The sequence below is a fragment of the Thunnus maccoyii genome, chromosome 12 (genome assembly GCF_910596095.1).
Source record: "Thunnus maccoyii chromosome 12, fThuMac1.1, whole genome shotgun sequence".
Taxonomy (NCBI): domain Eukaryota; kingdom Metazoa; phylum Chordata; class Actinopteri; order Scombriformes; family Scombridae; genus Thunnus; species Thunnus maccoyii.
In genome coordinates this window covers 32,409,646-32,481,734 of record NC_056544.1, presented here as the reverse complement: position 1 = coordinate 32,481,734, position 72,089 = coordinate 32,409,646, and the positions used below count along the sequence as shown (strand labels likewise).

The window sequence follows — 72,089 nt, the reverse complement described above, 5'->3', positions numbered from 1 at the left end:
GTGTTTTAAGAGCTGTCTTTCTTGTCTCTATGCAGTGCAGGCTTGTTTGTATCGGCATATTCTCACTGCTTTTATTGTTGATTGTATTTTTGATGCTTTTATTCAGAATATTTCTGCTTCTAACTTTTGCCTGCCCAGGGACAACAGATGAAAATGAGCCTTTCTGGCTAACTCTGGCATATTTTCAGAAATGTTATTAATATGCACTGTCCCTGTTAAATAAAGTAATAAAATAAAATAAAAAATAAATGTGGTCAGGCAGAGTCTTGCATCACATGCAGGTGTTTGTTCCTCTAAATATTTCATCTCTTACACTTTGGTAATCTGAACAAGTGGTTTATCAATCTGTTGACATGGGTTTCCAGATCAATAAGTTTCTTCCTACCATATGACCCATGGGGGGGGGGGGGGGGGGGGGGGTGATGATGACTGCAGCATCACTGTCATTTCTAAAGCTTCCATCAGCCTGAATGTAAACAGACCACAGCAAGAGGAGGAGCTACACAACTGAATATGAAAGGCTTCATTTGGAACTGAAGAGATACTGTGTTCTTTCTATTGTTCATTCACTACAAGTCAAATAATGTTACTTCATTTCATTTGGATGATGATGCTCACTTTTCATACTGGTAAGTACTCAGGACACCAATCAGCATGTAACAAGAGATGCTAGACATCATTCAATAAACTAGTTTTCATTTTTCAAAATTTATTAACTTCTCTTCACAACTAAACTCTTTTTAAAGATATTTTCTCATTTTAAAATTTCAAATTTCATGGTGAAATATGTATTTGTTGTTTTCAGGATCCTCTGAGGATTTACTGAAACCATTTAAAGATGTAATGCTGGCTTTGGAAGGAGACAATGTGACTCTCTCCTGCAACTATTCTGGTTCTGTTTACAACCTCTACTGGTATCAACAGAAGTCCAGTTCGTCTCCACAGCTGCTCATTATGGAAAATTCAGAGAAAGTAGAAGGGTTGTCTTTCAAACATGACAAAGACACAAAGATATTTCACAAAGATAAACTTCAGTGGTTTCTTATCAAACAGTCTAGATTCTTTCCCCTCATGAGACACAGTTGTGATGAAGAGTTTTACAAATGAATGTCATTTGACATATGAGTCTCCTCCTACTGACTGCAGAGGTGGCTGCATGGCAGAGAGCTGTTTGATTCCAGCTGTGAACATCAGACCAAACACAACTCACAAAACCACTCAACACTTATTCAAACTCAACATTGACTTACAGCATTTCACTTGTGTAACCATGGAAACACTGGCTGTCATTTTACTGTTTTCAGCTCTTGTAGGTACGTATGTTTTTGTCATTGTGTGATATTTTCCAAATGATGGATATTTGACTCTGGAACAGAACTTTAATACAACATGTTTCCTTCACTAGGTAACACCTTGGAAGATGATTTCTATAGAAATCAGTCAAATGAACAGTTGATCAGTTTGTGTCCACAGAGTAACACTGTACAGTTGACATTTTCCACTGTCTTCTCCTCTCAGCCTCATGAACAATGTTAGTCTAATGGCTTCATTTTCTCTACTTTTTCCAGGACTAATAGCTGGAGACACAATCTCTCCTGTAAAAGATGAAGTCAGTAGAAGAGAAGGAGGATCTGTCACACTCACATGTACCTATCAGACAAGTGCTAGCTATCCTTGGCTTTACTGGTACAAACATCATTCTGACCTTCAGGCACCTCAGTTTATACTCAAGAAAGGAGCAAAGGGTGGTGAATATATTCCTGATAAACGATATGCATCCAAAACATCAGCTACAACAACTGAGCTGACCATACAGAGTCTAACCCTGGCAGACACAGCTCTCTACTACTGTGCTCTAGACACACAGTGATAGAAAGTGTAGAAGAGGCTGTACAAAAACCTGAACACAGATATCTGACTTCTCTTCAAAGAGGAGGGAAGTGGTATTCAAACCACAGCTTCATATCAGATGGATTCTGCTAATTCCTGTTTTATCAGAGTCACTGTGGTTACAGCTGCTAATGAAACACTGTGGGAGGATTCACATGAGCAGCAAATCCACATCAATGACAAACCAGCTGGATGATGCTTCAAACACAAGACACCATTTCAGAGACAAAAAATATTAAATGAAAAACAAACAAACAAAACTTTATTTATATAGCAAAAATTAGTCTAATTGGTTCACTAGTTTCTAAACAAGGAATTACATTTTACCCGTGTCAGTTTAGGTCAGGTTGCATGAAATTTCAGGCCACTGTCAGGAGATTTGTTTTGAATGTCTGACTGCATCAGTAGAATCTACGTATCCACCTATCTGTGTTGTCCAGGAAACCCTCCTCCGACCTCGGTGACCATGGCGATGCTGATTTACCCTCCATCAGAGAGGTTTCTGCTTTCCCCAAAACATCACAGACAGCTGGAGTCTCAAGGAGAGGAGAATATGTCCCATTCCTGCTTAAGAATTACAGTGTGACCTCAAGGCCCAGGCTTGACCCAATGCAACCCAATTAATAACCCCTGAAGAAGGAAAATTCCATAACACACGCTTTACATGAACGGCTGTGTGAGCAAAACTCCACAAAACTACATTGTAAAATTCTCTGATGACGCCACCATTCTGGGCTTATTACACAGTGATGAAGACACATCACTTTACCACTATGATATCAAACAGTTTGTGGATTAATGTGACGCTCACCATCTTATCTTGAATGTAAATAAAACAGAGGAGATGATATTCGATCCAAAGTCAATTGGTGACCATAGTCCAATTATCATTCACAACACACCCAACAAACAGGTTTCTTCATACAAATATCTCGTTGTTCACACTGACAGCTCGCTCACATGGCATGTACATGTTGAAAATCTGCTCCAGGCTACAACAGAGGATGTACTTTGTGAGAAGGCTTAAACTCTAAACAGCAAACTAATGTTTTTATTTTTACCAAATGATTTTAGAAAGTTTGGTAACCTGTCAGCACTTTTTAAGTCTAAGCTTGCACATCTTATCCAAACAGACATGAAGATTATAGGTCAAAAAGAACAAAACCATCTTCAGTCTTTGTGTGAAAGATCTGTGCTCAGAGAGGCACAGAAAATTCTGAATGATCCAACACACATCCTGAACTCTGAATTTGAAGTGTTGCCTTTCAGGATCCTGCAATGCAGACTGAACCGGTACAAGAACTCATTCATTCCATCCTCCATCAAGATATTAAATAGCTACAAGTAGTGGAGTTTATTCATCGTGCATAAAATATTAAATGGCTATAGTCAAAGAAAACTAATATCATTTTTCCTCTGAGTGATTTATAATTGAATCAAAAAGGCTTCCTTGTAATTACTGAGTAATTAGTACAACTTACACAAGTCTCTCCTGACTGAACTGTTACTGAGGATGAAGTGATGATGTGAAAAAAACTGAAATTATTTTAATGTAAAATCACTTTTTGTATCCAACATGAGTGAAACATGATTTATATGATGGTGACTGCAGCATCAGAGTCTCCAGAGTTGAAGGTAGAGGAAGAGTAACTGAGAGAAGTGAAAATACAGATCTAAGAGGAGACGGAGAGATTCAGGGAGGAGCTAAGCTGTTACTGAACTATAGAAGAGAGACGAACTTCCATATTCAGTAGAGTTCAATACACAAACCACAAACATTACCTTCATTCAAAATGCTGGCTTTGCAATACTCCGTATTTTACTTACTATTTCTGGCCATTCTTACAGGTATGTTGGATTCTGTATTTTTTAAAAGTTTAATACTAATAGTATCTGAATGTGATTCATTTACTGAGACAACATGTTATAACAGAGTTATCTCTTCCTTTAGGTGTCAGCTGTGAAGAACTCACTCCAGTCAACAATGAAGAGAACAGTTTAGAAGGCAGCACTGTTACTCTGTCCTACAAATACTCCAAACAAGCTGATGGCAATGATCGATTCTTCTGGTATCGACAATATCCAGCAAAACCACCAGAATTCCTCATCTCTCACACAGGAACGGGGGATCCACTATCAGATCCAGTACCTAGACTGTCTTTTAATGTGATTAAAGATAAAACCCAAATGGATCTGCAGATCTCCTCTGCTGCAGTGACAGACTCTGCTCTGTACTACTGTGCTGTGAGGCCCACAGTGACAGCAAACCCACAGTCTCTGTACAAAAACACAAGCTGACACACTGACAAGCTGCTGGAAGCCTTTTTTCCACACTGTTGTACTGAACTTTTTACCTCCACTAGAGGGCCACATTATCAAGTAGGCGGTGCACTACTTCTGCACTGTGTTCAACCATTCTGTCAATAATAACTGCTGCTGTGAAGAGAACAATTCTCAGACTGAATGTTGAACATCAGATAGTTTCTCCTGTTGATTTAAACCTTGTTGTAGAGATGGAACATTGGCTGTGGATTATTCTTGCTGCTCTTTTCTTTGGTAAGACAGAAAGCAGAATGTGTTTCCTTTCTCAACAGTTTTTAACACACAACTGAGCTATAAGTGCTTTTAATGTCCTTCATAGAAGGAACATTTATAACTTTAAAAAAAAAGATGTGGTTCAGTCTGACAGACAGCAGTCAGTAAAAAACAGACTATTCTAGATGTCTCAGTGTCTGCTAGGTAACTTTTTAAAGCTGCTGATTGTTCTCCTTTAATCAATCATCTTTATTGATTCATCTCTTCCTCTGCATGTTCTGTTCTTCCCCAGAGTGTAAAGGACAAGACAGCGTGACCCAGCCAACAGGAGATGTCATTGCTGCTGAAGGAGACACAGTTACACTTGGCTGTCAATATAAGAGCAGTGTAACTCCTTATTTGTTCTGGTACAAACAAGAAGTAAATGATTTCCCAAAGTATGTTTTGCAACGTTTGTCTGGAGGAGGATATAATGCTGCCGAGTTCCAGAAAGACAGATTTGATGCTACAGTTAACGGGACATCAGTTCCTCTGAAGATCCAGAAGCTGCAGCTGTCTGACTCTGCTGTGTACTACTGTGCTCTGCAGCCCACAGTGACAGGAAACACCAAAACTCTGTACAAAAACCTTTGGAGCAAAGACAACAGAATACTCCACAACATCCACTAGAGGGAGTCACACACTGTTAAACTTCAGTGGTTTCTTATCAAACAGTCTAGATTCTTTTCCCTCATGAGACACAGTTGTGATGAAGAGTTTTACAAATGAATGTCATTTGACATATGAGTCTCCTCCTACTGACTGCAGAGGTGGCTGCATGGCAGAGAGCTGTTTGATTCCAGCTGTGAACATCAGACCAAACACAACTCACAAAACCACTCAACACTTATTCAAACTCAACATTCGCTTACAGCATTTCACTTGTGTAACCATGGAAACACTGGCTGTCATCTTACTGTTTTCAGCTCTTGTAGGTACGTATGTTTTTGTCATTGTGTGATATTTTCCAAATGACGGATATTTGACTCTGGAACAGAACTTTAATACAACATGTTTCCTTCACTAGGTAACACCTTGGAAGATGATTTCTATAGAAATCAGTCAAATGAACAGTTGATCAGTTTGTGTCCACAGAGTAACACTGTACAGTTGACATTTTCCACTGTCTTCTCCTCTCAGCCTCATGAACAATGTTAGTCTAATGGCTTCATTTTCTCTACTTTTTCCAGGACTAATAGCTGGAGCCACAATCTCTCCTGAACAAGATGAAGTCAGTGGAAGAGAAGGAGAATCTGTCACACTCACATGTACCTATGATACAACTTATAGCATTCCTAGGCTTTACTGGTACAAACATCATTCTGACCTTCAGGCACCTCAGTTTATACTCTGGAAAGGAGCAAAAGGGAGAACAACTCAATATATTCCTGATGAACGATATGAATCCCAAACATCAGCTACATCAACTGAGCTGACCATACAGAGTCTAACCCTGGCAGACACAGCTCTCTACTACTGTGCTCTAGACACACAGTGATAGAAAGTGTAGAAGAGGCTGTACAAAAACCTGAACACAGATATTTGACTACTCTTCAAAGAGGAGGGAAGTGGTATTCAAACCACAGCTTCATATCAGATGGATTCTGCTAATTCCTGTTTTATCAGAGTCACTGTGGTTACAGCTGCTAATGAAACACTGTGGGAGGATTCACATGAGCAGCAAATCCACATCAATGACAAACCAGCTGGATGATGCTTCAAACACAAGACACCATCAAACATAAAGTGACATAAAACTGTGTGTTGAACAAAAACCTGAAGTTACTCGTCGGGTTAAAAATTGAATGTAATGAAAATATGAGAATGTTTGTTTCATACTGTCAGTTTTTATCATGAGCTGTTTCCATTAGACATTCAACAAGGGTGTCTGCTGCCTCCACTGTTTGAACTACGAGTGTGAATGAGATATGGTCATTAACTACTGAGCATGTGCGGGAACGCTATTCTATTAACAGAGCTTCGCTAGCTTCTTGTGCTACATATCACTATCTATTAACATGGTACTACATTATGAATTTCTTGAAGAATTTCAGTACAAGTTACAGTACATTTCTCAAACAGGTTGTAGCCACTGTAGGTCTTTGGTTATTGGCCATGATTAATGCTTCTTAACTGTTTAAAGTTAACTAGTGTGCAGTGTCTGCTTAAGAAACCTGATCTGGATCCAACTGTATGCAATCATTTCAGGTCTAGCTCAAAATGACCTTTTATTTCAAAAAATATTTTGAGTTGTTGGATCTTAGCTCAGATTTCGATACAGTGGATCATGGAGTCCTCAGTGACAGGCTACAACGGTGGGTTGGCCCATCTGTTTCTGATTTAAGCTGGTTTATATCATATTTATCAAATAAACAATCATTTGTGATGGTTGCTAATGATATGTCTGATGCTGCTGTCTTGAGTTATGGAGTGCCTCAAGGGTCTGTTATTGGTCCTATCTTATTTTCTATTCATATACTACTGTTTGAACATATCTTTTTACTTTTACGCAGACGACAAACAGCTGTACATTTCCCTCAGATGTGGCAATTTCAGCAAACTGTCTGATTTAAAGGATTGCCTGGACTCTATGAGAAGCTGGATGTTTAAAAACTTCTTTAACTTTCTTATTCAGTGATGATACAACAGAGGTTTTGAGGCATTATTTAACTACATAACTAAATCTTTACTTCAAGATTCAAGATTTAGTTTATTGACATTTTCTTGTGTATTTGCATACACAAAAAACAAAATGCTGTTCCTCCCAGCTCACAGCAGTGCAACAACAACAGAGAGGATAAAGATATACTGTGTATGCAAAAATTATATTTAAAAAAATGATAAAAACACATAAATCCCAAGAGAAAAAACAAAAAACGAACGAGCAGTTAGCAGCACAGTGTATTAAAGTGCATTTAGAGAGAAAAGTACATGTCTCAATTGGATGTAGACAGCTCTTGCATGTCAACGACTGACCAGCACTGATGGGGGAGTTATATAATCCATTATGCTGTCCAGAGAACATTTGGCAACATGATTGTTGTTGCATGACCGGTATGTATAGGTTAACAGTTAGCCTAGCTTGCACTCATCTGCGCTTGCGTTGGGTCCACTGGGTGCAGCAGACCAAACGCCATCAGCTGATTTAGCTCCCAGCCAGTATTTCTCGAAGCAAAAGTCTTTGTTACACATGTCCAAAAAAACTGATATAGACATATTATAGACATATTTCCCCTACACTCCACAGGATGTCACAGATGTAGACGTAGACATGGACAACGATACTGCAAGTCGGAACTACGAGAGGCCGCTGCAAACGTTGGTTGTGCCACCATCACACCAGTTCATGGAGAGAGAGAATACCACCAACAAGGACCCCTTAATTTCTCTTCTTGTCTCTTTCTCTTCTTCACAAAATAACTCTTCTGTTAGCTTCCTCAGTGCAGTTTCTCCTTTGGAATGTAGGTAACAGTAGCAGGTAGCAGTTGACAGCTAGCTAGCTGTTTTGATTTAAAAAATATATCTAAAGATGATATTTCCTCTACTGTTCATTAATTTTGTTACCTCTTCTGTAGAGTATCTTCTGAAGATTATTTTAAGGTGATGTTGCAAAATGTCCCACTTTGTAGGTCCAAGTTTGAGATGTATTCAGGAGCCCATCTCTGGTGCAGCCACTCTCTGAGCTGTGAGAGCAGGGAGGAGGAGATTAAGGGAGGAGCAAAACTGTCACTGAAGTACAGAAAGACACAAACTTTCACTGTGGTGTTTCATACTAAACAACACAGACAGTTTCTTCTTATCTTCAAGATGGTGTCAATGCAATTAAGTCTGTTTTCAACTTTGTTTCTGATCACACTAACAGGTAGGTGACACACTTCATATTTACTTCTATTGATGTTTGATTGAAAACTGAGCATGAAGTTGTTTGTATTCATGTTATGAGTCTTTGACAACATGTTATAACAGAGTTATCTCTTCCTTTAGGTGTCAGCTGTCAAGAACTCACTCCAGTCAACAATGAAGAGAACAGTTTAGAAGGCAGCACTGTTACTCTGTCCTACAACTACTCCAAAGAAGCTGATGGCAATGATAATTTCTTCTGGTATCGACAATATCCAGGAAAACCACCAGAGTTCCTCATGTACATCTCAGGGCTAAATCACACGAGACCAGCAGACTCTCTGAAGTCAGAAACAAGATTCTTTACTGAACTGTTTGAAGAAAAGCGTGGAGTCAAACTGCAGATCTCCTCTGCTGCAGTGTCTGACTCTGCTGTGTACTACTGTGCTCTGCAGCCCACAGTGACAGGAAACACCAAAACTCTGTACAAAAACCTTTGGAGCAAAGACAACAGAATACTCCACAACATCCACTAGAGGGAGTCACACACTGTTAAACTTCAGTGGTTTCTTATCAAACAGTCTAGATTCTTTTCCCTCATGAGACACAGTTGTGATGAAGAGTTTTACAAATGAATGTCATTTGACATATGAGTCTCCTCCTACTGACTGCAGAGGTGGCTGCATGGCAGAGAGCTGTTTGATTCCAGCTGTGAACATCAGACCAAACACAACTCACAAAACCACTCAACACTTATTCAAACTCAACATTCACTTACAGCACATTTCACTTGTGTAACCATGGAAACACTGGCTGTCATTTCACTGTTTTCAGCTCTTGTAGGTACGTATGTTTTTGTCATTGTGTGATATTTTCCAAATGATGGATATTTGACTCTGGAACAGAACTTTAATACAACATGTTTCCTTCACTAGGTAACACCTTGGAAGATGATTTCTATAGAAATCAGTCAAATGAACAGTTGATCAGTTTGTGTCCACAGAGTAACACTGTACAGTTGACATTTTCCACTGTCTTCTCCTCTCAGCCTCATGAACAATGTTAGTCTAATGGCTTCATTTTCTCTACTTTTTCCAGGACTAATAGCTGGAGACACAATCTCTCCTGAACGAGATGAAGTCAGTGGAAGAGAAGGAGAATCTGTCACACTCACATGTACCTATGAGACAACCGAGACTATTCCTGCACTTCACTGGTACAAACATCATTCTGACCTTCAGGCACCTCAGTTTATACTCTGGAAAGGAGCAAAATCAGCGAGTGGTCTTGATCATATTCCTGATAAACGATATAAATCCAAAACAACAGCTACATCAACTGAGCTGACCATACAGAGTCTAACCCTGGCAGACACAGCTCTCTACTACTGTGCTCTGCAGCCCACAGTGATAGAAAGTGTAGAAGAGGCTGTACAAAAACCTGAACACAGATATCTGACTACTCTTCAAAGAGGAGGGAAGTGGTATTCAAACCACAGCTTCATATCAGATGGATTCTGCTAATTCCTGTTTTATCAGAGTCACTGTGGTTACAGCTGCTAATGAAACACTGTGGGAGGATTCACATGAGCAGCAAATCCACATCAATGACAAACCAGCTGGATGATGCTTCAAACACAAGACACCATCAAACATAAAGTGACATAAAACTGTGTGTTGAACAAAAACCTGAAGTTACTCGTCGGGTTAAAAAGTGAATGTAATGAAAATATGAGAATGTTTGTTTCATACTGTCAGTTTTTATCATGAGTTGTTTCCATTAGACAGGCTGTGATACTTTTACTCACAGAATCAACTCTGTGAGGGAAAGATTTAACGTGAGGATACAGATAAAATCTAAAAATAAAAACAATTTACCCTGGTTTAATGAAAATATGTGGAAACTAATGAAATCTAGAGATGCTGCACTAAGGACGGCAATTAAAACTAGAAGAGACACCGACATGCTGATTTATAAAGGTTTAAGGAACAAAGTCATCCAAGAGCTAAGAGAAGCTAAATCTCGTTTTTATCTCAATATTTTGAATGAGGCAAAAGGCAACAGTAAATTGATCTGGAAAAACATTGATGATCTCACAAGGAGGGACACAAAATTTTAAACTCAAAGTACAGGGAAAGTTAATTGAAGATCATCTTCAAGGAAACTGGATATTGTTCCTATAGATGCTACAGGTCAGGTTTTCGAGCTGGTAGAAACTAATGAGTTACAGGTAAACAAAATCATCAGCTCCTTATAAAGCTTTAAATATAGAGATGCTTTCCAATTTGACACCACGTTTGTCAAATCACACAAAGGTATTTTAACTCCCCCTATTGCTCATTTAATTAACTTGTCTTTTAAACACAGCTCCTTTCCTGATTACTGGAAACGTGCCGTTGTCACGCCTGTTTTTAAATCTGGAGACCGCCTTGAAGCCAGTAACTACAGACCAGTAAGTATACTGCCATTACTCTCAAAGGTTGCTGAGAAAGTTGTCATTAAACAACTGACAACATTTCTTAATACAAACAATTTTGGTCTACATTGTATGCAATTTTACTTTAGAGCAAATCATTCCACTGAAACTGCTACCTTGCACTTAATAGAGCAAATTAAATCAAGACTTGACAAAGGAGGAGTAGTTGTTGCTGTATTTTTAGATCTGCGTAAAGCATTCGACACAGTCAATCATGATGTTTTAATATCGAAACTCTCTAAATTTAACTTCTCATCTAGAGCACTGGCATGGATGTCTTCATATTTATCTAATAGGAGACAATGTGTTAAAGTTGGTGACACACTGTCCAGTAACATGAAGTGCACAATGGGTGTTCCACAAGGGTCAGTGTTAGGTCCCCTATTATTTAGTCTATATATTAATGATCCCCCTCAACAGTGTCATGATGCAGAGCTACAAATGTATGCAGATGACAGCGTTGTGTACACACATGCAAAAACAGCTGAGTTAGCTGCTGCTAAGCTAACAATTGTATTGGAAAGGATCACACACTGGCTTGATCAATCATGTCTGAGTCTAAATGTAAACAAGACGAAGGGTATGTTTTTCTCTAAGATTATGGTACAACCTCATAATGCTGATATTCTCATCAAAGGTGAAAAAATTGACATAGTTACTGATTTTAAATATCTTGGTGTGACACTGGATCCAAATTTGAACTTTGAGAAACATGTTAAAAAAACGGTTTAAACCATAAAGTATAACTTAGCAAATTTTAGACATATTAGAAACTGTCTCTCTTTGGACGCTGCAGATATTTATGCAGCTGTGATTCTTTCCCAGATGTCTTATTGATCACATGTTGGGGGCAGGCTGGAGAAACAGCCATAAAACCTCTTGAGTCCTTATACAAACAAACTCGAAAAACTCTGGACAAAAAGCCAATGCATTTCCATCACTGTAGGGTTCTGGAGAAATACAATTTACTGAGCTTTGAGAAGTTTAAATTATTCTCAAATTTGTGCCTAGTTTATAAATGTTAAATGGTTTGGCCTCCTCCACTATGTGACTTTGTGTTCACTCGCTCAGTAAGTTCTATTAGATCCTCCAGAATATCCTCTACACAAGATTGTACCATTTAATCACACTGCATTTGGACAATCAGCTTTCTCTGTGAAAGCCACAACTCAGTGGAACGTCCTACCTGACGATATGAAGAACTGTAGTTCAATCAATATATTCAAGGCCAAATTAAAAAATCTACTAAAGACCAATCAGCTGTGTGACCATTGAGTCTAAACTCCATCTATGGTCTTCTCATTAGCGCAGGTAGTCTTGCTTTTAATTTGACAAGTTTACATTATTAATTTCTGATTGACATTGTGGGTGTATGTGATGTGCTGTGTGTGGCTTTCTATTTTATATTTGGTATGGTGTATTCTGTGTGTTTTGTTTTGTTTTTTTTGCTTTGTACTGTTTGTTGATGTGCTGTTGTATGTTTTTTGTCGGGACTACGGATGCAAATTAGCTTCGAGCTAACTCTGGTGCATCTTCAATGTTTAAAACTGCACACTGTCCCAGTCAATAAATAAATCAATCATTATATGTTGGGGATCAAAGTGAGTCTGCACCAGATGTAAAACAGGAAACATTCAATCTCCAGTGATGACTACATACAAGACAAGCTATGCTAGGAAAGGAGAGAGGCACAAACATGTGTTTAGTGTAAAGTTGTCAGTAGGAGGAATAACACAGGGCTGTGAATGAGCTCTGTCACTGTGATCAGACTCCTCCTTTAAATCCACCAACTTAGTGTTGATGAAGACTAAACCGAGATCAGAGTCTTCTTTATACTCGCTGTAGCTCAGAGTTACTCAACACTGCAGATATGACATCTCTGTTAATCTCAGTGTTGCTGGCTGCTATGTGCCTTGGTATGAACACAGCTCTGTTTCTGTCATATCAATCCAACATTGACATGATTCTTTAACAGCTCACTGATACTGTTTGTTGCTGTTTTACAGAATGCAGAGCACAAAAAGACAACGTGCTGCAACCAAAAGGAGATGTGACTGCTGCTGAAGGAGAGGCAGTAACACTTGACTGTCAATATAACAGCAGTGTTACAAATTATTACCTCTTCTGGTACAAACAGGAAGGAAACAACAGCCCCAAATTCATCCTGAGCCGCTTTAAACTGGATGAAGGGAACACACCAGATGAGTTTAAGGAAAGATTTTCATCCACACTGAATTCTACTTTAAGATCAGTTCCTCTGCAGATCTCCTCTGCTGCAGTGTCTGACTCTGCTGTGTACTACTGTGCTCTGCAGCCCACAGTGACAGGAAACACCAAAACTCTGTACAAAAACCTTTGGAGCAAAGACAACAGAATACTCCACAACATCCACTAGAGGGAGTCACACACTGTTAAACTTCAGTGGTTTCTTATCAAACAGTCTAGATTCTTTTCCCTCATGAGACACAGTTGTGATGAAGAGTTTTACAAATGAATGTCATTTGACATGTGAGTCTCCTCCTACTGACTGCAGAGGTGGCTGCATGGCAGAGAGCTGTTTGATTCCAGCTGTGAACATCAGACCAAACACAACTCACAAAACCACTCAACACTTATTCAAACTCAACATTCACTTACAGCACATTTCACTTGTGTAACTATGGAAACACTGGCTGTCATTTTACTGTTTTCAGCTCTTGTAGGTACGTATGTTTTTGTCATTGTGTGATATTTTCCAAATGATGGATATTTGACTCTGGAACAGAACTTTAATACAACATGTTTCCTTCACTAGGTAACACCTTGGAAGATGATTTCTATAGAAATCAGTCAAATGAACAGTTGATCAGTTTGTGTCCACAGAGTAACACTGTACAGTTGACATTTTCCACTGTCTTCTCCTCGCAGCCTCATGAACAATGTTAGTCTAATGGCTTCATTTTCTCTACTTTTTCCAGGACTAATAGCTGGAGACACAATCTCTCCTGAACAAGATGAAGTCAGTGGAAGAGAAGGAGAATCTGTCACACTCACATGTACCTATCAGACAAGCGAGACTCGTGTTTACCTTTACTGGTACAAACATCATTCTGACCTTCAGGCACCTCAGTTTATACTCAGGAAAGGAGCAAAGGGATATAGTAGTCAATTTAGGTCTGATAATCGATATGATTCCCAAACATCAGCTACATCAACTGAGCTGACCATACAGAGTCTAACCTTGGCAGACACAGCTCTCTACTACTGTGCTCTAGACACACAGTGATAGAAAGTGTAGAAGAGGCTGTACAAAAACCTGAACACAGATATCTGACTACTCTTCAAAGAGGAGGGAAGTGGTATTCAAACCACAGCTTCATATCAGATGGATTCTGCTAATTCCTGTTTTATCAGAGTCACTGTGGTTACAGCTGCTAATGAAACACTGTGGGAGGATTCACATGAGCAGCAAATCCACATCAATGACAAACCAGCTGGATGATGCTTCAAACACAAGACACCATTTCAGAGACAAAAAATATTAAATGAAAAAAACAAATAATAATAACAATAATAATAAACTTTATTTATATAGCACTTTTCAAAAACAAGTTTATAAAGTGCTTCACAGACATAAAACAAAATACACAATGCAATTACATATCGAAAAGCTAAAAGACAGTAAGAAATGGAAACAAAGGTAAGACCAAATAAACAAATAAAACAAAAAAACTCTAATTAAATGAACTTATATAAAAATTAGTTTTTAAAAGAGTTTTAAAAGAGGACACTGAGGTAGCTTGTGTGATTTCCAGAGGAAGGTTATTCCACAATTGGGGAGCTCTAACAGCAAATGCCCTTCTACCCCATCTCAAGCTTTGCCCTGGGGACTGAGAGCAACAGCTGGTCCACAGATCTTAGAGAACAAGCTGGGGTGCAAGGGATGAAGGTCAGTGATATAAGACGGGGCTAGGCCGTTCAGAGATTTAAAAACAAGCAGTAAAATTTTAAAATCAATTCTAAAAACCACAGGTAACCAGTGCAATGAGGCGAGAACAGGGGAAATGTGATCATATTTTCTAGCTCCTATAAGAAACCTAGCCGCAGTATTCTGTACAAGCTGTAGGTGGTTGATTGATTTTAGGGGCAGTTCAGCAAATAAGGAGTTGCAGTAATCTAAATGACTAGAGACAAAAGCATGAATGAGTATTTCAGCATCACTGAAAGAAAGAAAAGATCTAATCTTTGCAATGTTCCTGATTTGAGTGATAGCTGATTTGGTGATTTTGGTAAAATGTTTAGAAAAATTCAAGTCTGAATCAAAGATTACACCCAGATTTCTGGCCTCATGGGTGCACTGCAAACCCTGGGAAACTAAGGTCTTGCTTATAGAGTCCCTGTGTGCTCTGGGCCCAAACACCATCACTTCAGTTTTGTTATTATTGAGCATTAAGAAATTATTGGACATCCAAGATATGATACTTGAAAGACACGTTGGGAGTGAGGTAAGTGAGGTAATGTCTGATGGATTTATGGATAGATATATCTGTGTATCGTCTGCATAAAAATGGAAGGAAATATTGGAGTTGTGAATGACTTGACCCAGTGGTATCATGTAAATGGAAAACAGTAAAGGGCCAAGAACTGATCCTTGAGGAATGTCGCAGCTGATAATTGAGGATTTGGAAGAGACATTTCCAATTGAAACTGAGAATGTTCTGTTGTCAAATAAGATTTAAACCAGTCTAGAGCAGTGCCAGTCACGCCGATGCAGTTTTCTAGTCGATTAATTAATATTCCATGATCGACTGTGTCAAATGCTGCAGAAAGGTTTAAAAGTACCAGAACAGTACAGCAGCCAGCATCCAAATTCATTCTAATGTCATTTAAAACTTACTTTAAAAGTGCAGTTTCTGTGGTATAACAGAAATTCTCACAGGTTTGTGGCGTGATGGTTCTAAAATAACGAGGGCCTCTAGGGTTCGAAACCATAGACACTAATGGGATGTTAAAAAGGATAGCTGCAAGGTCAGAAACATGCTTGTTTAAGGTCTGTAGATTTACTGGATTAATGCCATAAGTAATAATTCGGTCAAAAGTATGACCATGTTGGTGAGTAGAGCCAGAGACATGCTGAATACAGTCAAAAGTACTGATAAGATCAAGGAATTCAGATGCACGTTTGTCACTTTGGTTGTCAATGTGAATATTAAGTCTCCCAATAAAATGACTTTCTCACAGTTAGTGGTAGTTATTGAAAGCAAGTGATCAAATTCTGAAAGAAAGTTGCCTTTTGAGTTAGGAGGGCGATATAACAGCCCAAAAAAGATCGTATGGTGGGAAATAGTGAATGAAAATAACTCAAATGAGATGAAATTGCCAATAGCAGTTGGTGTACATTTGTTGTCAGCTTTATAAATGACAGCAAGTCCACCTCCACGTCCACTTAACCTAGGACTATTCCAAAATGTATATCCGGAGGGACATGCTTCAATGAGACATCGGTGTCTGCTCAAGTTTCAACCATAAAGATTAAATCTAAATCATTAGAATAAATAAAATCATTATCAATAAAAGACTTATTGGTGACGGACCTTAAATTCCACAGACAACCATTTAAAAACGATGCACTGCAACAACTGGCAGACTGAGTCTTAATAGAAATGAGGTCAGATGGGACCCTTTTGTGCCTGCCGGTCCATTTTTTGGATAGCTTTGCAGTATAATGTACTGGAATAGTTGACACCAGTGAAGGAGAATCAGAAACACCATCATCACTCAGAGGATAGCTAGCTGCAGAGTTCAGGCATAAACCTATGGGATGAGGGGAAATAGAAGAGGGGGCTATAATATCGGGTCCGTGCCAGTTATATGCACTAATTAAATTAGTGGAACTAATCAACAGATTATTCAAAATTAAAAAGTTTTGATATTTGCAGCCTTGTTCATTTTTCCTTGTTTTGGTTTGTATCAAGATTTCAAGTGTTTGTTGTCACTATTCAGCCATGATGTGTCAGTAGACGAACACAACACAGAACGCATCGTTCCCATCAGAAAAAGTGCTTTCAGTCAGTCAGTATTCTGTCATTGCAGCTAAACAGTGGAACTCGCTCCTCAAGCTCATCAAGGAAATTCATACATATCACACTTTCACAGACCAGCTGACAATGTGGCTCATTGAAAACCAGGTTTGCCGACATTAGTCTGTCGACAGCCCTCTCTGCTGCCATCTTGTGTTTTTAATGTGATACATGTAATTCTGTTTTATCATATGTCTTCAGTTATTATCTTATTCTGTTCATGTAGTTATAGGCTTTAATATCTGGTCAGAGACAACAGATGAAACTAATCCTCTCAGACTAACACTGGCTCATTAATATGTATATGTTCATCAATGAGCACTGTCCCTGACAAATCAACTAATAAATGAAATGAAAGTGAGTAGTCATGTAGTTCAGTATCCATGATGTGTTCATCCAGCAGGCAGACTGTATGAGACTAAAACGCTGTTAACCTGAACATGTTTCACACTCACAACACAGTTACTTTCTGTACAGTTTGCAGTTTGGACTTTTTGACTTGTCAGAAAGTTGTTTCTCTACAGAGTGATTGTGGTGAATTTTCTGCAGATTCCTCCTTCAGTCTGACCTTCTTGGATGATGATGACTGCAGCATCACTGTCATTTCTAAAGCTTCCATCAGCCTGAATGTAAACAGACCACAGCAAGAGGAGGAGCTACACAACTGAATATGAAAGGCTTCATTTGGAACTGAAGAGATACTGTGTTCTTTCAATTGTTCATTCACTACAAGTCAAATAATGTTACTTCATTTCATTTGGATGATGATGCTCACTTTTCATACTGGTAAGTACTCAGGACACCAATCAACATGTAACAAGAGATGCTAGACATCATTCAATAAACTACTGTCAATTTTTTTAATAATTCATTTATTCTTTTTTTACTCAGTTTAAAGATATTTTATCATTTTAAAAATACAAATTTCATGGTGAAATATATATTTGTTGTTTTCAGGATCCTCTGAGGATTTACTGAAACCATTTAAAGATGTAATGCTGGCTTTGGAAGGAGACAATGTGACTCTCTCTTGCACATATAAAGTCTCTGTTTACTACCTCTACTGGTATCAGCAGAAGACCAGTTCATCTCCACAGCTGCTCATCATGGAAAATTCAGAGAAAGAAGGGTTGTCTTTGAAACATGACAAAGAAAATGAGACATTTCATCTGCAGATCTCCTCTGCTGCAGCTGTCTGACTCTGCTGTGTACTACTGTGCTCTGCAGCCCACAGTGACAGGAAACACCAAAACTCTGTACAAAAACCTTTGGAGCAAAGACAACAGAATACTCCACAACATCCACTAGAGGGAGTCACACACTGTTAAACTTCAGTGGTTTCTTATCAAACAGTCTAGATTCTTTTCCCTCATGAGACACAGTTGTGATGAAGAGTTTTACAAATGAATGTCATTTGACATATGAGTCTCCTCCTACTGACTGCAGAGGTGGCTGCATGGCAGAGAGCTGTTTGATTCCAGCTGTGAACATCAGACCAAACACAACTCACAAAACCACTCAACACTTATTCAAACTCAACATTCACTTACAGCATTTCACTTGTGTTACCATGGAAACACTGGCTGTCATTTTACTGTTTTCAGCTCTTGTAGGTACGTATGTTTTTGTCATTGTGTGATATTTTCCAAATGATGGATATTTGACTCTGGAACAGAACTTTAATACAACATGTTTCCTTCACTAGGTAACACCTTGGAAGATGATTTCTATAGAAATCAGTCAAATGAACAGTTGATCAGTTTGTGTCCACAGAGTAACACTGTACAGTTGACATTTTCCACTGTCTTCTCCTCTCAGCCTCATGAACAATGTTAGTCTAATGGCTTCATTTTCTCTACTTTTTCCAGGACTAATAGCTGGAGACACAATCTCTCCTGAACAAGATGAAGTCAGTGGAAGAGAAGGAGAATCTGTCACACTCAGATGTACCTATGATACAACTTATAGCTATCTTTGGCTTTACTGGTACAAACATCATTCTGACCTTCAGGCACCTCAGTTTATACTCAGGAAAGGAGCAAAATCAAACAGTGGTTATGATCATATTCCTGATAAACGATATAAATCCCAAACAACAGATACATCAACTGAGCTGACCATACAGAGTCTAACCTTGGCAGACACAGCTCTCTACTACTGTGCTCTAGACACACAGTGATAGAAAGTGTAGAAGAGGCTGTACAAAAACCTGAACACAGATATCTGACTACTCTTCAAAGAGGAGGGAAGTGGTATTCAAACCACAGCTTCATATCAGATGGATTCTGCTAATTCCTGTTTTATCAGAGTCACTGTGGTTACAGCTGCTAATGAAACACTGTGGGAGGATTCACATGAGCAGCAAATCCACATCAATGACAAACCAGCTGGATGATGCTTCAAACACAAGACACCATCAAACATAAAGTGACATAAAACTGTGTGTTGAACAAAAACCTGAAGTTACTCGTCGGGTTAAAAAGTGAATGTAATGAAAATATGAGAATGTTTGTGTCATACTGTCAGTTTTTATCATGAGCTGTTTCCATTAGACATTCAACAAGGGTGTCTGCTGCCTCCACTGTTTGAACTAAGAGTGTGAATGAGATATGGTCACTGACTTCATGTTGTCTTCAGGTATTTACATTTGTTGACATAAGAACTGTCAGTTGTCAGTGTTTTACTATTATCTACCTGATAAAAGTTTTAAGTTATGTAAACCAGGACAGAAAAGACTCAAACTTTCACTGTTTCCAGGTTTTCAAGCCTCTCATGAGCTGTTCTGGATAAGAACGTCAGCAGAAAAGACTGTTACAAGGATGTTTAATATAGAAAAACAGGGAATTCATCTTCATCTTTACCCAAAGTTGTGGGATATTAAATATGTAGATGAAGTATTTCTTACCTTTCTGTCCACTGTTTTATCCTTCGGGAGTGTAGCAGCTGTGAAATATAGGTGATCCCTCTGGAAACTAAAAATAAACTAAACAAGACACATATATAAATGACCAAAAAACCTCTTCCATGGACGACCTGAACAAGTTCTGCTGTAAAATTATAATTTGACTTTAAAGTCAATCTTTGTCTTTTGAGGTAAAATATAATGTTCAGGTTTTCTTTCATGCAGCTGGTCTTTTAACAGGAACACTAGTGAGAGCAGCTTTCCCCCGTACTGGCCTCCCTCCACTTTTTCAGGATTGATTTGAAGATTTTATTGTTTGTCTAGAAATCATTTAATGGGCTAGCTCCAATCTGTCTCTCTGATCTTTTACAACCACATGTCCCATCCAGGTCACTCAGGTCTGCTGACCAGTTGCTTCTGGTTGTTCCAAGATCCAGGTTGAAGCACAGGGGAGATGATGCCTTTGCAGTTGTAGCCCCCAAACTCTGGAACCAGTTGCCTCTGCATGTTAGACTGGTTCCCACACTGCCTGTTTTTAAATCCCGTCTTAAAACACATTTTTATGTCCTTGACTTTTAACTCAGTATGAGAGTTGCATTGCGTTGTTTTTTTGTCTGTTAAACTGGTCTTTGTGTCCTTATTGTGTTGTTTATGGCTTTTGTTATCTTGATTGTTCAGCACTTTGGTCAACTTGTTGTTTTTAAATGTGCTTTATCAATAAATTTGAGTTTTATGTGTTTATTAGTCCTGAAATGTAACACAAATACAACATTACTGATATTTGTGTTTGACTAAAATGTTCAATATTATATTTTAATTAATTATAAATAGTATTTTCTTATTGATTGATATTATATCAATCTGAAAAGCACATTGAACACATTATTAGTCTGAGCTGTGAGAGCAGGGAGGAGGAGATTAAGGGAGGAGCAAAACTGTCACTGAAGTACAGAAAGACACAAACTTTCACTGTGGTGTTTCATACTAAACAACAAAGACAGTTTTTTCTTATCTTCAAGATGGTGTCAATGCAATTAAGTCTGTTTTCAACTTTGTTTCTGATCACACTAACAGGTAGGTGACACACTTCATATTTACTTCTATTGATGTTTGATTGAAAACTGAGCATGAAGTTGTATGTATTCATGTTATGAGTCTTTGACAACATGTTATAACAGAGTTATCTCTTCCTTTAGGTGTCAGCTGTCAAGAACTCACTCCAGTCAACAATGAAGAGAACAGTTTAGAAGGCAGCACTGTTACTCTGTCCTACAACTACTCCAAAGAAGCTGATTATAATGATAATTTCTTCTGGTATCGACAATATCCAGGAAAACCACCAGAGTTCCTCATGTACATCTCAGGCAGTAACATCACAAGACCAGCAGATTCTCTGAAGTCCGAAAAAAGATTCTTTACTGATCTGTTTGAAGAAAAGCGTGGAGTCAAACTGCAGATCTCCTCTGCTGCAGTGTCTGACTCTGCTGTGTACTACTGTGCTCTGCAGCCCACAGTGACAGGAAACACCAAAACTCTGTACAAAAACCTTTGGAGCAAAGACAACAGAATACTCCACAACATCCACTAGAGGGAGTCACACACTGTTAAACTTCAGTGGTTTCTTATCAAACAGTCTAGATTCTTTTCCCTCATGAGACACAGTTATGATGAAGAGTTTTACAAATGAATGTCATTTGACATATGAGTCTCCTCCTACTGACTGCAGAGGTGGCTGCATGGCAGAGAGCTGTTTGATTCCAGCTGTGAACATCAGACCAAACACAACTCACAAAACCACTGAACACTTATTCAATCTCAACATTCACTTACAGCACATTTCACTTGTGTAACCATGGAAACACTGGCTGTCATTTCACTGTTTTCAGCTCTTGTAGGTACGTATGTTTTTGTCATTGTGTGATATTTTCCAAATGATGGATATTTGACTCTGGAACAGAACTTTAATACAACATGTTTCCTTCACTAGGTAACACCTTGGAAGATGATTTCTATAGAAATCAGTCAAATGAACAGTTGATCAGTTTGTGTCCACAGAGTAACACTGTACAGTTGACATTTTCCACTGTCTTCTCCTCGCAGCCTCATGAACAATGTTAGTCTAATGGCTTCATTTTCTCTACTTTTTCCAGGACTAATAGCTGGAGACACAATCTCTCCTGTAAAAGATGAAGTCAGTGGAAGAGAAGGAGAATCTGTCACACTCACATGTACCTATGAGACAACTGCTAGCTATCCTAGGCTTTTCTGGTACAGACATCATTCTGACCTTCAGGCACCTCAGTTTATACTCTGGAAAGAAGGAAAGGGATATACAGGTGAACATATTCCTGATAAACGATATGAATCCCAAACATCAGCTACATCAACTGAGCTGACCATACAGAGTCTAACCCTGGCAGACACAGCTCTCTACTACTGTGCTCTAGACACACAGTGATAGAAAGTGTAGAAGAGGCTGTACAAAAACCTGAACACAGATATCTGACTACTCTTCAAAGAGGAGGGAAGTGGTATTCAAACCACAGCTTCATATCAGATGGATTCTGCTAATTCCTGTTTTATCAGAGTCACTGTGGTTACAGCTGCTAATGAAACACTGTGGGAGGATTCACATGAGCAGCAAATCCACAACAACTTTATTTATATATCACAATTCATGCATAAAATGCAACACAAACTGCTAAATATGAAAGCAGATAATCATAGCATTTCTGATAAAATAAAAAAAAAAATAAGGAAAATAAAAAAAATAAAAAAGATCGAGTTAAATTAAAACAACAGGAAAAGACAACATAAAATAACCATAAGGTAAAAACACTTCAGGAGAAAGTGAGAGTAAAAAGATGTGTCTTAAGTTTTCATTGTAAAGTGTCAACAGATTCAGAGCCCTTCAGACTCTCAGACAGACTGTAATTAACGAAGGCTGCCTCCCTGAGTCTGTTAGTTCTGACCTCAGGAACAATCAAGAGGTTTGAGCCAGAGGATCATCTGTCTTATCCATGTCAGACAGATAAGACGGGGCAAAGCCAGTCAGTGATTAACACCAATAGAAGAACTTTAACATTAATTCTGAGACTGACAGGTAACCAGTGTAAATATTTTAAAATTGGAGTAATGTGGTGTCTCTGTCTGGTTTTCATCAGAACACCTGCTGCTGCGTTCTGTACGAGCTGTAACTGACCAACAGCTTTCTTAGACACACCAGACAGAAGAGCGTTACAATAGTCCAGCCTGTATTGTACAACCTGTATGTTTTAACTTTTCTGTGTCTGACTCTGACACTATTCCTTAAATGATAGAAGGACACTTGAGTCACGTTTCTTATGTGACATTAAACATTTAGGTCAGAGTCAATAATAACACCAAGATTATTGACCTGCTCCTTGGTGTTTAGTGTGAATAATTTTAGGTGGTCATCAGGATCTCAGTTTTGTCTTGATTCAGCTGTAACAAGTTCTGAGTCAGATGCATGCAATCTTGTCACTGATAGAACTGTAATCATTTGAACTTACAGAGATACATATATAGCAGGGTATCATCTGTGTAATTATGGAGATTGACATTGCGATATCTAATAATATTGCCAAGTGGTAACATATACAGACTGAGAAGAATTGGTCCTAAGATAGAGCCCTGAGGGACACCACGTCAGGTCTATTTTATTGGGGGAGTGGTCGTCCATGGCCACAATGAGTTGTCGGCCAGTTAAGTAAGACCTGAACCATCAAAGAACTGTACCAGAGAGTTCAAGTTCAAGTCTGTCCAGCAGAATAATGTGATCTACAGGATCAAATGCAGCACTGAGATCTAACAGGACAAGCACAGAGAGATTCTTCTCATCAGTGTTCATCCTGAGGTCATTCACAACTTTGACTAGAACTGTTTCCATACTGTGATGGGCCCTGAAACCAGACTGCAACTTTTAAAATACAGTGTTGTCACAGAAGACCTCCTTCAACATTTTTTTTTAAAATCTTACTCAGAAAAGGCAGGTTGGATATTGGTCTGTAGTTTGAGATGACAGAACAATCTATATTGTCTTTTTAAGCAGTGGTCTAATTAAAGTGGTTTTGAAAGCTGCAGGAAAGGTGCCTGTGAACAGTCAGTGATTAATTATTGTTAAAACTTCCTCTGCTAAAAAGTTAAAAAACAGTTTTTGAAAAGTGGTGGGAATGAGATCAAGAGCACAGGTAGAGGATTTTAACTCACAGACAACTTTCTCAATTGTTTCCAAGTCCACTGATGTAAACTGATGTAACTGATGCTTGGTGTATTATAATATTCATTCATTGTCTGTAAAATAGGCAGAAAATTCATTGCATTTAGTAACGTTCAGGTGATCAGAGTAATAGTTCGGGGCCGGGCTCATGAGACTGTCAGCAGTTGAAAAGAGAAGCCTTGGATTGTTAGAATTTGTATTTATAAGTTGAGAGAAATACGATCGCCTGGTGTTTCTGATGGCTGCATTGTGTTCTGCTCTGAGTTCTTTAAAGACATCATGGTGGACCTGAAGTTTTGTCTTTCTCCATCTCCGTTCAGCTTTGTGACAGTTTAATTTGAGTTGGTTGATATCCTGTTTTCTCCATGATGGTTTCTGTTTTTGAGGATTTTTTTGTCCCTGACTGGGGCGATATGGTCAATAGCTGATTGTAGTTTTGTATTTAAACTGTCCACTAGATCATCAACAGATAAAGGGAGAGTTGGCAAAGATATATTATTTGTATGCAACATAAAATTTACGGCCATTTCAGATGTAAGATATCATCTTTTTACAGTGTGTCTAGAATTACAACGCAGCATATGAAGAGAGACGGTTAATTCAATAAATGATCAGACAGAAGCACATCCATAACTGATGAAATGTCAGCAGAAAGTCCCCGTGTAGTGACAAGGTCTAAGGTTTGACCACAGCTGTGAGTTGGTTCATTGACATGTTGTATGAAGCTCATATCTTCCAATAGATGTGAAAAGTCAGAAGCCTTCTTGTCTGTGTTATTGTCAGTGTGTAAATTAGAGTCAGCAATGATGATTATATTGTCATAGTTAGAGCTGATGATAGATAAGAGCTCAGAGAGATCAGACAAGACATTTGGGCAATGCTTTGGTGGTCTACAGACAATAACTGCAAAAAGACATTTCAGTATGACAGCATGGTACTCAAATGAACTAAAATCATCTAAAGAAACATCCCTCAGCCTCAGAGCATCGATACATATGGCGGCTGTCCCTCCGCCCCTCTTCCCTTGTCTAATGGAGTAGGAGAAATTATAAGTTTGCAGGTTAAATTTCATTAAGAGCATCTGTGTTTAGCCAGGTTTCAGTTGAAAATAGACAGTCAAACTGAGGCTCTACAATAAGATCATTCATTTAAAAGGTTTGACTGCTGAGGGACCTGATATTTAAAAGTGCTATTTGTAGATTTACTGTCTTGCTTTGATCTGTAAGTGGTTGGTAACAGCTACTGGATGCAGGGATGCATATGAGGTCTTATAAGAGACTGAGATTTGTTGAATTAGATTTTAAAATGGTCTATGAGGTCTTTCAGTTGCATGGACTGGATTCCTGCCTGGTGAGCAGATAGATGGTACATGATGATCAGATAAACTTGAGGATATGTGTGAAGTATTTGTTGCAGCAGAACAAAGTCTGTTAAAAGTCCGATGGTCAATTTTACAGTCAGAGTATAATGTCAGAGTATATATGAATAAACACTGTGGGAGGATTCACTTGAGCAGCAAATCCACATCAATGACAAACCAGCTGGATGAGGCTTCAAACACAAACTGTGATGAAGTTCATGATGTCATTGATGGTTCAACAACCTATAGAGGTGATTTCCTGGCCCCGCCCACTGAGGTTCAACTCAACCAATGAGATTCTTTCTGTCTGCAGAGCAGAAATGTTTGAGGAAGTAAAATCCCAATCAGCTTGATGCTGAGGAGAAGGGCTGTGCAGCAGAGAGGCTGTTTAGTTTCTTCATTCTACTGCAGTGGAAGAACATTGATCATCTGCTGTCTGTTTGGTTTCAACAACTCCAAAGACATGTTGCTTTACCTCTTTATACTTTTATCTCACTTTATAGGTGAGTGTTAGAACAGAGATGAAAGTCTCATTTTACCTGATGTATTAACCAGATATCTGTTTTTCATAGCTGGATGATTTTGTGGAAGTAAATTCACAAACAGAAAGAACATGTTGGGTTTTTAATGCATTTTAAAATGATGAAAGATGACAGTAAAAGTCAAGAACCTCTGTTGAGTCTCTTTTAAAATCTCTTGCAGACTAATTGACATGAATGACTCATTTTGCAGCCATGGGTTCCATGAACAGCATAAAGCCAGAAAATACTGAAGAACGTGTTGCAGAGGGAGGAAACATCAACCTGACCTGTAAATATGAGGGTTCTATCAGCAATATCCAGTGGTACCGACAATACCAGAGATCCAGACCAGAGTTCCTGCTCTCCATCACAGAGGACGGATCGATTCATCCAACTGTTTCTGTTTTCTCAGCTCACATTAACATAACAGAGAAATGTGTTGATCTGCAGATCTCCTCTGCTGCAGTGTCTGACTCTGCTGTGTACTACTGTGCTCTGCAGCCCACAGTGACAGGAAACACCAAAACTCTGTACAAAAACCTTTGGAGCAAAGACAACAGAATACTCCACAACATCCACTAGAGGGAGTCACACACTGTTAAACTTCAGTAGTTTGGTATCAAACAGTCTAGATTCTTTTCCCTCATGAGACACAGTTGTGATGAAGAGTTTTACAAATGAATGTCATTTGACATATGAGTCTCCTCCTACTGACTGCAGAGGTGGCTGCATGGCAGAGAGCTGTTTGATTCCAGCTGTGAACATCAGACCAAACACAACTCACAAAACCACTCAACACTTATTCAAACTCAACATTCACTTACAGCATTTCACTTGTGTAACCATGGAAACACTGGCTGTCATTTTACTGTTTTCAGCTCTTGTAGGTACGTATGTTTTTGTCATTGTGTGATATTTTCCAAATGATGGATATTTGACTCTGGAACAGAACTTTAATACAACATGTTTCCTTCACTAGGTAACACCTTGGAAGATGATTTCTATAGAAATCAGTCAAATGAACAGTTGATCAGTTTGTGTCCACAGAGTAACACTGTACAGTTGACATTTTCCACTGTCTTCTCCTCTCAGCCTCATGAACAATGTTAGTCTAATGGCTTCATTTTCTCTACTTTTTCCAGGACTAATAGCTGGAGACACAATCTCTCCTGTACGAGATGAAGTCAGTGGAAGAGAAGGAGGATCTGTCACACTCACATATACGTATGAGACAAGTGCAGGGGGTGCTTACCTTAACTGGTACAAACATCATTCTGACCTTCAGGCACCTCAGTTTATACTCTGGAAAGGAGCAAAATCACGGAGTGATGAAGAATATATTCCTGATGAACGATATGAATCCACAACATCAGCTACAACAACTGAGCTGACCATACAGAATCTAACCCTGGCAGACACAGCTCTCTACTACTGTGCTCTAGACACACAGTGATAGAAAGTGTAGAAGAGGCTGTACAAAAACCTGAACACAGATATCTGACTACTCTTCAAAGAGGATGGAAGTGGTATTCAAACCACAGCTTCATATCAGATGGATTCTGCTAATTCCTGTTTTATCAGAGTCACTGTGGTTACAGCTGCTAATGAAACACTGTGGGAGGATTCACATGAGCAGCAAATCCACATCAATGACAAACCAGCTGGATGATGCTTCAAACACAAGACACCATCAAACATAAAGTGACATAAAACTGAAGTTACTCGTCGGGTTAAAAAGTGAATGTAATGAAAATATGAGAATGTTTGTTTCATACTGTCAGTTTTTATCATGAGCTGTTTCCATTAGACATTCAACAAGGGTGTCTGCTGCCTCCACTGTTTGAACTATGAGTGTGAATGAGATATGGTCACTGACTACTGAGCATGTGCAGGAATGCTATTCTGTTAACAGAGCTTCGCTAGCTTCTTGTGCTACATATCACTATCTATTAACATGGTACTACATTATGAATTTCTTGAAGAATTTCAGTACAAGTTACAGTACATTTCTCAAACAGGTTGTAGCCACTGTAGGTCTTTGGTTATTGGCCATGATTAATGCTTCTTAACTGTTTAAAGTTAACTAGTGTGCAGTGTCTGCTTAACAAACCTGATCTGGATCCAACTGTATGCAATCATTTCAGGTCTAGCTCAAAATGACCTTTTATTTCAAAAAATATTTTGAGTTGTTGGATGTTAGCTCAGATTTCGATACAGTGGATCATGGAGTCCTCAGTGACAGGCTACAACGGTGGGTTGGCCCATCTGTTTCTGATTTAAGCTGGTTTATATCATATTTATCAAATAAATAATTATTTGTGATGGTTGCTAATGATATGTCTGATGCTGCTGTCTTGAGTTATGGAGTGCCTCAAGGGTCTGTTATTGGTCCTGATCTTATTTTCTATTCATATACTACTGTTTTAACATATCTTTTCACTTTTATGCAGACGACAAACAGCTGTACATTTCCCTCAGATGTGGCAATTTCAGCAAACTGTCTGATTTAAAGGATTGCCTGGACTCTATGAGAAGCTGGATGTTTAAAAACGTCTTTAACTTTCTTATTCAGTGATGATACAACAGAGGTTTTGAGGCACTATTTAACTACATAACTAAATATTTACTTCAAGATTCAAGATTTAGTTTATTGACATTTTCTTGTGTATTTGCATACACAAAAAACAAAATGCTGTTCCTCCCAGCTCACAGCAGTGTAGCAACAACATAAAGGATAAAGATATACTGTGTATGCAAAAATTCTATTTAAAAAAATGATAAAAACACATAAATCCCAAGAGAAAAAAACAAAAAAACGAACGAGCAGTTAGCAGCACAGTGTATTAAAGTGCATTTAGAGAGAAAAGTACATGTCTCAATTGGATGTAGACAGCTCTTGCATGTCAACGATTGACCAGCACTGATGGGGGAGTTATATAATCCATTATGCTGTCCAGAGAACATTTGGCAACATGATTGTTGTTGCATGATCGGTATGTATAGGTTAACAGTTAGCCTAGCTTGCACTCATCTGCGCTTGCTTTGGGTCCACTGGGTGCAGCAGACCAAACGCCATCAGCTGATTTAGCTCCCAGCCAGTATCTCTCGAAGCAAAAGTCTTTGTTACACATGTCCAAAAAAAACTGATATAGACATATTATAGACATATTTCCCCTACACTCCACAGGTTGACACAGATGTAGACGTAGACATGGACAACGATACTGCAAGTCGGAACTACGAGAGGCCGCTGCGAACGTTGGTTGTGCCACCATCACACCAGTTCATGGAGAGAGAGAATACCACCAACAAGGACCCCTTAATTTCTCTTCTTGTCTCTTTCTCTTCTTCACAAAATAACTCTTCTGTTAGCTTCCTCAGTGCAGTTTCTCCTTTGGAATGTAGGTAACAGTAGCAGGTAGCAGTTGACAGCTAGCTAGCTGTTTTGGTTTAAAAATATATCTAAAGATGATATTTCCTCTACTGTTAATTAATTTTGTTACCTCTTCTGTAGAGTATCTTCTGAAGATTATTTGAAGGTTATTTTGCAAAATGTCCCACTTTGTATGTCCAAGTTTGAGATGTATTCAGGAGCCCATCTCTGGTGCAGCCACTCTCTGAGCTGTGAGAGCAGGGAGGAGGAGATTAAGGGAGGAGCAAAACTGTCACTGAAGTACAGAAAGACACAAACTTTCACTGTGGTGTTTCATACTAAACAACACAGACAGTTTCTTCTTATCTTCAAGATGGTGTCAATGCAATTAAGTTTGTTTTCAACTTTGTTTCTGATCACACTAACAGGTAGGTGACACACTTCATATTTACTTCTATTGATGTTTGATTGAAAACTGAGCATGAAGTTGTATGTATTCATGTTATGAGTCTTTGACAACATGTTATAACAGAGTTATCTCTTCCTTTAGGTGTCAGCTGTCAAGGACTCACTCCAGTCAACAATGAAGAGAACAGTTTAGAAGGCAGCACTGTTACTCTGTCCTACAAATCCTCCAAAGATAGCTATGATCATTTCTTCTGGTATCAACAATATCCAGGAAAACCACCAGAGTTCCTCATGTACATCTCTGGGCTGAACAAAACAAGACCAGCAGATTCTCTGAAGTCAGAAACAAGATTCTCTACTGGACTGTTCGAAGACAAGCGTGGAGTCAAACTGCAGATCTCCTCTGCTGCAGTGTCTGACTCTGCTGTGTACTACTGTGCTCTGCAGCCCACAGTGACAGGAAACACCAAAACTCTGTACAAAAACCTTTGGAGCAAAGACAACAGAATACTCCACAACATCCACTAGAGGGAGTCACACACTGTTAAACTTCAGTGGTTTGGTATCAAACAGTCTAGAGTTATTGTGGTGTACTACAGGGTTCATCCCGATCTATCCTGTGTACACACATTTTTATACAAGGTTCTGGATATGCTGTATATCTATAGGAATAATCTGTGTGTAACTCCATGAAAATTAAGCTTTTACTGAATTTTGAAGAAAAATGGTTTGAAAAGTTCTGTCAAAACCAAAACTAAGGACATATATGCATATCAAACAGAATTTTGGCCCTGAATTATATGTAACATCTTGTTTATCTAGAAACCAAAGATCTTTGGCTGCACAGTTGAGAGCTGGTATTCCTCCTCTGGCCATTGAGGTTGGTCGATTCAAAAATATTCAGGAGGAAAACAGATTGTGTGAGAATTGTGATTAAGGTGAAGTGGAAAGTGAGTCCCATTTTCTATTGTACGGTACAAATTATGAAGACTTAAGAGAGCTACTGTTTCATGAAATTGCTCGACTAAACCCTGAAATATTTTGGTGTTCAGATGAGCAAAAACTGGAAAGTTTGATGTATTTAAGTTTGCTAACTTTGTCTCAAGAGCTTGGAAAAGAAGGCAAGATAGACTGTTTGATTAGTATTTACTTAGACATTTCAGTAATATATGGTAAGCTTCTGATAGTAAATTAGAATGTCTGTACTATCTAAAGATGGTCTCTAGGTTTGAAGGTGAAAGATTTTCTTTTTACAGTATATACGTTGTACTCTGGTCCTGTCTCGTAAGCCCATGCGGACACAATAATAAAAATGTAATTAATTCATTCATTCATTCATATTTTTGTATATTTCTGTATAATTTTGTATATACTGTATTGTTGCATACTTTGTGTCTTTACTGTCTTCTCTGGTAGCGGTCTATTTACCTTACACTAGTGGATTCTTGTATTTATATCTGTGTATATTTATTATAAGTTGCACAGACAAGGTTTTTTTCTTGAGATTTACTGAGTGTTTGATTTCTGAACTTTTTGGATACAGGACTGTTTACTATGTGTTATAACACAACATTGAATCCTGAACTTTAGATATACAGAACTATGTACACTACCAGGATGAAGTTTATACTTTTCTTTGTACCTCTGTGTGTATTTTTGTATGTACATATTGTTACCCCTGGGATGTGTTTGGGTCACATGGGAGTTTACAGTCACATGACTACTTCATGTGACTTGTATTCATGTATATATCTAAGATGGCATCTTGCTGTTGTCACTTGAGTCTAATGAAGAGCAGGTTTGCTCGAAATGTCACCTTGGGGCAGTAAATTCCAGTGGACATTGGAGCCCTGCCGTGTTCGCGCTATTTCTTTGTTTTCTCACTGACTTCATGTTGTCTTCAGGTATTGTTTAATACTTAAAGGTCCAAAATATGATAATCAGCCCCACTAGATGTCGCACTAGAGCAGCAGCATCTAGACCAAAACAACAAAGGTTGTTTACTCAGTTAAGTTGGAAAATACATTAAAAGAAAGCGACATTCGAACACATAGCTCACAAAACTCAGATCAAACTGTCAAACTAGTCAGTGCTGATCAAATATGGATCAAGACTGTGTTACTGTATTGCCTATTTCTAGCCTCAAATGTTTTCAGAAACTGTTTGGCTGTAATATGATTAAGTTTGTGACATGGCCGCCATCTTGAAAATGGACGCAGGGAGTACAGAGAATGACTCACATGCACTAACATGCACGTGCAGCTGGACCAGCTACCATAACAAAGACCGGAGAGTCTCAGATTACAACACACACAGAGGGAGTGTGACTTCATCCACTGCTCAGGTAGCCATTACTCCACTATATCTTTACATAGCAAATAGTTGTTTACTGACATCTAGTAGGGCTGAATATCTTATTTTGCACCTTTAACTAGAATAACTGTGACCTTCTATCAGCAACACTCTCAGCAGACCACAGCAGGAGGACGAGCCGGAGAACATTAAAGCTTCATGAAGAAACACAAATGATGCTGCAAAATCTGACATTCCAACAGGACCCAGTTATATTGTTGTGTTGTCATATGTCTGTTTAAACCCATGTGCAAACGAGTGCAAAAAAGTAGAAAATCCTGAATATATTTCAATAAGCTGAATACAATATTGGTTGTTTTGCTAAAATGAACATTCTCAGGAACAAGTGAATGAAAAGAAAAAAGACAAAACATGAGTTATGGAAAAAAATTTGAGTCAAAACAAAAAACATCTTTGATTGTTTGCTGGATGTTTGTGTGGATCATCAGAGTTTCCAGAGTTGAAGGTAGAGGAAGAGTAACTGAGAGAAGTGAAAATACAGATCTAAGAGGAGACGGAGAGATTCAGGGAGGAGCTAAGCTGTTACTGAACTATAGAAGAGAGACGAACTTCCATATTCAGCAGAGTTCAATACACAAACCACAAACATTACCTTCATTCAACATGCTGGCTTTGAATAGCTCTGTATTTGTATTGCTGTTTCTCTGCATTTTAGCAGGTATGTTTGATTTATCCATTAAATATTTTAATGTTTTCTAAATGTAATTCATTTATTGAGACTTTGACAACATGTTATAACAGAGTTATCTCTTCCTTTAGGTGTCAGCTGTGAAGAACTCACTCCAGTCAACAATGAAGAGAACAGTTTAGAAGGCAGCACTGTTACTCTGTCCTACAAATACTCCAAAGCTGCTGCAGCTGGTGATTATTTCTTCTGGTATCGACAATATCCAGGAAAACCACCAGAGTTCCTCATCTCTCATTATGGAACACAACTAGAAAAGAATTTAACAAACTCGAGGTTATTTGTTAAAGTGACTGATGGTCGAACCCAAATGAATCTGCAGATCTCCTCTGCTGCAGTGTCTGACTCTGCTGTGTACTACTGTGCTCTGCAGCCCACAGTGACAGGAAACACCAAAACTCTGTACAAAAACCTTTGGAGCAAAGACAACAGAATACTCCACAACATCCACTAGAGGGAGTCACACACTGTTAAACTTCAGTGGTTTCTTATCAAACAGTCTAGATTCTTTTCCCTCATGAGACACAGTTGTGATGAAGAGTTTTACAAATGAATGTCATTTGACATATGAGTCTCCTCCTACTGACTGCAGAGGTGGCTGCATGGCAGAGAGCTGTTTGATTCCAGCTGTGAACATCAGACCAAACACAACTCACAAAACCACTCAACACTTATTCAAACTCAACATTCACTTACAGCATTTCACTTGTGTAACTATGGAAACACTGGCTGTCATTTCACTGTTTTCAGCTCTTGTAGGTACGTATGTTTTTGTCATTGTGTGATATTTTCCAAATGATGGATATTTGACTCTGGAACAGAACTTTAATACAACATGTTTCCTTCACTAGGTAACACCTTGGAAGATGATTTCTATAGAAATCAGTCAAATGAACAGTTGATCAGTTTGTGTCCACAGAGTAACACTGTACAGTTGACATTTTCCACTGTCTTCTCCTCTCAGCCTCATGAACAATGTTAGTCTAATGGCTTCATTTTCTCTACTTTTTCCAGGACTAATAGCTGGAGACACAATCTCTCCTGTAAAAGAAGAAGTCAGTGGAAGAGAAGGAGAATCTGTCACACTCACATGTACCTATGAGACAACTGCTAGCTATCCTTTGCTTTACTGGTACAAACATCATTCTGACCTTCAGGCACCTCAGTTTATACTCTGGAAAGGAGCAAAATCAAACAGTGGTTATGATCATATTCCTGATAAACGATATAAATCCCAAACAACAGATACATCAACTGAGCTGACCATACAGAGTCTAACCCTGGCAGACACAGCTCTCTACTACTGTGCTGTAGACACACAGTGATAGAAAGTGTAGAAGAGGCTGTACAAAAACCTGAACACAGATATCTGACTACTCTTCAAAGAGGAGGGAAGTTGTATTCAAACCACAGCTTCATATCAGATGGATTCTGCTAATTCCTGTTTTATCAGAGTCACTGTGGTTACAGCTGCTAATGAAACACTGTGGGAGGATTCACATGAGCAGCAAATCCACATCAATGACAAACCAGCTGGATGATGCTTCAAACACAAGACACCATCAAACATAAAGTGACATAAAACTGTGTGTTGAACAAAAACCTGAAGTTACTCGTCGGGTTAAAAAGTGAATGTAATGAAAATATGAGAATGTTTGTTTCATACTGTCAGTTTTTATCATGAGCTGTTTCCATTAGACATTCAACAAGGGTGTCTGCTGCCTCCACTGTTTGAACTACGAGTGTGAATGAGATATGGTCACTGACTTCATGTTGTCTTCAGGTATTTACATTTGTTGACATAAGAACTGTCAGTTGTCAGTGTTTTACTATTATATACCTGATAAAAGTTTTAAGTTATGTAAACCAGGACAGAAAAGACACAAACTTTCACTGTTTCCAGGTTTTCAAGCCTCTCATGAGCTGTTCTGGATAAGAACGTCAGCAGAAAAGACTGTTACAAGGATGTTTAATATAGAAAAACAGGGAATTCATCTTCATCTTTACCCAAAGTTGTGGGATATTAAATATGTAGATGAAGTATTTCTTACCTTTCTGTCCACTGTTTTATCCTTCGGGAGTGTAGCAGCTGTGAAATATAGGTGATCCCTCTGGAAACTAAAAATAAACTAAACAAGACACATAAATAAATGACCAAAAAACCTCTTCCATGGACGACCTGAACAAGGTCATCCCAGTCCTTCCCTGTTATTAGCGATGTTCCTCAGGGCTCTGTCTAGGGCCTCCTTCGTTTTATCATTTATCTCTTACCACTTGGCCATATTCTCAGAAAATTTGGAATACAGTTCCGCTGCTATGCGGATGACACCCAGCTCTACCTGTCTACCAAACCTACTTCCACTCTTGCATCCTCTTCCTCTTCCGCTTGCCTGCCGGAAATCAAATCCTGGCTTTCACATAATTTCCTCCAACTTAACAGTGATAAAACAGAGATTCTCCTCGTGGGTACAAAATCTACTTTATCCAAACTCACCAGTTTTTCACTGACTATTGATTATTAGACAGTCACCCCTTCCCCCCAGGTTAAGAGTCTGGGCGTCATCCTTGACAGCACATTATCCTTTGAGCCACACATCAATAATATCACCCTGTCTGCTGACTTCCACTTACACAATATCTCTCATCTCTGTCTGTCTCTACATCCAACAGTACCGCCATTCTCACTCATGCTCTGATTATATCCTGTATTGATTACTTCAACTCTATCCTTTCTGGTCTTCCTTACAAGTTCCTCCATAAACTTCAACTGGTTCAAGATTCTGCCGCCTGTATCATTACCAGAATCTCTTCCAAAGAACATTTCACCTCTGTTCTCCAGCAACTATACTGGCTTCCTGTTAAACACCGTATTGACTTTAAGATTCTGCTTCTCACCTTCAAGGCCCTTCATAAGTTAGCACCTCTGTATCTCTCTGACCTCCTTCACACCTACACACCCTCCTGTACTCTCAGATCATCCTCTGCCATTCTCCTCACTACACCTCCTGCCTGCTTGACAACCATGGGGTCCAGAGCCTTCAGCTGTGCTGCCCCTCACCTCTGGACCTCTGTCTCCCAGACATACGCAACACTGATTCTCTCCCAACCTTCAAATCCCATCTCAAAACGCACCTTTTCAAAGTGGCTCATTCCCTCTGATTGCTTTATTCAAATCAAGTTTGCATTGATGATGATTTTATACTTCTATTTACTATTTTAACCCTATTTTATATGATGCTGCTTTGTTGGATTTATTGATGTTGTTTTCACTGCTGAGTGTTTCATTTTAGTTTGTGTTTGTAAGGTTTTTTGTAGCAGTGACAGGAAACACCAAAACTCTGTACAAAAACCTTTGGAGCAAAGACAACAGAATACTCCACAACATCCACTAGAGGGAGTCACACACTGTTAAACTTCAGTGGTCTAAGTGTTTGTTTTATAAAACTGAAACTCTGATGTTAATGAGCTGAACATGAATAACAGAGATATGATGCAGCAACAAACAACCAGACAGTTATACATATATAATAACAGTATAATGAACACAAAGTAGTTTATTTGTGTTGACTGTTCAACTCAGTGATTTTTGAGATGTAAAAAAATAACTTTCTGATATCAGTTAAACTCAAAGAGGAACAACAAGATCCTCCAGTGTGGACAAAAGTGACAACAGAACATCTCAGATACAGTTTGGATCATTTCTCAGAGGCTCATTTGTTATTAATACACAAAAAATTGTGATTGTTGGAGTTGAACCTCACTGATCACCGAATGTCAACAGCTGGTTTCAGAGCCCCGTCCACTAAAGTTCAAGTTAGTTATGAAACAGTCTGGATTTGTTCAAATGATAAAATTCTCAGAAAAAGTGCAGAAATTAAGATGAAAGAATGATGGAGAGTGATAAACTTACTACTTAAATACTCTTTAATAATTCAAATTCAAAAGCCAGACATCAAATTTTATAAAGACCTCCAATCTAGCGACCCCCACTCCTACCAGTACAAAGCCCTTCAGGGCCAAGAGTTGAACAAAGATAAGAGTCCCCTCTGCCAGCTGGTCCTGAAGCTCTGCCCTCACACATCAGGGCTTCAGGACAGACACCAAACAATCTGGCCCAACTCAATCATCTCAAAACAACAAGAAGATGATATCAAATATTGGAACCAAACCACTGAATCACAAAGTAAATTAGAATTGTATTTGACCCTAAAGAGAGAGTACATGGTGGCAGAGTACCTGACCACCGTGACTGATAGAAAACTAAGGAAAACACTGACAGACTGAGTGGACACAGCCGGGCCATAGAAACAGGTCGTCACAGGCAGAACAGGCTCCCCAGGGAGGCCAGGCTGTGTTCACTTTGTCATAAAAGAGAGGTTGAGACAGCATCTCACTTCCTGTTATACTGTGAGAAATATAAGGATTTAAGAGAGAAAAAATAAATCATATAAATCCTGAGTTGATCCATCTCCCCGACCCTCAGAACCTGCCTCTATGTTGGGAGAGAAGTCAGTGTGCAGTAATAGCTGCAAAATATGTTAAATATTGTCATACTTTAAGAGAAACAAGCTCTGTACTACATGTTTCTGTGTGATTACATCTGTAAAAAAAGCCTTTTATTATATTGTATTTGATATGATTGTTGATATTTGCATATTGTATATTTATTGCTAATCATCTGTCAATGTTAATAATTTTCTGTAGTGTTTTGGTAATATAGGTTTGTGATCTGTCATGTCAATAAAGCTTATTTGAATATGAATTTGATATGTAGTTGTATGGTGCAACACTGATGACAATAAGGTTTTGGGATGTTAACTTTGTATGTGAGCTATTGTTGACATAAGTGAGAGTATCACACAGTAACTCTTCAGACAACTAATCTAACAACAGAGAGGAAACCACCAAGGATGTCCTTTCTCTCCACTGCTGTTTTATCCTTGAAGCTCAAACTGCTTCACACAACCTGACAGTTTGGTCCAGAGGATAAAAAAACAAGACACAGGATCAATAATTATTTTCATTGATTATCTAAAAGCAACAGATTTAGGTTGAAGCTGATGTTTAACTGCTTAAATTCCAGCAGGTACAATGACATTCACCAAAGTAGAGAAGTTGTCCTGTAACACTCATTTAGACATTGTGTGTATTTGAAGTAAACTAACACTCAAGACTTTATATAATGTCAGAATTCAGAAGCTCAGTTTCTTTAAGTTTCCTCAGAGACACTTTGCTTTTCATCTCTCCCTGATCTCACTTTGGTTGGTTTGGAACAAGAATCATCAAAAATCATCAACTGTTATGTAATTTCATCTCAACACTTTCATAATCAGTAGAGCAAATCATTTCTACATGAGACTTTTTTATACTTTGTATGTTGGTTTCACCTGTTTGACTCAATGATAATGAAGAAACAAACACTATTTATATCCAACATGAGTGAAACATGATTTATATGATGGTGACTGCAGCATCAGAGTTTCCAGAGTTGAAGGTAGAGGAAGAGTAACTGAGAGAAGTGAAAATACAGATCTAAGAGGAGACGGAGAGATTCAGGGAGGAGCTAAGCTGTTACTGAACTATAGAAGAGAGACGAACTTCCATATTCAGCAGAGTTCAATACACAAACCACAAACATTACCTTCATTCAACATGCTGGCATTGGACTATTATGTATTTTCTTTACTGTTTCTAGTCATTCTGACAGGTATGAAAGTTTCTGCATGAAAAAAATTCAGTTCCACTTTTGTCTGAATGTGATTCCTTGATCGTGACTTTAACATGTTATAACAGAGTTATCTCTTCCTTTAGGTGTCAGCTGTGAAGAACTCACTCCAGTCAACAATGAAGAGAACAGTTTAGAAGGCAGCACTGTTACTCTGTCCTACAACTACTCAAAACCTGCAACTGGTTCTGATTATTTCTTCTGGTATCGACAATATCCAGCAAAACCACCAGAATTCCTCATTTCTCATTATGGCACAGGAAATCCACTATCAGATCCAGTACCTAGACTGTCTATTAAAGTGAGTGAAGATAAAACCCAAATGGATCTGCAGATCTCCTCTGCTGCAGTGTCTGACTCTGCTCTGTACTACTGTGCTGTGAGGCCCACAGTGACAGCAAACCCACAATCTCTGTACAAAAACACAAGCTGACACACTGACAAGCTGCTGGAAGCCTTTTTTCCACACTGTTGTACTGAACTTTTTACCTCCACTAGAGGGCCACATTATCAAGTAGGCGGTGCACTACTTCTGCACTGTGTTCAACCATTCTGTCAATAATAACTGCTGCTGTGAAGAGAACAATTCTCAGACTGAATGTTGAACATCAGATAGTTTCTCCTGTTGATTTAAACCTTGTTGTAGAGATGGAACATTGGCTGTGGATTATTCTTGCTGCTCTTTTCTTTGGTAAGACAGAAAGCAGAATGTGTTTCCTTTCTCAACAGTTTTTAACACACAACTGATCTATAAGTGCTTTTAATGTCCATCATAAAGGAAACATTTATAACTTTTTTAGAAAACAAGATGTGGTTCAGTCTGACAGACAGCAGTCAGTAGAAACAGACTATTCTAGATGTGTCAGTGTCTGCTAGGTAACTCTTTAAAGCTGCTGATTGTTCTCCTTTAATCAATCATCTTTATTGATTCATCTCTTCCTCTGCATGTTCTGTTCTTCCCCAGAGTGTAAAGGACAAGACAGCGTGACCCAGCCAACAGGAGATGTCATTGCTACTGAAGGAGACACAGTTACACTTGCTTGTACATTTAAGACCAGTGACAGAGGTTCTTCTTTGTTCTGGTACAAACAAAAAGTAAATGATTCCCCAAAGTTTATGCTGCAGCGTTTAATGTCTGGTGGAGGAGATAATGCTGCCGAGTTCCAGAAAAACAGATTTGATGCTACAGTTAACGAGACATCAGTTCCTCTGAAGCCCTGCAGCCCACAGTGACAGGAAACACCAAAACTCTGTACAAAAACCTTTGGAGCAAAGACAACAGAATACTCCACAACATCCACTAGAGAGAGTCACACACTGTTAAACTTCAGTGGTTTCTTATCAAACAGTCTAGATTTCTTGTAGTGGTGATAAAAACACCAGTAACTACAGACCAGTAAGTATACTGCCAGTACTCTCAAAGGTTGCTGAGAAAGTTGTCATTAAACAACTGACAACATTTCTTAATACAAACAATTTTGGTCTACATTGTATGCAATTTGGCTTTAGAGCAAATCATTCCACTGAAACTGCTACCTTGCACTTAATAGAGCAAATTAAATCAAGACTTGACAAAGGAGGAGTAGTTGTTGCTGTATTTTTAGATCTGCGTAAAGCATTCGACACAGTCAATCATGATGTTTTAATATCAAAACTCTCTAAATTTAACTTCTCATCTAGAGCGCTGGCATGGATGTCTTCATATTTATCTAATAGGAGACAATGTGTTAAAGTTGGTGACACACTGTCCAGTAACATGAAGTGCACAATGGGTGTTCCACAAGGGTCAGTGTTAGGTCCCCTATTATTTAGCCTATATATTAATGATCTCCCTCAACAGTGTCATGATGCAGAGCTACAAATGTATGCAGATGACAGCGTTGTGTACACACATGCAAAAACAGCTGAGTTAGCTGCTGCTAAGCTAACAACTGCATTGGAAAGGATCACACATTGGCTTGATCAATCATGTCTGAGTCTAAATGTAAACAAGACGAAAGGTATGTTTTTCTCTAAGACTATGGTACAACCTCATAACGCTGATATTCTCATCAAAGGTGAAAAAATTGACATAGTGACTAATTTTAAATATCTTGGTGTGACACTGGATCCAAATTTGAACTTTGAGAAACATGTTAAAAAAACGGTTAAAACCATAAAGTATAACTTAGCAAATTTTAGACATATTAGAAACTGTCTCTCTTTGGACGCTGCAGATATTTATGCAGCTATGATTCTTTCTCATATGTCTTATTGATCACATGTTGGGGGCAGGCTGGAGAAACAGCCATAAAACCTCTTGAGTCCTTATACAAACAAACTCTAAAAACTCTGGACAAAAAGCCAATGCATTTCCATCACTGTAGGGTTCTGGAGAAATACAATTTACTGAGCTTTGAGAAGTTTAAATTATTCTCAAATTTGTGCCTAGTTTATAAATGTTAAATGGTTTGGCCTCCTCCACTATGTGACTTTGTGTTCACTCGCTCAGTAAGTTCTATTAGATCCTCCAGAATATCCTCTATACAAGATTGTACCATTTAATCACACTGCATTTGGACAATCAGCTTTCTCTGTGAAAGCCACAACTCAGTGGAACGTCCTACCTGATGATATGAAGAACTGTAGTTCAATCAATACATTAAAGGCCAAATTAAAAAATCTACTAAAGACCAATCAGCTGTGTGACCATTGAGTCTAAACTCCATCTATGGTCTTCTCATTAGCGCAGGTAGTCTTGCTTTTAATTTGACAAGTTTACATTATTAATTTCTAATTGACATTGTGGGTGTATGTGATGTGCTGTGTGTGGCTTTGTATTTTCTATTTGGTATGGTGTATTCTGTGTGTTTTGTTTTGGTTTTTTTTTTGCTTTGTACTGTTTGTTGATGTGCTGTTGTATGTTTTTGGTCAGGACGAGGGATGCAAATTAGCTTCAAGCTAACTCTGGTGCATCTTCAATGTTTAAAACTGCACACTGTCCCAGTCAATAAATAAATCAATCATTATATGTTGGGGATCAAAGTGAGTCTGCACCAGATGTAAAACAGGAAACATTCAATCTCCAGTGATGACTACATACAAGACAAGCTATGCTAGGAAAGGAGAGAGGCACAAACATGTGTTTAGTGTAAAGTTGTCAGTAGGAGGAATAACACAGGGCTGTGAATGAGCTCTGTCACTGTGATCAGACTCCTCCTTTAAATCCACCAACTTAGTGTTGATGAAGACTAAACAGAGATCAGAGTCTTCTTTATACTCGCTGTAGCTCAGAGTTACTCAACACTGCAGATATGACGTCTCTGTTCATCTCAGTGTTGCTGGCTGCTATGTGCCTTGGTATGAACACAGCTCTGTTTCTGTCATATCAATCCAACATTGACATGATTCTTTAACAGCTCACTGATACTGTTTGTTGCTGTTTTACAGAATGCAGAGCACAAAAAGACAACGTGCTGCAACCAAAAAGAGATGTGACTGCTGCTGAAGGAGAGGCAGTAACACTTGACTGTCAATATAACAGCAGTAGTACAAGTTATTACCTCTTCTGGTACAAACAGGAAGGAAACAACAGCCCCAAATTCATCCTGAGCCGAGTTAAACTGGATGAAGGGAACACACCAGATGAGTTTAAGGAAAGATTTTCATCCACACTGGATTCCAACTTAAGATCAGTTCCTCTGAAGATCCAGAAGCTTCAGCTGTCTGACTCTGCTGTGTACTACTGTGCTCTGCAGCCCACAGTGACAGGAAACACCAAAACTCTGTACAAAAACCTTTGGAGCAAAGACAACAGAATACTCCACAACATCCACTAGAGGGAGTCACACACTGTTAAACTTCAGTGGTTTCTTATCAAACAGTCTAGATTCTTTTCCCTCATGAGACACAGTTGTGATGAAGAGTTTTACAAATGAATGTCATTTGACATATGAGTCTCCTCCTACTGACTGCAGAGGTGGCTGCATGGCAGAGAGCTGTTTGATTCCAGCTGTGAACATCAGACCAAACACAACTCACAAAACCACTCAACACTTATTCAAACTCAACATTCACTTACAGCACATTTCACTTGTGTAACCATGGAAACACTGGCTGTCATTTCACTGTTTTCAGCTCTTGTAGGTACGTATGTTTTTGTCATTGTGTGATATTTTCCAAATGATGGATATTTGACTCTGGAACAGAACTTTAATACAACATGTTTCCTTCACTAGGTAACACCTTGGAAGATGATTTCTATAGAAATCAGTCAAATGAACAGTTGATCAGTTTGTGTCCACAGAGTAACACTGTACAGTTGACATTTTCCACTGTCTTCTCCTCTCAGCCTCATGAACAATGTTAGTCTAATGGCTTCATTTTCTCTACTTTTTCCAGGACTAATAGCTGGAGACACAATCTCTCCTGTAAAAGATGAAGTCAGTGGAAGAGAAGGAGGATCTGTCACACTCACATGTACCTATCAGACAAGCTATTCTGCTGACCTTTACTGGTACAGACATGATTCTGACCTTCAGGCACCTCAGTTTATAGGATATGGATCCAAAACATCAGCTACATCAAATGAGCTGACCATACAGAGTCTAACCCTGGCAGACACAGCTCTCTACTACTGTGCTCTAGACACACAGTGATAGAAAGTGTAGAAGAGGCTGTACAAAAACCTGAACACAGATATCTGACTACTCTTCAAAGAGGAGGGAAGTGGTATTCAAACCACAGCTTCATATCAGATGGATTCTGCTAATTCCTGTTTTATCAGAGTCACTGTGGTTACAGCTGCTAATGAAACACTGTGGGAGGATTCACATGAGCAGCAAATCCACATCAATGACAAACCAGCTGGATGATGCTTCAAACTCAAAACCATTTCATGGAACAAAAGATTAAATGAAAAAAACTAATCAACAGATTATTCACATTAAAGTTTTGATATTTGCAGCCTTGTTCATTTTTCCTTGTTTTGGTTTGTATGAAGATTTCAAGTGTTTGTTGTCACTATTCAGCCATGATGTGTCAGTAGATGAACACAACACAGAACGCATCGTTCCCATCAGAAAAAGTGCTTTCAGTCAGTCAGTATTCTGTCATTGCAGCTAAACAGTGGAACTCGCTCCTCAAGCTCATCAAGGAAATTCATACATATCACACTTTCACAGACCAGCTGACGATGTGGCTCATTGAAAACCAGGTTTGCCGACATTAGTCTGTCGACAGCCCTCTCTGCTGCCATCTTGTGTTTTTAATGTGATACATGTAATTCTGTTTTATCATATGTCTTCAGTTATTACCTTATTCTGTTCATGCTGTTGTGTATATATGTGTATATAACAAAAATATCGTAAAAACGGTAAAACGTCTGTCAGCAACAGTTGCCAAACACTTACCATCAAATAACAGTAAAAAACCTTTAATTATTCTATAGAGATTTCTTTTAAAAATACGGATATTTACTTTGAACATTGTCTGCATTTTTACAGTCCAACCATTTTAAAATAAAAAGAAAATGTCATTATAAAACATCACTAGAATGTTAAACAAATGTATTAATCTGCACAAAAAAAATTTAAATGATTGCAGAAATATCTTAGAATTACCTAATTTAAATGAAGACTGTTGTTTTCATACAGTAATCTTTGTTAAATTCATAGGATTATCCAATCCATCCACAAGAACTCCCCATCAAAGTACAGATTTCTGGATGTAAAACACAGAAAAATTATGTAAAATTACATTTAAATTACCCTCCTATAGCACCCATTAACTGTATCTTGAGAGCTTTAGGCTTTTATTTTATATGATTATCCAGTTTATTTACAGTAAATTCCTGGTAAAATTGATTTTATACTGTACAAAAATATAAGATCATGTGATAATAGTTTATAAAAACATAATTATGATGATCGTTACTTTATATAAACATTATTTGACAGTAAGAACAAGCAACTCTCCAATATATTTACAGGCTTTTCCCATTAATGTATGAGGTTTACTTTATATAAACATTATTTGATAGTATTTAAAAGCAACTATAAAATATATCTACTAGGGGTGTGCCCGAATACAAAGACGTTATTCAGCAAAGCACAAAAAACATGTGAAATACCAGCGCGCAGGTCGGTTACATCACTATCTCAGTGTCTCTCCTCTGCTCTGCTGTTACGTCTATCAGCAGGTCTCAATGAGGGGAGTCACATCCACCTGCTACATGACTCACATTTCCTTATTTGGACATCACTCCCGGAATACACTGAGAGCGTGGTGCTGATAACGCCAAGGTCACAGGTTCGATCTCTATACTGGCCAGGATCAGTTGTTGTAAAGGGAGAAGTTTTTGTGCCGCCTGCAGATGGAAAGAAAGTTGATGTAAACTTCCCTGTTTCTAACCCATGGAATGACCAACAGTGCCACATCATCTCACACGTGTATCCTGTGAAAGCTTCACGTCCAAAGTCCTGTTCCTTCTTACTCGTTGTCAGGAGACTACTACTGTAGCCACATTGAAACGTACACTTCCCTTTCCACATGACCACGTGGCCTAAAGGACTTAGGATCAGAAGATTGAGGGTTTGAATCCCTTCGTGGTTGGCTATCCCCGCTTGCATTGTGTATATGTCTGTTGAGTGAAGAAAATCCCAACGAGAGGCTGTGAACATGTACATCAACCTATGTGACATTGCTGATCATGGGTAAAATCTGCTAGTAGTCACAGAAATGCAGCAGATTAAACAAAGTGTTTGGCTTTAGGAACTTACAGGAAGTATGTGTTTTCTGTGATTAACATCTGTATCAGAGGGGGTACCTGTAAATATCCGGCACCCTCGCTCTGCTTATTATGGGCACATTCAGCAGGAGTAACGCTTTGGAGGAATCCTGGTTAACGTCAGTTCCTTCAAATCAAGGCATTGTGTGTTTCCTGCCATGAAGATTTGTATGCAGAGCGTTGGCTTTTCAATGTTTGGAACCACGACATTGCTGATTGTGATGAAAAACTACTCATGAGTGGAGTAATGCTTTGGAGGAACTGTGCTATAAATGTGTTTGGTGTGTACACCAGCATTATGCAGAGAAAAGCTACTTCTGTCATGGAATAACTTTGAGATGGACAGCAGCAAAGTCACCAGCAATGTGGGGGGAAATTCAACCTTCTGGGGGTTACACAGTCCCAACTGTCAACAGGCTGCCTATACTGTAAGGCAGGTTCAGGAAGTGCTACCATCGTCCTCCCTCCATCGCTTCAATTGGATGCGTCCATCCATGTAATGTCAGAGGTCAAGCAGGAAATAAATGAAGATGGAAAGAGTGGAGTTTGAATCTAAAATAACGCTAGCCGATACAAATGGATGAAGGTCCCAAAAAACAAAAAGGTGGAGCAGAAAAGGTCAGAGAGAAAAAGAAAAAGATCTTGAGGCTGATGCTGCAAAATGTTTCAAGTTAACACATTTATTCAAAATATCGATGCCACTGCCAACCAAAATCCTGTTAGCATTAGCATGGCTAGCTGCAGTGATAACATTAACAGTCCATCACCAGATGAAGAGGAGGAGGAAGAGTCTGGACAGATGAGCAGCAGGCTGATTCCAGTGGAGAGCAGGAGCAAGAAGAGGAGGACGCTGCCGAGGACGAGTGAAAGCTGAATGATAACCTCCAGCAGGTGATACTGCTAACGTTAGCTCATGTAGTGACAGTGTTAACAGCAGAGCTCTGAACCTGACGCTCTCTGTTACACAAGTAGCATGCAAGAGCAGCTTCATCAAGAATAGATTACGGAGCACTACATTTAGAAGCGTTCATGTTTATGGCTACAGAATAAAACTTTCTTATAGCTTTAGACACTGATGGAATGATGTAATCGACAGGATGGCAGAGAAGAGACGTCTTCTCACCGCCTAAGGTAGGACATGCTATTCTATTCTATTCCATTCTATTCTATTCTATTCTGTTCTATTCTATTCTGTTCTATTCTATTCTATTCTATTTGTTGCTTATGCTGTTTTTTCAATGATGTCAGCTGATTGGTCACACTGGGTCCACTCCATTAGGCTGCAGGCCTGCTGCTTGTCACAGCCTGACAATACCAGTGAGTGAATGTTTAAATAGTGTCGGTAGCATGAAATCCTGACTGTTAAGCCTGATGTGTGAATTGCATCAGATCAGCTGCAAACACAATGTTGGATGATTGACTATTAACAGTTCTCACAATTCCAGATCATCAATGAATTAAATCCTAAATACGCCTCTTGGGCTGCTGATTTGTCCTCTAAGCTATTTCTTGGCTATTTATTTATTTATTATATTATTTTATGAAACTTTGTAAGTACACCTGTTGTTTGGGTTCTAACTTGATATCTATTGCTTAGCTTATATGTTATAAATACCCTGTTATTGCTTTATGCAACTCATAAGTGTGTTTGTTGGGGATAAATGTTGCCGGTCCAGATGAGAATTGCCAGGGCAGAATTTTGTTCCCAGTCTGACTCTGCAGCCCACAGTGACAGAAAACACCAAAACTCAAAGTCAAACACAACCTGACAGATTTTTGATGCTTCTGTAGTTTCACATGACAACAGATCAGTCATGTAAAAGCTGCTCCAGGCAAAGTTTTTATGTTGACAATGAAGACATAAGAGAAGAGAAAGAGTCCTGCGATGGTGATATAACTGGTAGGATATCAGTATACACATCCTCCTTACTGGGATCAGTGATGTCACAGTGATGTCATTAAGGGAGGAGGGGCTTCCTCTACAGATGGGAGAAGCCCAGCTGTCCCCATCAGAAAGTAAGCAGACTTCAGTAAGTTGACTTTGAGGATTACTGAGCTGTTTATCTTTGAACATGTTGCTTTTAGTGCCAGCTCTGCTCCTCTGTATATTCACTGGTAAGTCACATTTTATTCATTTCATTAATTAGTTGAATTCAATGGCAAGAACATTCATATCTGATAATGTAATTAAAGCAGCTACATAGTTACTGAAGCACAGAACAAGAAGCCCAAGAAAATGTAAATTTGTTCACTAACTTCTGGATTTAAATATTTTCATGTAGGTGTCAGCTGTGAAGAACTTACTGCAGTCAAGAATGAAGAGAACAGTTTGGAGGGCAGCACTGTTACTCTGTCCTATAAATACCCAAAACTTTCATCTGGTGATTATTTCTTCTGGTATCGACAATATCCAGGAAAACCACCAGAGAACCTCATCCGGCACTCGGCTTCTGGAGCAGTACCAAATACAAAACCTGGACTGGCGATTACAGTGAAGGACAAACAAATCCATCTGCAGATCTCCTCTGCTGCAGTGTCTGACTCTGCTGTGTACTACTGTGCTCTGCGGCCCACAGTGACAGGAAACACCAAAACTCTGTACAAAAACCTTTGGAGCAAAGACAACAGAATACTCCACAACATCCACTAGAGGGAGTCACACACTGTTAAACTTCAGTGGTTTCTTATCAAACAATCTAGATTCTTTTCCCTCATGAGACACAGTTGTGATGAAGAGTTTTACAAATGAATGTCATTTGACATATGAGTCTCCTCCTACTGACTGCAGAGGTGGCTGCATGGCAGAGAGCTGTTTGATTCCAGCTGTGAACATCAGACCAAACACAACTCACAAAACCACTCAACACTTATTCAAACTCAACATTCACTTACAGCATTTCACTTGTGTAACCATGGAAACACTGGCTGTCATTTTACTGTTTTCAGCTCTTGTAGGTACGTATGTTTTTGTCATTGTGTGATATTTTCCAAATGATGGATATTTGACTCTGGAACAGAACTTTAATACAACATGTTTCCTTCACTAGGTAACACCTTGGAAGATGATTTCTATAGAAATCAGTCAAATTAACAGTTGATCAGTTTGTGTCCACAGAGTAACACTGTACAGTTGACATTTTCCACTGTCTTCTCCTCTCAGCCTCATGAACAATGTTAGTCTAATGGCTTCATTTTCTCTACTTTTTCCAGGACTAATAGCTGGAGACACAATCTCTCCTGTAAAAGAACAAGTCAGTGGAAGAGAAGGAGAATCTGTCACACTCACATGTACCTATGAGACAACCGAGACTACTCCTTGGCTTTACTGGTACAAACATCATTCTGACCTTCAGGCACCTCAGTTTATACTCTGGAAAGGAAGAGGATCACAGAGTCACCGAGAATATATTCCTGATAAACGATATAAATCCCAAACATCAGCTACATCAACTGAGCTGACCATACAGAGTCTAACCCTGGCAGACACAGCTCTGTACTACTGTGCTCTAGACACACAGTGATAGAAAGTGTAGAAGAGGCTGTACAAAAACCTGAACACAGATATCTGACTACTCTTCAAAGAGGAGGGAAGTGGTATTCAAACCACAGCTTCATATCAGATGGATTCTGCTAATTCCTGTTTTATCAGAGTCACTGTGGTCACAGCTGCTAATGAAACACTGTGGGAGGATTCACATGAGCAGCAAATCCACAACAACTCTATTTATATATCACAATTCATGCATAAAATGCAACACAAACTGCTAAATATGAAAGCAGATAATCATAGCATTTCTGATAAAACAAAAAAAAAAAAGGAAAAAAAAAAAAAAAACAGGAAAAGACAACATAAAATAACCATAAGGTAAAAACACTTCAAGAGAAAGCGACAGTAAAAAGATGTGTCTTAAGTTTTCATTGTAAAGTGTCAACAGATTCAGAGCCCTTCAGACTCTCAGACAGACTGTAATTAACGAAGGCTGCCTCCCTGAGTCTGTTAGTTCTGACCTCAGGAACAATCAAGAGGTTTGAGCCAGAGGATCATCTGTCTTATCCATGTCAGACTGATAAGACGGGGCAAAGCCAGTCAGTGATTAACACCAATAGAAGAACTTTAACATTAATTCTGAGACTGACAGGTAACCAGTGTAAATATTTTAAAATTGGAGTAATGTGGTCTCTCTGTCCGGTTTTCATCAGAACACCTGCTGCTGCGTTCTGTACGAGCTGTAACTGACCAACAGCTTTCTTAGACACACCAGACAGAAGAGCGTTACAATAGTCCAGCCTGTATTGTACAACCTGTATGCATTAACTTTTCTGTGTCTGACTCTGACACTATTCCTTAAATGATAGAAGGACACTTGAGTCACGTTTCTTATGTGACATTAAACATTTAGGTCAGAGTCAATAATAACACCAAGATTATTGACCTGCTCCTTGGTGTTTAGTGTGAATAATTTTAGGTGGTCATCAGGATCTCAGTTTTGTCTTGATTCAGCTGTAACAAGTTCTGAGTCAGATGCATGCAATCTTGTCACTGATAGAACTGTAATCATTTGAACTTACAGAGATACGTATATAGCAGGGTATCATCTGTGTAATTATGGAGATTGATGTTGCGATATCTAATAATATTGCCAAGCGGTAACATATACAGACTGAGAAGAATTGGTCCTAAGATAGAGCCCTGAGGGACACCACGTCAGGTCTATTTTATTGGGGGAGTGGTCGTCCATGGCCACAATGAGTTGTCGGCCAGTTAAGTAAGACCTGAACCATCAAAGAACTGTACCAGAGAGACAGACCCAGTGTTCAAGTCTGTCCAGCAGAATAATGTGATCTACAGGATCAAATGCAGCACTGAGATCTAACAGGACAAGCACAGAGAGATTCTTCTCATCAGTGTTCATCCTGAGGTCATTCACAACTTTGACTAGAACTGTTTCCATACTGTGATGGGCCCTGAAACCAGACTGGAACTTTTCAAATACAGTGTTGTCACAGAAGACCTCCTTCAACATTTTTTTTCCTAAAATCTTACTCAGAAAAGGCAGGTTGGATATTGGTCTGCAGTTTGAGATGACAGAACAATCTATATTGTCTTTTTAAGCAGTGGTTTAATTAAAGTGGTTTTGAAAGCTGCAGGAAAGGTGCCTGTGAACAGTCAGTGATTAATTATTGTTAAAACTTCCTCTGCTAAACAGTTAAAAAACAGTTTTTAAAAAGTGGTGGGAATGAGATCAAGAGCACAGGTAGAGGATTTTAACTCACAGACAACTTTCTTGATTGTTTCCAAGTCCACTGATGTAAACTGATGTAACTGATGCTTGGTGTATTATAATATTCATTCATTGTCTGTAAAATAGGCAGAAAATTCATTGCATTTAGTAACGTTCAGGTGATCAGAGTAATAGTTCGGGGCCGGGCTCATGAGACTGTCAGCAGTTGAAAAGAGAAGCCTTGGATTGTTAGAATTTGTATTTATAAGTTGAGAGAAATACGATCGCCTGGTGTTTCTGATGGCTGCACTGTGTTCTGCTCTGAGTTCTTTAAAGACATCATGGTGGACCTGAAGTTTTGTATTTAAATTGTCCACTAGATCATCAACAGATAAAGGGAGAGTTGGCTAAGATATATTATTTGTATGCAACATAAAATTTACTGCCATTTCAGATGTAAGATATCATCTTTTTACAATGTGTCTAGAATTACAAATCTAGCATATGAAGAGAGACAGTTAATTCAATAAATGATCAGACAGAAGCACATCCATAACTGATGAAATGTCAGCAGAAAGTCCCCGTGTAGTGACAAGGTCTAAGGTTTGACCACAGCTGTGAGTTGGTTCATTGACATGTTGTATGAAGCTCAGATCTTCCAATAGATGTGAAAAGTCAGAAGCCTTCTTGTCTGTGTTATTGTCAGTGTGTAAATTAGAGTCAGCAATGATGATTATATTGTCATAGTTAGAGCTGATGATAGATAAGAGCTCAGAGAGATCAGACAAGACATTTGGGCAATGCTTTGGTGGTCTACAGACAATAGCTGCATAAAGACATTTCAGTATGACAGCATGGTACTCAAATGAACTAAAATCATCTAAAGAAACATCCCTCAGCCTCAGAGCATCGATACATATGGCGGCTGTCCCTCCGCCCCTCTTCCCTTGTCTAATGGAGTAGGAGAAATTATAAGTTTGCAGGTTAAATTTCATCAAGAGCATCTGTGTTTAGCCAGGTTTCAGTTGAAAATAGACAGTCAAACTGAGGCTCTACAATAAGATCATTCATTTAAAAGGTTTGACTGCTGAGGGACCTGATATTTAAAAGTGCTATTTGCAGATTTACTGTCTTGCTTTGATCTGTAAGTGGTTGGTAAAAGCTACTGGATGCAGGGATGCATATGAGGTTAGGTCTTATAAGAGACTGAGATTTGTTGAATTAGATTTTAAAATGGTCTATGAGATCTTTCAGTTGCATGGACTGGATTCCTGCCTGGTGAGCAGATAGATGATACATGATGTTCAGATAAACTTGAGGATATGTGTGAAGTATTTGTTGCAGCAGAACAAAATCTGTGAAAAGTCTGATGGTCAATTTTACAGTCAGAGCCTGAATAAACACTGTGGGAGGATTCACTTGAGCAACAAATCCACATCAATGACAAACCAGCTGGATGAGGCTTCAAAAATAAACTGTGATGAAGTTCATGATGTCATTGATGGTTCGACAACCTATAGAGGTGATTTCCTGGCCCCGCCCACTGAGGTTCAACTCAACCAATGAGATTATTTCTGTCTGCAGAGCAGAAATGTTTGAGGAAGTAAAATCCCAATCAGCTTGATGCTGAGGAGAAGGGCTGTGCAGCAGAGAGGCTGTTTAGTTTCTTCATTCTACTGCAGTGGAAGAACATTGATCATCTGCTGTCTGTTTGGTTTCAACAACTCCAAAGACATGTTGCTTTACCTCTTTATACTTTTATCTCACTTTATAGGTGAGTGTTAGAACAGAGATGAAAGTCTCATTTTACCTGATGTATTAACCAGATATCTGTTTTTCATAGCTGGATGATTTTGTGGAAGTAAATTCACAAACATAAAGAACATGTTGGGTTTTTAATGTATTTTAAAATGATTAAAGATCACAGTAAAAGTCAAGAACCTCTGTTGAGTCTCTTTTAAAATCTCTTGCAGACTAACTGACTGAATGACTCATTTTGCAGCCATGGGTTCCATGAACAGCATAAAGCCAGAAAATACTGAGGAACGTGTTGCAGAGGGAGGAAACATCAACCTGACCTGTAAATATGAGGGTTCTATCTGAAATATCCAGTGGTACCAACAAAACCAGAGATCCAAACCAGAATTCCTGCTCTACATCACAGAGGACGGATCGATTCATCCAACTGTTTCTGATTTCTCAGCTCACATTAACAAAACAGAGAAAGAGAAACGTGTTGATCTGCAGATCTCCTCTGCTGCAGTGTCTGACTCTGCTGTGTACTACTGTGCTCTGCAGCCCACAGTGACAGGAAACACCAAAACTCTGTACAAAAACCTTTGGAGCAAAGACAACAGAATACTCCACAACATCCACTAGAGGGAGTCACACACTGTTAAACTTCAGTGGTTTCTTATCAAACAGTCTAGATTCTTTTCCCTCATGAGACACAGTTGTGATGAAGAGTTTTACAAATGAATGTCATTTGACATATGAGTCTCCTCCTACTGACTGCAGAGGTGGCTGCATGGCAGAGAGCTGTTTGATTCCAGCTGTGAACATCAGACCAAACACAACTCACAAAACCACTCAACACTTATTCAAACTCAACATTCACTTACAGCATTTCACTTGTGTAACCATGGAAACACTGGCTGTCATTTTACTGTTTTCAGCTCTTGTAGGTACGTATGTTTTTGTCATTGTGTGATATTTTCCAAATGATGGATATTTGACTCTGGAACAGAACTTTAATACAACATGTTTCCTTCACTAGGTAACACCTTGGAAGATGATATTACTGCCAGCAGTGCTGAAGTGTTTTCATCAGAGGGCCGTAGTGTTACTCTGTCCTGTAACTATTCAGTTAAAGCTAATAATCTCCAGTGGTATCGACAAGATCCTGGATCAGCTCCTCAGTTCCTTCTCCTGATCACTGAATCAACATCTACTGTTGTGAATGCAACACCTCCACACCCTCGACTGACTGTTAAACTGAATAATGAGAGAAATCGAGTTGATCTGCAGATCTCCTCTGCTGCAGTGTCTGACTCTGCTGTGTACTACTGTGCTCTGCAGCCCACAGTGACAGGAAACACCAAAACTCTGTACAAAAACCTTTGGAGCAAAGACAACAGAATACTCCACAACATCCACTAGAGGGAGTCACACACTGTTAAACTTTAAGGATATAAAACAACAAATGTTTGAGAAACATCCACTAAAGGTGTCCTCTCTCTCTCTCTCTCTCTCTCTCTCTCTCTCTCTCTCTCTCTCTCTCTCTCTCTCTCTGTAAAATTCAAATTCAAAATAGCTTTATTGGCATGAATAAAAGAAAAACATGTTGTTGCCAAAGCAGTTTACAGAGGATTCATATATTACATATTTCATATACACATTAAATATACAGGTGTCACATGCAGGTTCTATATTACACTGATGCAGTCCATTCTTTGATTGCAATACAACACAGTTTTATAGAATTTGATGCAGTTACTTAATATCTTATAAATATAGATTTTCCAGTGATTGTGAGTCCCTCAGGCTGTGGCAGGCAGATACATATTTAGCTGCTAGAGGAGCTGCTGTCTCTTCACCAGGAGAACGGCCAGTTTTTCCTCTGGAGTTAACATCTGGAGGTTTGGTGTTTTCTTGGCTATTTCCTGGTAGTGGAAGTCTCTTACTGAAGAGAACTTCTCACAGTGGAGGAGGAAGTGCATCTCTGTCTCTAGCTCCCCTGTCGAGCAGTGAGCACATACATGCTCCTCTCTGGGCGCCATGTCTGTCTGTAACTTCCTGTTTCTACTGCCAGCTGGTCACTGAGCCTGTGATTGGTCAGGATCCGTCTCTGCTTGGTATCTCTGACAGACTGGAGATACTCAGCCAGTTTATATTCTCTGTTTAGAGCCAAATAACAATTTAGTCTACTTTGGCTTTTTGTTTCATTTCTCCAATGTTCTGAATATTGATCTTTTGATTGATTCATTATTAGTTTTATTCTGTTGTGTTGTTTTGAATCAGTGCTGATGGAACCTGGTTGGTTAGTTTCATCATCAGCTGACTGAGGGGGCTGTTTTCAGGGTTCAGCTCTTGGGTTTTTTAGTGATTTGAAAGGAAGTGTGTCTTTTGGGCTTGAATTTAGATGTTTCCAAAATGTTATTGCCCTTTTTTGTATATTTAATAGTCTCTATTAGTCTCTAACTATTAGTCTGGTTGTTGAAAATGATACATTGGAGTAAGAGAGAGCGCTTTCAACTTTTTATCTTTAGTACTGAAACCTGTCTGTTGTCATGGTTCAGCAGTGATGCCTCTCTGTTGCCATGGTTACTGAGCTCAAAGAGGGAAGTGAAACACTGAAGAGCAGAAATGTGATCAGTCTCTCTCCCTGCAGTGGGTGGAGTCACCCCCACCCTGACTTGTTGCCTAAACCCAACTACACACGGGACTCAGGATGCAAACCCGGGTCTCTGCTGCCAGAGTCCTGCATGTTGTACGCCTGCCATCCACTCCATCCTCCTCCTTCTGACTTCACAGCCATATATACCATACCATCATAAGGATGATACAGTTTAATACTAATGTATGTCAATGTTTAGTTGAGTTTTTTTTCCTTCTCAAACACACTGCTGGTCGGCTCTTTCATGTGATATCTTTCCATGCAGATAGGTCTGTGAAAATGACTCCCGCTTCCTTTGTTGGGCTGACAAATCTCAGAGCTGTGTGTCTCAAAACCTGCACAAATAAAATATTTGATATTAAGGAAACAGCTTAACCACCTTGATTTTTTTCCCGCCCAAATACCTGACATGTTTCTGTTCCTTAATGATCTTGTTACAACATGTGAGCTGTTGTTACATATGTAATAACCACAGTATATCACCTGTTTTGATGGTTTTGGTTAAAGGTCATCAGCCATACTGAGCCATGGCTCACCAACAGTAGCAGACTGGTATATTCTCTCTCTTCAAAGAGGAAACACTGAGCTCATAATTAATGACAAACATGGCATCATTGTTGAGTTGATGCTAAGAAGCTGTGATGGTAAACTTCACTGATTTCAGAGGAATCTCCTTATAAATAAAACTGTTTGTGTGAGTCCTTTATTTCATTGTTTGAATATAGTTTTAGTTTTGACACACTTAATAAAGTGTGTGTGTGTGTGTGTGTGTGTGTGTGTTCAGTGAACTGTATCAGTCAGTTTCTGTTCAGTCTGACTGAGGGAGGTTTTTGTACGACGCTTTTTCACTGTGTGAACACATTCTGACTGTTGATATTGTGGCGACTCTGACAGTAATAAACTGCTGCATCTTCAGTCTGAACTCCACTGATGGTCAGAGTGAAGTCAGAGTTTGATCCACTGCCTGTAAAACGACCTGGAATCCCTGATACTCGCCGATTAGCAGAGTAAATGAGAAGTTTAGGAGTTTCTCCATCTCTCTGTTGGTACCAGGCTAAACCTTGGTAGCTGCTCCCACTATAAGTCCAAGTATGAACATCCCGACTGGTCCTACAGCTGATGGTTGCGGAGCCTCCCAGAGCAGATGTCACTGCTGCAGGCTGAGTCACTGTGATCTGGCCTCTGGACTCTGAGGATACAGAGACAAAAACATAAAGCAGCGTCATGGTTTTGATGGTTTTGTGGGCTTCATTTCAGAGGGACGGATGTTCATAGAGGAGTTTGATTCTCTGGACTTTACCTGTGAAGCAGCAGCAGAGGAGAGTCCAGATGAGGACGGAGATCAAAGTCATGTTGTTGATGAGGAGGATTTCTGTGGCTTCTGTTGTGATGAAGGACAGCTGTCAGTCATCCAGTGTTCAACTCTCAGGACTATAAACTCTCCCAGAGCACTGGAGCATGGTGCCGCTGATGCAAAGTCGCTCTCTATGGAAATGCTCTGACTGACTCCAACAGGGACTTGGATTACTCTGATGATGCTGTTTCATCAATGGATCAATCAACTTATCACAGTATTGATTAGGATGTGTCAGTGTTTATTTTTATGTGGTTTGGACTTCATGTGTATTGACGACTGTTTTCTTTCAGAAAATATTTTGTTATAGTTAAATGTATTACAACACAAATTTAACATTAATTTAAATTAATTTATATGAAATAAAATCACATATTCATAAATTGGCGGCTCTGTGTTGTTGTAAGTTTTCGAGTTATTTGAGTAATTTTACTTCATTTTGGTGAGTTTGTTTGTGTCAAAGTCAGAGAGCCGTGTCTCTCTACACTGAGAGGTTTTTGTACGGCGGCTCAATGAGTTTGTATCACTGTGGTGGACTTTTGGTGGAGGAACCAGACTGGATGTTGGAAGTAAGTTTCTGCTGAAATATTAAATACTGTATCATCAGTTAAGTTTATAATTTCTACGTCTGAACATTTGTAGTAGATATAAGTTTCCACTGTGCTGATCTAAAACACTTTAAAGTCTCAGTTTTATTGTTTGTTCCTCTTGTGTTTCCTTAAAGTTGAACTCAAAGCAGCTTTACTGAACTTTTTTTTGAAATGTTCAAGTTAATTTGTTAAATGTGAACAGCTTGAACTGCAGGACAGAGTAAAAAACAACAGTTCTACTTTAAAAATGATTTTAATTTCAGCCTTTAATTCTCTGTTTTAATTTAATAATTTAAATTCAAAGAAGATAAACAATGTGAAATGCTGTGAATCTCTGATCATTTAAAATGTCTCCAGTTGTCTTTTAACCTCAGTCTGAAATCATTTTGACAGATTTTTGAGGGTTTTTCATTTTTTGAATGTCTCAACATTTTCCGTATATTACGGTGGTCTGTTAGTTTTGACTGATGAATCTGATTAACTGTTGATCTTTTGATAGTTTTGAAAGTAAATATGTTGTTATAAATTCAAACTAAATCATAGATGTCTGAATTATATATTCAAACTTTATGTCCTTATTTATATATAGTGTATAGTGTAAAATAAAATACATTAAACAGTCATATAAACAACTTAAAGGAGTTTCTGTCAGATGTTTTTTCTGCTCCACCAGTCACTCACTGACACACTGTTTCACTTCCCTCTGAGAAACCTCTCATGCATATCAGCACAGAAAGAGTCCTCATATGGCTCCACCCTCTCACAGTAAAGGTGTCCAAGTGTCTGGTGTTGGATTGACAGCTGTCCTCTAATCTGATTGGTGTCTCCTAGGTGATGTCCGTCCCACCCTGACGGTGCTGCCCCCCTCCAGCAAGGAGCTGCAGCAGGGGAAGGCCACGCTCATATGTCTGGCCAACAAGGGCTTCCCCTCAGACTGGAGTCTGGCCTGGAAGGTGGACGGCAGCAGCAGCAGCAGCAGCAGGGAGGAGAGCAGGAGCCCCGGGGTGCTGCAGAAGGACGGCCGCTACAGCTGGAGCAGCACCCTGAGGCTCCCTGCAGACCAGTGGAGGAAGGTGGGCTCTGTGACCTGTGAGGCCACCCAGGGCTCCCAGACTCCAGTCTCAGAGACACTGAGGAGAGACCAGTGTTCCCAGTCCTGACCTGACTCACTGGGACTCTGCTACTGGTTTTACTCTGCTACTGCTCTCACTCTGATCTCTAATCAGAACAGTGTAACATTGTGTAACTTCAAACTGTAACAACTGCATTATTGTAGTACTGATGACTTAGATGCTTGAAACAATAAACATTTTCTCTCTTGAAATCAAATATTTTTCTGTGGATGTTTGACACCAACAATACATGCAGGATTATAACTCTTTCTTGATCTTAATCTTGGGATTATATAAAGTATTGTTACATATCTATGAAGTCTTTGAGTCTCAACTGACAGTGTGTCTGTTTAGCAGTGGTATCATAAATCATTATGTAAAACATGGTGTTAATGGAAGGATGAAAGGATCCCATAATTTTAAAATCCTTTCAAAATGTAGTTTACATTAATAGAGTTTTGAGGATTAGAAACAAAGTGCAGAGTATTGTCAGCAAAAGATGATATCACCTGGTTCTTCTTTTACACCAAAGGTTTCCATGTCAGTATGTTTGTTGCATGTTTCTTTAAGAATACCAAAAGAACACCTCTGATGTGTTTTTATTTATGTGCTGCATTAAAGTTCTTATTGAATTGTCCCTGGTTTTGAGATGTTAAAATGTGCAATAATATGTTTTAATGTCTGAAAAGGTATTATCTTATTCAAAGAGAAAAGTAACATTTGTATTTGTAATGTTTTAAATAGATATAGGACTTTGTTTGCTCATATTTTAGTTTTCTAAACTGGTTTGATCATTTCATAGAAAATCACCCAGGTATCCTTTGACCTTGATGTAATTTATTATTATTTCAGTTTCATAAAGGGTAAATGTGCATTAAGCTGATATCCTGAATCCTGTCAATAAATTGACAAAAGTCTTAAGAATAAAAAATGAAGATCTGACATAGAATGCAGGACATAATCATAACAAATATGTAAAAATAACAAAACACGAGTGTGATCTCTAAAGTTACACTATGTACATATACAGTAGGTACAATCATTGTACAAATGTAGTGCATACGGCCTGCCTCCCCATGTTCCCCCCACACTAGACCTCTGACCTTTTCATGTGTGTCTGAAAGAAAAAGGGAAAAAACTGCTAATAACACAAAAATGACTGTCTAAGATAATTTTGTTTCCATTAGAGTTCTTCTTAAAAGCCTTCCTTAATTTCAGCTCCTGCCATGAAACCAAGAGATACCAACATTGTTTCCCTCTGAGATCTGATTATTATTATTATTATGACCATAGGGAATGTAGGATTTTGTGAAATATAATAAAATGTCATCGGCATATAGATAGATTTTTCAATGGTGTGACTGAAACAACACCTGAAATTTTGTGATGTTTCTAATGTAATGATGACAAAATGTAGAGAGTGGTGCAGAAAGAGGAAGTCCATGTATAATTATAATCTGGAAATAAAATAATTTTGATATTCTGGATATTTTAAGTTGTTAGTACAGATGCAGTGGTTGAACTGTCTGATCATATCTATGAAATGTGTGTGTGTGTGTGTGTGTGTGTGTTCAGTCAACTGTATCAGTCCGTTTCAGTTCAGTCTGTCTGAGGGAGGTTTTTGTACGATGCTTTTTCATTGTGTGAACAACCACTGACTGTTGATATAATGGAGACTCTGACAGTAATAAACTGCTGCATCTTCAGTCTGAACACCACTTATGGTCAGAGCGAAGTCAGCCCCAGATTGTGTCCCACTGAAACGATCTGAAATCCCAGACTGACGGGTTGTAGCACAATAAATCAGAAGTTTAGGAGCTTCTCCAGTTTTGTGAAGGTACCAGTTGAAGCAGTGACTAACACCTGGACTGACTTTACATCTGATAGAGACAGTCTGTCCTGGAACAGCAGACTGAGATTTGGGAGACTGAGTCAGGATGATTTCTGCTGATGAACCTGGAAAACGTGAAAAAGAGGAGTGTTATTGAGACAAATCCAGCTTGGAGAAAGATGATCACCATGAAAACAGAAGAGTATCATCTCTTTAACATGGAGAATAGATGGAAGAAGGTAAATTCTGCTTGTTTCAGTGTCTTTCAATCACAGCAGAACATCACTGTGTTGAACCTGGTTGCATCCTGAAGCAAAGTTTTCACAAGAGAGTCTCACCCTGAACAAGGAGCCCCAGGGTGGCCAGCAGTAGAGTCAGTGACATCATCATTGTGCTGCCGGCGTGTCAGTGGCTCTGAAAGGTCTGGACAGCCACTGATCAACACTGGCCTCTTAACGGCTGGGAGCAGAGAGGCAGGACACATATGCAAACACACAAAGTCAGTGAACTGCAGCTGTCCTACACATATCATGCTGTTTCCCACCAGAACAATGAATATTTAAATGATTCAAGACATAATGGAGTACACATCTATGTGAGAGAAATTTATTTTATTTCCACCCAGAAGTTAGGTTAATGTAAATCCTGTTATTGGTGATTTTTAATTCTTATCAAACCAAATGATTTTCTATTTATTGGGAAGGTTTATAGATTGTATTTTGTCATACATAATGTAAAATGAGTGGTGCAAGAAGCCCACAACTCTCCAAGGATTTATAGATACATGTAGCTGTTTTTTGGTGAAAATCTAAAAAGTACATTATTAAATGAGCCAGTCTGAGGGTGGAATGACAAACATTGCCACACTGCATTTGGGCAGTCAGCTTTCTCTGTGAAAGCCACAACTGAGTGGAATGCCATACCCAGTGGTGTTTTTATATGTAAAGAATTGGTGGGGCACCAACTTGTTCAATACTTGCTCTTCTTACTGATGTGTTTTTTAACATGTTATGGGTCCATGCATGGCTCCACAAAATATTTTTACGTACTGTGTTGCTTTAGCATCCTTGATTTGTTTTGTTTTGTTTTGTTTTGTGGGGTGATCTGCGGTGAAAACCCGGAGCAGAGTTTTGAGTTGTCTTTCTTTTATGTTTTTGAAACTGGATTGAACTGAACTGGTTTGGTTGTGGGGAAAACAAAACTGACCCTTTACCGAGTGGATTCAACTCTGAGACTGACCAAACCCTTCTCCACTCTTTATCGTTACCTCCCACCCCCATACACAGCAAAACTTAACCATTTTTCCTTCAGTTGAGAGTATATCTCAGCTCCCACTCCGGCATCCTCCATCAGCTGTGCTGGTGACACGGCACAGATAGCTTAAAAATATATGTGAAGTTTGCAGACGTAGTAGCTAAATCTGTCCATGGAAAACTTGTTTTTTCAACGGATATCTTAATTACAACAAGATTAAGCTAGCAAAGCAGTTTTGTGTTTATATGTGAGGTATTTATTCAGTTTGGAAAATCCCCACAATCTCTAGAAAGCATTAGCTCAAGTTGGCTGGTTGACTCACAACAGTGATGCTTACAGAACGAGGCACTTGACCGCATTACTGAAGCACAACCTCTCTGTAATACTGCTTAATTAAGAATGCAATATTCTATCGTCATAAGCCAACACAATCAAGCTCAGAACAAATGAGCCTACAGGGCCATAAGCGAACAGCAAAGAGCTCAACACCACAACGAGGTGCAAAGACAACTTTTTAGGGATATAATCCATTCTGTGACAACGTTATGACGACAACCTCAATAGATAAGCGTTGGACACACTGACACTCGTCACCATCTATATCAATCGATCAAGCACAACAATATGACCAATGCACGGACTAGAACCACCAAGGCAGGATGATAAAATATGCTTTCACTCACCAACTGACGGCTCGGAAAAGGGCAGCATGGCGGTTTTTCCTCTGGGAAAACTTCACCACGGTGAATCCGTTTTTATTTATTAATTAATTTTATTAATTTTACCAGCAGTTTGAGTGATGACAGTATTCCGTGGCTGGTGGGCTTTGAGGCGCTTTAATTCCAGTTTTTCCACCAAATAAAGGCTTTATACCCTGTGCCCGAGTATGAAATGCACTTTATTTTTTTCAAGTTAGCTGGCGTTAGCTAAGAAAGGCTCCCCTCTTTTTTGCCGACTGTAAATTCAAAGCTCATGCTGTAGCTGCACTGCAGCATCATTTGAAATATTTCACAGTTGATTGGCTCTCTGTCTGACAGAGAGCCAATCAACTGTGAAATATGAAATGATGCTTTAGTGGGGCTACGGGCTGCCTGCCCCACTTGTCATCAATTTTGTGTGATCTACATTGAATACACTAACACTCTGAGCATGCATATTCATATCTTCCCACGTACAATACACATTGCATTATGAGAGAGGGGTTAGCCCTACATTCACACCGGCCACCGTAGGCCCACTGCGGACACGAAACAGGAAAACGCAGTCTGAAGAAGCGAGGCAGGGGACAATTAAAAATGAACTAAAACAAATAATAACACAAATAATATCATACAATTTATGAAGATGTTATATTCATAGATAATAAATTGTAGCAGATAAAAATTTGAAACTTGATAATAACATAATTTGTTGGCACTGTTCTTTCTGGTGACAGCAGGTGTGGCTCTGCCCCTAATGTCGCCAGTGGCCTTACCTGATGATATAAAGAACTGTAGTTCAATAAATACATTCAAGGCCAAATTAAAAAATCTAGACCAATAGACCAATCAGCTGTGTGACCATTGAGTCTAAACTTCATCTATGGTCTTCTCATTAGCTCAGGTAGTCTTGCTTTTAATTTGACAAGTTTACATTATTAATTTCTAATTGACATTGTGGGTGTATGTGATGAGCTGTGTGTAGCTTTGTATTTTGTATTTTGTATGGTGTGTTCTGTGTGGTTTTTTTTTTGCTATTTACTGTTTGTTGTTGTGCTGTTGTATGTTTTTTGTCGGGGACTAGAGATGCAAATTAGCTTCAAGCTAACTCTGGTGCAGTGCATCTTTAATGTTTCAGACTGCACACTATCCCACTCAATAAATAAATCAATCATTCTTGAAAAGAGGGAAAGAATGTCATAAATACATCCAGTCAGAAAAGGAAAGACAAATAACTAAAATCATTGCATCTTTATGAATAATCCATGTTTCTTCTATATAAAGCCCATGGTTGAATTTTTACTACTTAATTTCAGTTTGGTTAAATGTGCATTCCAAACTCAGAATATATTCAATATTCAAAATGTCAGATCAGACTAATAACTGAAAGAACAAAATCTGAGGATTTTCTGATGGAAAATAGGATGTCATCGGCATATAAGAATGTGATTTTATGATGTTACTCTGAGCGAGTGCTAATACTTTTTAAAATGAAACCAGCCAAGGCTTCACTGAAAGTGTGAAATAAAAGACTAGATATACAGGGTATCTGTGCCTAGTTAACTTGTATTCAGATGTTTTAATACATATTGAGTTTTTATTATAGACTGAGTTAGATATCTGCTTCAGATATCTAGCTTCACGTTAGACTGTGTGTGTGTGTGTGTGTGTGTGTGTGTGTGTGTGTGTGTGTGTGTGTGTGTGTGTTCAGTGAACTGTATCAGTCAGTTTCTGTTCAGTCTGACTGAGGGAGGTTTTTGTACGACGCTTTTTCACTGTGTGAACAGTGTTGATATCACACTGTTGATACTGTGGCGGCCTATGCAGTAGTAAACTGCTGCATCTTCAGTCTGAACTCCACTGATGGTCAGAGTGAAGTCAGTGTTTGATCCACTGCCTGTAAAACGATCTGGAATCCCTGATGGTCTACGGTTTGACCAGTAAATGAGCAGTTTAATAGGTTCTCCATCTCTCTGTTGATACCACTCCACAGAGTCAGAATTAAAAACAGTCTGACTGATCTTACAGCTGATGGTTGCGGAGCCTCCCAGAGCAGATGTCTTTGCTGCAGGTTGAGTCACTGTGATCTGGCCTCTGGACTCTGAGGATACAGAGACAAAAACATAAAGCAGCGTCATGGTTTTGATGGTTTTGTGGGCTTCATTTCAGAGGGACGGATGTTCATAGAGGAGAGGAGTTTGATTCTCTGGACTTTACCTGTGAAGCAGCAGCAGAGGAGAGTCCAGATGAGGACGGAGATCAAAGTCATGTTGTTGATGAGGAGGATTTCTGTGGCTTCTGTTGTGATGAAGGACAGCTGTCAGTCATCCAGTGTTCAACTCTCAGGACTATAAACTCTCCCAGAGCACTGGAGCATGGTGCCGCTGATGCAAAGTGGCTCTCTATGGAAATGCTCTGACTGACTCCAACAGGGACTTGGATTACTCTGATGATGCTGTTTCATCAATGGATCAATCAACTCATCACAGTATTGATTAGGATGTGTCAGTGATTATTTTTATGTGGTTTGGACTTCATGTGTATTGACGGCTATTTTTTTTCAGAATATATTTTGTTACAGTTAAATGTATTACAACACAAATTTAACATTAATTTAAATTAATTTATATGAAATAAAATCACATATTCATAAATTGGCGGCTCTGTGTTGTTGTAAGTTTTCGAGTTATTTCAGTAATTTTACTTCATTTTGGTGAGTTTGTTTGTGTCAAAGTCAGAGAGCCGTGTCTCTCTACACTGAGAGGTTTTTGTACGGCGGCTCAATGAGTTTGTATCACTGTGGTGGACTTCTGGTGGAGGAACCAGACTGGATGTTGGAAGTAAGTTTCTGTTAAAATATTAAATACTGTATCATCAGTTAAGTTTATAATTTCTACGTCTGAACATTTGTAGTAGATATAAGTTTCCACTGTGCTGATCTAAAACACTTTAAAGTCTCAGTTTTATTGTTTGTTCCTCTTGTGTTTCCTTAAAGTTGAACTCAAAGCAGCTTTACTGAACTTTTTTTGAAATGTTCAAGTTAATTTGTTAAATGTGAACAGCTTGAACTGCAGGACAGAGTAAAAAACAACAATCCTACTTTAAAAATGATTTTAATTTCAGCCTTTAATTCTCTGTTTTAATTTAATCATTTAAATTCAAAGAAGATAAACAATGTGAAATGCTGTGAATCTCTGATCATTTAAAATGTCTCCAGTTGTCTTTTAACCTCAGTCTGAAATCATTTTGACAGTTTTTTGAGGGTTTTTCATTTTTTGAATGTCTCAACATTTTCCGTATATTACGGTTGTCTGTTAGTTTTGACTGATGAATCTGATTAACTGTTGATCTTTTGATAGTTTTGAAAGTAAATATGTTGTTATAAATTCAAACTAAATCATAGATGTCTGAATTATATATTCAAACTTTATGTCCTTATTTATATATAGTGTAAAGTGTAAAATAAAATACATTAAACAGTCATATAAACGACTTAAAGGAGTTTCTGTCAGATGTTTTTTCTGCTCCACCAGTCACTCACTGACACACTGTTTCACTTCCCTCTGAGAAACCTCTCATGCATATCAGCACAGAAAGAGTCCTCATATGGCTCCACCCTCTCACAGTAAAGGTGTCCAAGTGTCTGGTGTTGGATTGACAGCTGTCCTCTAATCTGATCGGTGTCTCCTAGGTGATGTCCGTCCCACCCTGACGGTGCTGCCCCCCTCCAGCGAGGAGCTGCAGCAGGGGAAGGCCACGCTCATATGTCTGGCCAACAAGGGCTTCCCCTCAGACTGGAGTCTGGCCTGGAAGGTGGACGGCAGCAGCAGCAGCAGCAGCGGGGAGGAGAGCAGGAGCCCTGGGGTGCTGCAGAAGGACGGCCGCTACAGCTGGAGCAGCACCCTGAGGCTCCCTGCAGACCAGTGGAGGAAGGTGGGCTCTGTGACCTGTGAGGCCACCCAGGGCTCCCAGACTCCAGTCTCAGAGACACTGAGGAGAGACCAGTGTTCCCAGTCCTGACCTGACTCACTGGGACTCTGCTACTGGTTTTACTCTGCTACTGCTCTCACTCTGATCTCTAATCAGAACAGTGTAACATTGTGTAACTTCAAACTGTAACAACTGCATTATTGTAGTACTGATGACTTAGATGCTTGAAACAATAAACATTTTCTCTCTTGAAATCAAATATTTTTCTGTGGATGTTTGACACCAACAATACATGCAGGATTATAACTCTTTCTTGATCTTAATCTTGGGATTATATAAAGTATTGTTACATATCTATGAAGTCTTTGAGTCTCAACTGACAGTGTGTCTGTTTAGCAGTGGTATCATAAATCATTATGTAAAACATGGTGTTAATGGAAGGATGAAAGGATCCCATAATTTTAAAATCCTTTCAAAATGTAGTTTACATTAATAGAGTTTTGAGGATTAGAAACAAAGTGCAGAGTATTGTCAGCAAAAGATGATATCACCTGGTTCTTCTTTTACACCAAAGGTTTCCATGTCAGTATGTTTGTTGCATGTTTCTTTAAGAATACCAAAAGAACACCTCTGATGTGTTTTTATTTATGTGCTGCATTAAAGTTCTTATTGAATTGTCCCTGGTTTTGAGATGTTAAAATGTGCAATAATATGTTTTAATGTCTGAAAGGGTATTATCTTATTCAAAGAGAAAAGTAACATTTGTATTTGTAATGTTTTAAACAGATATAGGACTTTGTTTGCTCATATTTTAGTTTTCTAAACTGGTTTGATCATTTCATGGAAAATCACCCAGGTATCCTTTGACCTTGATGTAATTTATTATTATTTCAGTTTCATAAAGGGTAAATGTGCATTAAGCTGATATCCTGAATCCTGTCAATAAATTGACAAAAGTCTAAAGAATAAAAAATGAAGATCTGACATAGAATGCAGGACATAATCATAACAAATATGTAAAAATAACAAAACATGAGTGTGATCTCTAAAGTTACACTATGTACATATACAGTAGGTACAATCATTGTACAAATGTAGTGCATACGGCCTGCCTCCCCATGTTCCCCCCACACTAGACCTCTGACCTTTTCATGTGTGTCTGAAAGAAAAAAGGGAAAAAACTGCTAATAACACAAAAATGACTGTCTAAGATAATTTTGTTTCCATTAGAGTTCTTCTTAAAAGCCCTCCTTAATTTCAGCTCCTGCCATGAAACCAAGAGATACCAACATTGTTTCCCTCTTAGATCTGATTATTATTATTATTACACCAGAAGGAATATAGGATTTTGTGAAATATAATAAAATGTCATCGGCATATAGATAGATTTTTCAATGGTGTGACTGAAACAACATTTGAAATTTTGTGATGTTTCTAATGTAATGATGACAAAATGTAGAGAGTGGTGCAGAAAGAGGAAGTCCACTGCTGTTTTAATCTTAAAGCTGAATCTGGTTCACTGACAGTTTGGCCCAGAGGATAAATAATAAGAAACATCTTCACTGATTACTTTTGTAGAAACATAACGGACCGTATTTTAAGTACAGCGTGGTAGATCCTGGATTTACGGACTGTGCAGGCGTCTCCAGGCACTCCTGTTATTCAGGTTCATGAATGTGCCGGAGCACAAAGTGCAAAAGGGCTGGATGAAGGTGAATATAGAAGGGAGGGTGGGCTGATTATTTGTCAAGTCAATTATTATCAAACAGTCTAGATTTCTTGTAGTGGTGATGAAAACAACAGAAATAGAAGCAATACAGATAAATAGATCATATCAACATTCTATAGAAAATATGACATCATAATTTCTCTTCATGAACCGGTTGACATCACAGACTCAGAGTTTGATTGGTTTATTCTTATTATAAAACAAGTTTCTCTGTAGTTCTCTCGGATTTCTTGTGGTGAACCACAGGGTTCAATCCTGGGTCCTCTTATTTTCAGTTTAGATGTTACTGTTGGATCAAAGAGTTAAGTGTTAGTGTTCCAGATCTTCCTACAATCCAGTGATTCTTAAACTGCGATCTTTTAATTTGCCCCTAAAATTCTGCCAAACGAGTGAAATCTGCTGACACTGTCTGTTGATGTTAATCTTACTGCTCATAGTCTGTGTATAATATTTGATGGTGTGTTTTCCTTTAATCATCAGCTGGCTTAAATTGTACAGTGAAGAGGTAATGTTGTCTCCACTTTTGAAGCAAACCAATAGGTTCTTCTTGTGTTTGTAAAGCCTGAAAAGGTGATCAGCTACCTTTCTGCAACTCCAGTTATAAATGTAACCAGTCTGTTAACCAGGAGGAAGAGTAACTGAGAGAAGTGAAAATACAGATCTAAGAGGAGACGGAGAGATTCAGGGAGGAGCTAAGCTGTTACTGAACTATAGAAGAGAGACGAACTTCCATATTCAGCAGAGTTCAATACACAAACCACAAACATTACCTTCATTCAACATGCTGGCATTGGACTATTATGTATTTTCTTTACTGTTTCTAGTCATTCTGACAGGTATGAAAGTTCCTGCATGAAAAAAATTCAATTCCACTTTTGTCTGAATGTGATTCCTTGATCGTGACTTTAACATGTTATAACAGAGTTATCTCTTCCTTTAGGTGTCAGCTGTGAAGAACTCACTCCAGTCAACAATGAAGAGAACAGTTTAGAAGGCAGCACTGTTACTCTGTCCTACACATACTACAAAGCTGCTGCAGCTGGTGATTATTTCTTCTGGTATCGACAATATCCAGGAAAACCACCAGAGTTCCTTATTTCTCATTATGGAACAGAACCAGAAAAGAATTTAAAAAACTCGAGGTTATCTGTTAAAGTGACTGAGGGTCGAACCCAAATGAATCTGCAGATCTCCTCTGCTGCAGTGTCTGACTCTGCTGTGTACTACTGTGCTGTGAGGCCCACAGTGACAGGAAACACCAAAACTCTGTACAAAAACCTTTGGAGCAAAGACAACAGAATACTCCACAACATCCACTAGAGGGAGTCACACACTGTTAAACTTCAGTGGTTTCTTATCAAACAGTCTAGATTCTTTTCCCTCATGAGACACAGTTGTGATGAAGAGTTTTACAAATGAATGTCATTTGACATATGAGTCTCCTCCTACTGACTGCAGAGGTGGCTGCATGGCAGAGAGCTGTTTGATTCCAGCTGTGAACATCAGACCAAACACAACTCACAAAACCACTCAACTCTTATTCAAACTCAACATTCACTTACAGCATTTCACTTGTGTAACCATGGAAACACTGGCTGTCATTTCACTGTTTTCAGCTCTTGTAGGTACGTATGTTTTTGTCATTGTGTGATATTTTCCAAATGATGGATATTTGACTCTGGAACAGAACTTTAATACAACATGTTTCCTTCACTAGGTAACACCTTGGAAGATGATTTCTATAGAAATCAGTCAAATGAACAGTTGATCAGTTTGTGTCCACAGAGTAACACTGTACAGTTGACATTTTCCACTGTCTTCTCCTCTCAGCCTCATGAACAATGTTAGTCTAATGGCTTCATTTTCTCTACTTTTTCCAGGACTAATAGCTGGAGACACAATCTCTCCTGTACGAGATGAAGTCAGTGGAAGAGAAGGAGAATCTGTCACACTCACATGTACCTATGATACAACCGATACTGATGTTTGGCTTTACTGGTACAAACATCATTCTGACCTTCAGGCACCTCAGTTTATACTATTGAAAGGAGGAAAGGAGAGCACAGCTGAATATATTCCTGATAAACGATATAAATCCAAAACATCAGATACAACAACTGAGCTGACCATACAGAGTCTAACCCTGGCAGACACAGCTCTCTACTACTGTGCTGTAGACACACAGTGATAGAAAGTGTAGAAGAGGCTGTACAAAAACCTGAACACAGATATCTGACTACTCTTCAAAGAGGAGGGAAGTGGTATTCAAACCACAGCTTCATATCAGATGGATTCTGCTAATTCCTGTTTTATCAGAGTCACTGTGGTTACAGCTGCTAATAAAACACTGTGGGAGGATTCACATGAGCAGCAAATCCACATCAATGACAAACCAGCTGGATGATGCTTCAAACACAAGACACCATCAAACATAAAGTGACATAAAACTGTGTGTTGAACAAAAACCTGAAGTTACTCGTCGGGTTAAAAAGTGAATGTAATGAAAATATGAGAATGTTTGTTTCATACTGTCAGTTTTTATCATGAGCTGTTTCCATTAGACATTCAACAAGGGTGTCTGCTGCCTCCACTGTTTGAACTACGAGTCAAGTCAAATTAAATAAACTGTTATGTATATAGCACATTTCACACAACAGGCATAAACTCATTGTGCTTAAAAACAAAAGCAAAACAAAACAAAAGAAAGTAAAGATCATACATGACAAAAACATATAATATTACATTAACATTACATATATAAAATATAAGATAAAACATAAAATAAGGAGATGTTACATATATAAAAACATATCAGACAACATATAAACTTAGAAGGTAAGAAGGTATTGCAATAAGAGAATAGGGTGAGAAGGTATTGTTATTATCATTATTGAAAAGAAATAACAATAATAATACTGATTATAAAATGAAGGTTTTACCCTTTAAACTAACTAAAAGCTTGTGAAAAAAGATGTTTTTAGTCTGCTTTTAAAGGAAGACACTGTTGTAACAGACCTGAGTTCATGTGGTAGAGAATTCCAGAGAGTAGGACCATAATGACTGAAGGCACCATGAGCTGATTAAGTAAGTAAGTAAAACTTTATTTATATAGCACCTTTTTTAACACAGGTTACAAAGTGCTTTACAGTGACGTTGGGACACAAAGAAAATAGGACACAAAAACCATGAAAGACACATTCAAGAACACATACAGACATCTCAAACATAGGAACACAGCAAGCATACAGTCATCACCCAGAGCACACACTTGAATTTATCAAATGTTATGAGAAAACCATTTTAAAAAAAGGAGGTTTTTAGGTATTTTTTTGAAACAGTCAACAGATTCAGCTGATCTGATGGAAGTGGGGAGATTGTTCCAAAGTCTGGGTGCCAGGGCAGCAAAAGCACAGTCACCTTTGGTTTTTAGTTTGGCACGTGGTACGGCCAACAGGTTTTGGTTGGAAGACCTAACTGACCGCATGGTAGTATACGGGCTTAGTAGCTCGGATACATAGGCAGGAGCTAAACCGTGTAAGGCCTTGTAAGTGATGAAGAGAATCTTGAAATCAATCCTGAGCTTCACTGGCAGCCGATGCAGTGAGGCTAAAACAGGAGTGATGTGGGATCTGCGGCCAGTCCTAGTTAATAGCCTCGCTGCTGCATTTTGTACAAGCTGAAGACGTGACAGGTCAGTTTGAGAGTTTATTCTTGGTATAGTGAGGAGACCTTTACTTGATGATCTCAGGGGTCTGTCTGCTGTGCATTCAGAGAGCATGTCAATGACGTAGGAGGAAGCTAGACTGTTCATAGCTTTAAAAACAATAAGAAGTATTTTAAAATCAATTCTTTCTGTTCACAGCTTTTGGTTTTGGTTAATACTCTGGCTGCAGCATTCTGAATAAGCTGGAGTTTATTACACGCTTGCTTTGCCAGTCCAGCAAAGAGTCCATTACAATAATCTAGTTGACTGGAAATTAATGCATGAACCAACTTTTCAGAATCTGACTGTGATAGGAAAGATCTAACTTTGGATATATTTCTAAGATGATAAAAAGCAGTCTTAGAGATATCGGATACATGCTTCTGAAAGTTAAGATCAGCGTCCAAAATCACACCCAAGTTTTTGACATGCTCACAGGGTTTTACCAACAGGGGAGTTAACAAAGAGTGAATCTGGTGCCTCAAAGCCTTCAGACCTGCTAAAGGAATCTCTGTTTTGTCCTCATTTAGTTGTACAAAATTTTTGGCCATCCAATATTTGACATCGGTAAAGCACTGGACGAGATCATTCACTGGGTGAAGGTGGTTGGCAGAAACAGATATGTATAACTGTGTGTCATCAGCATAGGAGTGATATGATATGTTGTATTGTTGAATGATGGACCCAAGTGGGAGCATATACAGATTAAACAGTAGAGGACCAGGAACTGACCCTTGAGGGACTCCATATGGAACGCTGACTTCATCTGATTCAAAGTTACCAACAGAAACAGAGAAAGATCTACCAGTAAGATAAGAAGAAAACCAGTTAAGAACAGTGCCTCTAAGGCCTAAACAGTGTTCAAAGCTCTTAAGAAGAATTTCATGGTCAACTGTATCGAAGGCTGCGCTGAGGTGGAGAAGTACCAGAACAGAAACTTTATGGTTGTCAGAACTAATTTTAAGATCATTCACAACTCTGACCAGGGCAGTTTCTGTACTGTGGTTAACTCTAAAACCAGACTGGTAAACCTCAAATAAATTGTTATATGACAGATACATGTGTAATTGTTGATATA

The 72,089-nt window shown here is 38.8% G+C and overlaps 1 protein-coding gene and 3 gene segments (V, D, J or C); all 4 read left to right on the top strand.

Moving 5' to 3' along the window:
* Positions 1–4,159: 4,159 nt before the first annotated feature.
* On the top strand, positions 4,160–5,037 carry LOC121909409 (the record flags this gene model as incomplete). The annotated part of the segment is given in 2 exon segments: positions 4,160–4,446; positions 4,718–5,037. Coding segments are annotated over 2 exon segments (363 nt in total), but the record flags the coding sequence as incomplete, so codon positions are not given.
* A 3,151-nt stretch (positions 5,038–8,188) lies between these two features.
* On the top strand, positions 8,189–8,762 carry LOC121909408 (the record flags this gene model as incomplete). The annotated part of the segment is given in 2 exon segments: positions 8,189–8,326; positions 8,449–8,762. Coding segments are annotated over 2 exon segments (369 nt in total), but the record flags the coding sequence as incomplete, so codon positions are not given.
* An 11,990-nt stretch (positions 8,763–20,752) lies between these two features.
* On the top strand, positions 20,753–22,132 carry LOC121908858. The segment is given in 3 exon segments: positions 20,753–20,815; positions 20,938–21,238; positions 22,120–22,132. Coding segments are annotated over 3 exon segments (369 nt in total).
* Positions 22,133–41,478: 19,346 nt separating this feature from the next.
* LOC121909403 (immunoglobulin lambda-1 light chain-like) lies at positions 41,479–65,838 on the top strand. The gene is made up of 4 exons (XM_042429950.1): positions 41,479–41,765; positions 41,856–42,196; positions 56,700–56,733; positions 65,341–65,838. The coding sequence occupies exons 1-4, from the start codon at positions 41,720–41,722 to the stop codon at positions 65,667–65,669; spliced, it is 750 nt and encodes a 249-aa protein (XP_042285884.1). The 5' UTR covers positions 41,479–41,719; the 3' UTR covers positions 65,670–65,838.
* Positions 65,839–72,089: the final 6,251 nt, after the last annotated feature.

What these genes read in the sequence shown, in the direction of transcription:
- LOC121909403 (XM_042429950.1), top strand. Translation starts at nt 41,720, where the DNA reads ATGACGTCTCTGTTCATCTCAGTGTTGCTGGCTGCTATGTGCCTTG. An exon ending in GCTGGCTGCTATGTGCCTTG is followed by an intron (nt 41,766 to 41,855) that starts GTATGAACACAG and finishes GCTGTTTTACAG; the next exon opens with AATGCAGAGCACAAAAAGAC. An exon ending in GAAACACCAAAACTCTGTAC is followed by an intron (nt 42,197 to 56,699) that starts AAAAACCTTTGG and finishes TCACTGTGGTGG; the next exon opens with ACTTTTGGTGGAGGAACCAG.